The sequence below is a fragment of the Equus asinus genome, chromosome 17 (assembly GCF_041296235.1).
Source record: "Equus asinus isolate D_3611 breed Donkey chromosome 17, EquAss-T2T_v2, whole genome shotgun sequence".
Taxonomy (NCBI): Eukaryota; Metazoa; Chordata; class Mammalia; order Perissodactyla; family Equidae; genus Equus; species Equus asinus.
In genome coordinates this window covers 16,192,541-16,246,874 of record NC_091806.1, presented here as the reverse complement: position 1 = coordinate 16,246,874, position 54,334 = coordinate 16,192,541, and the positions used below count along the sequence as shown (strand labels likewise).

Sequence of the window (54,334 nt, the reverse complement as noted above, 5' to 3'; positions counted from 1 at the left end):
CTCTGAAATTAGCATCTACAAAAGAATTGATGGAGCTAAAGAGACAGAAAAGCACTTTGGATAGTTGGGGAAGACTATGAAGTCTTGAGCAGAATGATTATGGAGAATTATAAGATGTGACTTTGGGGAGGTAGCCTGGTTCCAAGTAATCCAAGGAACTGTAGGTCAAGTATCCCAGGAAATTGGATTTTATTGATTATGTGAGAGAAATGCACTGTAGGGGTTTTGAAAAGGGAAGTGATATGATTTAAATAAGACATAAAGAAGAATATTTGGGCTGCTTCATGAGAATAAACCATTGAAGGCCAGAACAAAAGCAGAGAGAACTTGCAAGAGGCTACTACAGCGGACCAGGAAGGCAATGGGTGTTGTGGTAATTATCAATTTTGCAACATATTTTAAAGAAAGAGTCAGCAGGACTTATTAAATTTTTTTATAAATAAATTGAGTGAATAAGGGAGTGCAGAATACTATCAGATTTAAATTATGAACAATAACATGGAAGGTGGTACCATTTAATTAAATAGGAAACACCTAGGAAGGAATAGATTTATTATAGTATATTAAAAATTTAGCTTTACAAATGCTAAATTGACATCTAATTGGAGATATCAGTTAGTTTCATATACATCTTTGAAAATTAGGAGAGAGATAGAGGCAGAAGTCATACAATTTTGGAAAGCTTTAGCATTTATAATTCAGGAAAGGCAGGAAGATCTGAGTAAAGACACTAAGAAGATTTCAGGGATTTGGTAGAAAATCTGGGGCAGTGATTATTATGGGTCATATGCTATGTCAGAAGACACAATTATGATTCCATTGAATCCTCCCAAAATTCATATGTTGACATCTTAACCCCCAGTACCTCAGAATGTGACCTTGTTTGGGCATAGGGTCTTTACAGAGGTAATAAAGTACAAATAAGATCGTTAGGGTGGGCATGAATCCAACATGACTAGTAATTTTATCAAAAGAGGAAATCTGGTTGCTTACAGGGAGAATACCATATGAACATAAATATGGTCATCAACAAGCCAAGGAACAGGTCCTTCCCTTCCAATTTTTAGAAGGAATCAACACTGTCAACACCTTGAATTTGAATTCCTGGCATCCAGAATGGTGAGATGATAAGTTTCTATTGTTTAAGCCATCCAGTTTATGCTTCTTTGTTATGGTAGCTCTAGCAAACTAATACAGATTTTGTGCTGAGAAGTGGAGGTGCTGCTGTAATATATTTCAAAAAATGTGGAACTGGCTTTGGGATTGATTAATGGGTAGATGTTGTAGAAAAAACCTATGCCTTGTGAGAATGTTGGTAGAAATATGGGCATTGAAAGTTGATTCTAGTGAGGGCTCAGGAAGGAAATAGGAATGCTATAGAAAAAATATTTGTCCTCTGAAAGAATACATATATCATCATGAACATAATGTTGCTAGAAATTGAATATTAAAGCTGAAGTCTCAAGCGGAAATGAATATCTCTTTGGAAACTGGAGGAAGGGCAATTATTGTTATAGAGTGGAAGCTCTAGCAACTAATACAGTGATCTTTGGTCTATAGCCTTCCATTCAGAATTCGCACTACTGACTTTGAATATGTAAATTATCTTGAGTTCTCAGTCTAACACTTTTGTGACTTTATACATAGTTCATCGTTTAACGAATTCCCTTCCCCTTCTCTCTTGTTCTCTCACTTTTCCCTTAAAGCTCTGCGGAAGTACTGCTTCCTCTGGGAAGCACTCCTAGATCCTAGCTTGATTTAGATGTTCCTTAGTACAACACAAATATATTTACAATGATATTTACTAATTTGATCTTTAATTGTCTGATCCCCTGGTTATACATGAAATCACTGAGAGTAGGGAACCAATCCTATTCAATATGGTAATACCAATATTTACGGCAGGTTGTTTGACACAAACACATCCTCCATAGATATTTTTTTGATTGGAGATTAAACAAAAGGTTAAATTTAAAATACTTTTAAAGATTTTTTTCTTGTTTTACAGGTAAACTAATATCTGAAATCAGCACTTAAAAAAGAATAGATGGAACCAGAGAACAATGTGACTTACTTTGTCCTCTTGGGCCTCACACAGAATCCAAAGGAGCAGAAAGTTCTTTTTGTTATGTTTTTGCTCTTCTACATTTTGACCATGGTGGGCAACATGCTTATTGTTGTGACTGTAACTTTTAGTAGGACCCTGGGCTCACCCATGTACTTCTTTCTTGCCAGTCTATCATTTATGGATTCCATTTATTCTTCAGTCATTTCCCCCAAATTGATTTCAGACTTGTTCTTTGGGGAAAATACCCTATCCTTCAGATTTTGTATGGCCCAGCTGTTTACAGAGCACTTTTTTGGTGGATCAGAGGTCTTTCTTCTGTTGGTGATGGCCTATGACCGCTATGTGGCCATCTGTAAGCCCTCGCATTATTTGGTTATCATGAGGCAATGGGTGTGTGTTGTATTACTGGTAGTGTCCTGGGTTGGAGGTTTTCTTCACTCAGTAATTCAACTTAGCACTACTTACGGGCTCCCATTTTGTGGGCCCAATGTCATTGATCACTTTATCTGTGACATGTACCCCTTACTGAAACTTGTCTGTACTGACACCCGTGTCGTTGGCCTCTTAGTGGTGGCCAATGGAGGACTGATTTGCACTATTGTGTTTCTGCTCTTACTCATCTCTTATGGTGTCGTCTTGTGCTCTCTAAAGAATCTTAGTCAGGAAGGGAGGCGGAAAGCCCTCCAGACCTGTGGTTCCCACATCACTGTGGTTGTCTTCTTCTTTGTTCCCTGTATTTTCATGTATGCAAGACCTGCAGAGACCTTCCCCATTGACAAATCATTGAGTGTGTTTTATACAGTCATAACCCCCATGTTGAACCCATTAATCTACACTCTGAGAAATTCTGAGATGAATAATGCTATGAAGAAGGTCTGGAGAAGAAATTTCCTAGCTCATAGTAAATAAGTTTGACATTCACCATGAAGAGAGTCCTTTGACTTTAGGGCTCATCTCCTTGGAACCCAAGAGTCTTCTTAAAACTTATCCACCTATCCTTTCCTTTAACAGCATTTATCATAATTATAATAAATAATTCTGTATGATTAGATTATTAATGACAGTTTATTTGCTTAATGCCACTCTATAATGTCTTATTTATCACTTCACCTAGAAACCTGTAATGCATATACAGCAAGAAGTCAATAAGAAATATATAGTGAATGAAATTTTTATAGTTAAACTAATATTTAATTAATTTATGCATTTATTTAATTTTTTTCTGCAATTAGTTTTACTTTTTAGCTGGATTATTTATTACCCTTTCCTGTTCTTTTTTCCTAACTGAAACATTTAATGATATGTAGAATGTTCTCTTTGTTTAATTTCATTATATATGAAATATTTAGCATGTAACACTTCTGCTTTTTAAAATAAATAAATTGAAAGTTCAATAATAACATAAAAATATAAACCACATGAAATAATATGTGAAAAACAAATTTCTATTCCATCCCCATTAGTGTTTCCCAGTGTTCCTCCCCAGAGTAGTCATGAAAGCCTGTCTTAAGATTCTTCAAGGATTAATCTTTGCAAATACAAATGTGTTTACATACATGCTTGATATTTTTTTGTATGTCTATGTGTAAACATTTACAACTTTACTACTCATCATCTTGACTATCTTTCCATACCAGTTCATTTAGATCTAACTCATTCTTAGTTGTTCTCATACTATATAATTTTCTCTTATAATAATACTAGAATTAATGTATCCAGTATTCTTCATATTGTTTTTAATCCTTTTCTCTCACATATAATTCTGCAATAAATATATGTTTTGAATATATGTTCCTAGAAATGTTAGTTACTAGGAATAGAATTTTTCAGTCTAGAGTATATGTATTTAAAAAGTTGATATTCATAGTTGTTGCCAAAGTGACATCCATGAAGTTGTACCAAGTACACTTCTGCCCACAGTTTTTGAAATTATCTGCTCATCCACATTCTCAACAACTAGCGCTTGGTAAACATTTATGCTATACAACAATCTCATTCATAAAAGGAATTATAATTAGTTTGTATACTTTAATTGAAGTTCTTTCAATGTAATTGATTTAAGCATATTTTCACATGTTTAAAGTTAATGTATTTCTTTCTCTTTGAATTGTCTATAAATTTTTTTTTTTTTTTTTGAGGAAGATTAGCTCTGAGCTAACATCTACAGCCAATCCTTCTGTTTTGGCTGAGGAAGACTGGCCCCGATTAACATCCATGCCCATCTTCTTCTACTTTATATGTGGGATGCCTGTCACAGCATGGCCTGATGAGCAGTGCCATGTCCGTGCCTGGGATCCAAACCAGAGAACCCAGGCCGCTGAAGCAGAGCACGTGATCTTCACTATTCCGTTAACTGGCCTGGCCCTTTATAAATGATTTTTAAACTATTTTCTTCAATTGTTGGTCTTTTCCATACTGATTTTTATGAGGAATTATATATTAAGGAAATAATCTCTTTCATGTACGTGATTTGATTTTGACTTTCTTATGCTATGTAGAATTTTTTTTCTTGGCTAGGTAGAATTTTTTAATATTCACCTAGTCAGATTTATAAATGGTTTTTGATTTTTTTATCTTCCTTAAAAATTTTTCAACACTTCAATCTAACCATAATATTTCCCCACATTTTTTAGAAGTTAATATTTTCTTAGCATTTTTGTGGTTTTATATTTTATATGAAATTTTTGATCTATTTGATGTTTATTTTGATATCATCAGTTAAATAGGATTAAGTTCTATTGTTTTGTCGGTGAATTATTTTGTAGTTGCATAATTATATTTTCACCACTGAGCAGAAATCCCAATTTCATTGTTTCTAAAGTCCTATATATATTTGGATGCAATTCAGGACTCTATTATTTTCCATTGATCTCTGCTGTCATGTGCCATTTAATACAAAAAATAATTGCATTTCTTCTATAATACATTGTGATATGCAATAAGCCTAGGACTCCCTCATTAATCTCCTTTTTCAGAATTATGTCCATTCCTGCATACTTATGTTATGGAATTAAACTTATGATAAGCTAGAAAGGTCACAAAAAAGTTGTTATTTTCAATGTGTTTTGATTTAGGAAGATTAATTTAGCAAGATTGTATATCTTTAGAATTTTGAGGGTTCTTATCCATGAGGAGGGTAAATGTTTACATTTAGTTACGTCTTTTTTATGCTCCCTAGTAGTACTTTATTTTTTCTTTCTGTTACTTATTCTTTATAGGTGGCTACTCTTCTTCTTCCCTGACCCATAAAATGCTAGCTAACACTTTTGCTGTAAGAAAAACCGCCACTTTCAGGAAGTGTATGACTTAAGTATTTGCTGAGCATCTTTTGATGCTGCTGAGGTCATTCTGCTGATGGGGATGGCCTCTGACAGCTTAGGGACATTCTGTAACACAGACCATCATGAGCAGATTGTATAGCTGTGGCCATCTCACTGGAGTGTCCTAGGATGGAGGCTCTATTCATTCAATAATTCGGATTCTTTTCAGAGTCTGACTGCCTTTTTGCAGTCCCAACGTCATTGATCATGAGTGACAGGAACACTGCTGAAATTCATCTTCTTGGAAACTCATACCTTTGGTCTCTTCACTGCTGCCCAAAGAGGGTTCATCTGCTCATTAAACTTTCTCCTCCTACTGGTCTCCAATATGGTCATCATATACCCTTTGAATTGTCACAGTTTGGATGGTAGGTGCAAAGCCCTCTCCACCAGTGTCTCTCACACCACTGTGGTTATTTTACACTTTGTGTCCTGCATGTTTGTGTATCTTCCTCCAGTGACCACACTTTCCATCAAGTTATGGCTGTGTTTTGTACTATGATAACTCCCATGTTAAATCCTTTAATCTACACCTCAGGAGTGCAGAAGTAGAAAATTCTGTGAAGAATCTCAGAGTCACAAGGTGACTTTAACAGAGAAATATACATGACAACATAAAATAACTTTATCCCTTAAATGATGAAGAGTTAAAAAAAAAGCTAATTTCTACCATTCTGGGCCAAATTAACACTATTTGTCAAAATTATGTTGATTTTTGTGGATAGGCACTCTGAGGACAGGCCTTGACAGGAAATCATCAATATAAAAATATCCCGTTAACATTTTTGTGTTACCCAATTGTTTGTCAAACTTTGCGTTGCTGTCAGAATCACTTTGATATCTTGTGAAAATATGGATTCCCAGGACAAAGCTCTAGAGATTCTGATTTAGTGAAGCTGCTGATTGATAGATTTAGCTTTTTAAACAATTATCTTGATGTTTTTGAAGTAGGTGATCCTTGCAGGCAGTTTGACCAAGAGTCCTATAGATTACATTCACATCCTGAGCCTATCAATAGAGTTATTTTATTAAGGCATTTTCTAGGAAGAATTCTTCACAGCAGAAGCTGGGAGGATGATGAAATTCTCAAAACATCTTAATTCTTACAATGCAACCTTGTTACCTAGGCAATGGCAAAAGAAAAATAAAGCATTCTTGGAAAAAAGGAATTTTGGGTATTCTCCAATTTCTCTTTCTGTACTTTGTAATCTTCTGGCACATTTTATCTGATTCTGTTTTTGTTTTTCTTCCTCCAAAAGGAAAGATCTACCAGCTATTTTTGCTATATTATTTGCACTAACACTCATGGTTATTGTAATTGTATTGTAAACTAGTCATTCATATTGAGAGCTTTGTTTTATGAAAATTTTTATGTATCATATGTTTTATGTACATTTTTGAGGAACAAGTGAAAAGATTTAATACATTATAATGCTTGAGAGCACAGCATTTGAGTTAGACAGTCCTGAGTTCAAATCTTAACTTTGCCTTTTATAGTGTGAACTTTGGCAAAACATTACCTCTTTAAGCTACAGTTATCGGGGAATGATGGAGATATTTTCAAGGTCAAATATGCAATCTGTATAAGGTCTTAGACAATCAAATGCTTGGAAATGTTAGTTATTATGAACACTTTTTATTACTGGAAATTTTAAAATTGTAGTAGAACTACTTACATGGCCTAGAATATTAAGCTAATTTTTTTTTAACTTTAGAAAGTATTATGCATGATTTCTCTGTGCCTGCTGAGAACATGAGAGCTGACTGACCTTGTGGGAATTTCTGTGCCTGGAATGGTCTCCAATCTCCTTGGCATTTCTGAATTTCTCTCTCTTGTTCTCTGATCTATATTGACCCCGTACCTCTAAGGACTTGATGATGTTCCAATTGTGGGTCTGATTTCCTTGACAAGACTTGTGTGAGGGTAAAATTTTATTATGAAAGTGAGACCAACATAGCAAGTAGAATATGTAAAGACTTAAAATACAGGGAGGTATTTTTTCAGAAGTGGTATAGGGTGTATGTTTGTTCAATATCACATGTCCAGTTTAGAAGAAAGCTTGGCCTCAAATAAACGCTTAATCAATAATTATGGAATGAATGACTATTGTCTCTTTCTAACCTTCTTAAAAATATTTGCTTTTGTAAAAAAGGACATTTGTTAACTAGAATGCTTCTGAGATTGATGACATTCCTTTCTTGGTGATAAATTGAAATGGGGAATTTTAGGTCTGTTTGGCATATGTCAAGTTACTTATCTGAAGACAGAGAATAATGTCTATCTAGTTTAAGTAGAAGAGACTTAGGATATGCAATAAAATAGCTTAAAGACTCTTTGGCAGGACTTGGGTCACAGATTCTAGGTTCAGCTACAATTAATACATTTCAGAAGCACACCTGGACAATACAGGGGTTCTAAAGGAAGTATTGTCCTGCTGACACCAAGATCATGCTGCTGCTGGCTAAATTGCAAAGGTGACACCACTTCCCTGACCTCAGAACCCTTCTGGCTCTCAGAACGACTTAATCTCAGATAACTTATTTCCAATTGAAGTTTGCACAGATGCTCCTGGTTGGCAGAACTCAAGTCACATATCTGCACCCGAGCAGCAGGAGCACAGGGAAATGTAGTTCTTTGGATTTTATGTTGGCAAAGTGGGTTCATACTTGGGGAACTAACAACAGGTGCAGGACATTTTTAAGGGATTTAGGGGGCAGCCATACACTCCAGGTGTTCACTACCATTGGGGATATGATCTCATAAAACGAATTTCATTTATCCCATAGATAATTGTTTATTCCTAGAAAAATTAAGCGTGCCCCTGTTTCTACCTTACACGTATGAAGACTAGCAGAACTAAAGGACTGAGGAAGCTGGAGAGCAGGAAATTTATTGACACCATAGAGAGGTATTCATACACTCACTTATTTTTACTGAATACCTGCTGTGTAGTAATTGTGGTTAGTCCTGAAGTAGAAATAGAAAGGACTTAGAACAGTCTTTAACCTGCTGGAACTAGTGTAGTCTAGCCTATGATTTGGTAGCACTTCTCAAGTAGCTCTTCTACCTTAATTGTGAGATGTTCATTAGATGGAAGCTTTCCTTAGTTAAAAACAAATTGTTGTCTTACTTTACTGAGTCTCACCTTAAAAAAAAATGACGGTACCCTACTGTGTTTCAGGCATTTTGTTAAGCATTTTCCATGCATTATGTTTTTCAATCATTATAGCTTCTAGAGTGGGTATTATTCATTTCTTTTTACTGAAAATCAAACAAACAAACCTTGATGCTTAGCGGTGTTTAAAATAACTTCTTCAATGTTAGACAATTGTAAGAAGCTTAACCCTGGTCACCTTTCTCCAACATATTTGGAATCCTGTTTGAAATGCACAGCTATGGTCAAATAGGTCAGATCAGAGTTTGTCTTTAAAGTTTCAAGCCAGCTCATTCCATCTTGCCTCATATTTCTTTCTGCCTGACCCTGGGCTCCAAATACAGGCTTCTGGGTCATCTAGCTTATGCATATGCAGTTGTGTACTTCCTTTTCCTGCTCACTTGTCATTAAAAACTTTATTTTTTAAAGTAGTTCTAAGTTCACAGCAAAACTGAGCAGAAAGTCTAGAGAGTTCCCATATATCTCGTTTCCTACTCTTGACATCACACACCACGATGATACATTTGTTACAGTTGGTGAACTTACATTGACACATCATTATTGCCCAAAGTCCATAGTTTACACTAGGGTTCACTCTTGATGTTGTATCTTCTAAGAGCTTGGATGCATGAATAATAACATGAATCCACTGTTGTAGTAGCATACAGAATAATGTCACCGCCCTAGAAATCCTGTGTACTCTGCCTATTCATCCCTCTCATCCTCCCAACTCCTGATGTTTTCACTGTCTCCCAAAATGTCATATTTTTGGAATTATGCAGCATCTGGCCTCTCAGTTTCACTTCTTTTACTTACTAATATGCATTTAAGTGTCCTCCATATCTTTCATAGCTTGACTGCTCATTTATTTTTAGTGCTGAGTAGCATTTCATTGTCTGGTGTTTATCCATTCTCTTATTAAAGAAGACATTGATTGTTTGTTTTAGCAATTATACATAAAACTGCTATAAACATCAATGTGAATGTTTTGCTTGGACATAACTTTTCAGTTCATTTGGGTAAATCCCAATAAGTGTGATTGCTGGGTTGTATGATAGGAGTGTATCTGGTTTTGTAAGAAATTTCCAAACTGTCTTTCAAAGTGGCCATACCATTTTCCATTCCCACCAGAAGCGAATGAGGGTCCTTATTGCTCACATCCTCACCAGCAGTTAATGTTGTCAGTGTTTTGGATTTTGGTCATTCTAATAAGCATGCAGTAGTATCTCCCTGTTGTTTTAATTTGCATTTTCATAACTATATATGACATTGAACATGTTTTAATGTGTTCGCTTGCTATCTTTATAACTTCATTGTGAGGCATCTGCTTAGGTTTTGCCCATTTTTTTAAATTAAGCTTTTAGGTGTTTTTAAACCACTTTATTGGGGTATGATTGACAAACAAAAGGCTGTACATATTTAATGTCTACAACTTGATGAATTTGGAGATAAGTACACATCCATGAAAACATCACCACAATCTATGCCATAAACCTATCCAACACCTCCAAAAGTTTCCTCCTGCCATCTTTATTGTTATTATTTTTTGTGATATGAATGCTTAACGTAAGACCCACTTCCTTAGAAAATTTCAAGGTGTACAAAACAATATTGCTAACTGTAGACAATGTACTATAAAGTAGGTTTCTGGGGCTGATCAGTCTTGGATAACCAAAACTTTGCACCCTTTGGATAAAACCTCCTAATTTCCCCATCTTCCTGGCCAGCTGCTGGGAATCAACATTCCACTCTCTGCTTCTATGAGTTTGACTATTTCAGATTCATCATATAAGTGGTATCATGTAGTATTTTTTTGTGTCTGGCTTATTTCACTTAGCATACTTCTCTCAAGGATTATCAATGTTGTTGCAAATGTCAGGATTTCCTTCTTTTAAAGGCTGAATAAATAGTATTTCATAAGATGTATATATGTCATTTTCTTTATCCATTCATTTGTTGATTGACATTTAGGTTGCTTCCATTTCTTGGCTATTGTGAATAATGCCACAATGAATATGGGAATGCAGATATATCTTCAAAATCTTGATTTCAATTCCTCTGGATATATACCCAGAAGTGGGATTACTGGATCATATGGCCACTTCTATTTTTTTAGGAACCTACATACTGTTTTCCATAGTGACTGCGCCAATTTACATTCTCATCAACAGTGTTCAAGGCTTCCAATTTTTCTACATCCTTGGCAACACTCGTTATCTGTTGTTTTGTTCATATAGCATTCCTAGTAGATGTGACATGATATTTCATTATGGTTGGTTGAGATGTGTAATTCTTTTTATACATTGTTGGATTCTATTGCTAATACTTTGTAGAGGTTTTTTGCACCTATGTCATTAGAGATATTGCTCCATAGTTTTCTTTTCTTGTGATGTGTTGCCTGATTTTAGTATTAGGGTAATGCTGACCACATAGAATGAGTTAAGGAGTATTCACTGTGTTGCTATTTTCTAGAAAAGATTGTGGACAATACCTTAAATGTCTCATAGAATTCTGGAGTGTGAACTTCACCTGTGCTTCTCAGTCCTCCCCATCTTAGGTGGGATAGGATGGCTGGTGGGGGCTGGAGTTGTGCATTTCCTTTCCCCCAGAGCCTTCTGAAAAGACTCCAGCTTGGTAGGCTCTGGTAAAATAGTTTCTCCTGATGGCAGGCTTTGTTAACAACAGAATGCTCTGGTGTATTTTTAAATGGTTCCCTTCTCTTCCTGATGGATGGTATTTTCCCCAATATTCACTGTGAGAACCTGGTAGATTATCTGGAGGTAAAACTTACAAAACGTCAGGGCCCCTGATGACTTAGTTGACTTGGAGTTTTTATCTTTCTGCCTTGTCTATTTTGAGCCTCCAGCAGTTCATCAATTACAGTTCAGATTTCCTACCTCAGCATTGATTACTGCTGTGGTTTCTGCTTTTGGGTAATTTGTGATTCTCTGTAGCTACCTGAATGTCACTCTCCATTTTGGGGGCCAGTGGTTTGTCTTGTGACCTCACACCCCTGACAGATGTAAGCTTTGTTGATTTTTCACTTCATTCAGCTTTCTAATTCTTAGGATGAAGCTGTGACTTCAAAGCTCCTGATATGCTGGGCCAGAAACTGGAAGTCCCTCTAACTCATTTTAAAAGAGATTCTGCCATTGCACCATGTAAAGACACAGAGAGAAATTGACTGTAAATGCAAACCAAATTCCTTACCAAATCTGTACTGCCCAGCAGGATTTGGTTCCTGTCCATCTCTTCAACCTCAGTTTGTACTATCCTGTCCATTTCCTATTCCCCTTTAAAAACAATGATATTTCATTTTCTTGAACTTGCCAAGTTCTTTTCAATGTTGGATCTTAGTGCATACAACAGTGCTTCCCACAGTAATGACTTCTCATCATTTGGAATTCAGCTTAAGTATCACCTTTTAAAGAGTCTTCTCTGATTGCATTATCCAACATGGTATCTTCTCCTTTTTTATTGCCAAGTACCCTGTTTTGTGTCTTATTAACAATGATCACAGGTTATAATTACTCTAAAGTTGTTACACCTAAATTGGAGAGTAAATTTTGATATACACAATCCCACGTTTATAGGCAGAAAAAATTGAGTATTAGATAATAGGGAAGAAAATCTTGCTACAACAAGGTGGGGAAACAAGGGACAAATTTATCTTCATTGGAACAAAATGACTGAACCAATATTTTATTCTTGACTAGCAATAGTTCCATAACGATTCTGAGGCTATTTTTTCTCCTTGTTACATCTTCCTTACCCTAATTATGTGATGGGTCTAACAGGTCTTTTTTTTCATATTTGAGAACTAATGCAGTTCCTTCACTGTTTATTTTCAAAAAATTTTTTGGAAGCTCTTTTTTGAAGATTGGCCTTGAGCTAACATCTATTGCCAATCATCTATTGCCAATCTCCCTCTGATTTTAATTTTTCTCCCAAAGCCCCCCAGTACATAGTGTATACCCTAGTTGTAGGTTCTTCTATTTTCTGTATGTGGGACACCTCCTCAGCATGGCTTGATGAGTGGTACTACGTCCATACCCAGGAACCAAATTGGCAAACCCCAGCCTGCTGAAGTGGAGCCCACAAACTTAACCACTGGGCCATGGTCTGGCCCTTGTTTTGTTTTGTTTTGTTTTTTTAATACAGTTGCTCTTTTAAAATTTTCTAGAAAATCCTAGTGGTTTACTTAAGCAACAGTCAGTCTTCACACCTTCCAAATGCAGGACTCTATGGTTAACGTAGTTAGAAGGTATAAAATCTTCAGTGATATTTTCCCCTATTTAGCAGAAAATGTTACCCTCTGAAGAACTGCTACAGTTACCTCAGGTGATGCTTTATTAGGCTTACAGCATGAGATAAAAAGGTGCACGAATGCCCTCTCCAAATCTCGAGTCCAATTCTTTAGCCATATGAACCGACTAGAGTGAGATGGACTGAACATCTGAGTGGTAGTTATTCTTTACTGATGTCACTAGAAAAGAAGTTACTTAAAATTTTTTTCTTGGTAAAAATGGCTACTTGCTATCCTTTTTGTGTAGACATGCAATTTATTTGCATATTAGTTAAATTATCCTAACATAGAACATTTTTATTTTTCTATTTTCACCATGGAATTCCTTTGAAATAGAACTAGAATGCAAGTTAGAATTTTCTGAAGTATTTAGAAGACTCCATGAGGAAAATGGATGGACAAACCCACAGGATATCAAATATATTTTCAAGGAATAATGCAGCCTTTGACCTCTGTAATAAGAGTGAATGGAAAGCAATTTCCAGCTCCATGTGAGTGAAGTTGAGTCCTCCTTCGAATTGTGAACAAGTTTCAAAATGTAAGACTTTAATAGTTCATGGTGGAAACCTGGCTTTGCAGTCTTGTGAATTTCTTTATTGTGTAGGAAATTATATCACTGGAGTTTATAAGAATTGAAAAGTTAAAAAGCTTCCTGGCTAAATAGGGACTTTGAGGTTGGTCAATGTAAATTCCAATTCAAATTTGGTCATTTAAAAATATTTAACTTTGGAAAAATTAACTCTATATTCTGACAGTTTTTCACCTATAAAATTGGGATAACAATACATGTTACTCTAAAGGTTAAATATGATAAAATAATTAGAATGATATATATGTATGCATATGCATATATATTCTGAAACATGCATGATATACACACTTTGAGTAAAATAAAACTGTTTTTGCATGAATGTCAATCATATGGTTTATTTTAAAAACCCAGCACAATAAGACTCTTTGGTTTTCAGGGCATTTAAATTAAGTTTCTTTAGCAAGAGAGAGAAATTTATAATCAAATGTAATAGTCAACTAGCCAAATGGAAACTTCCTGAAGAGAAGCTCAGTATCATTGAGAAAAAAGTAGAACAAATTTAGAAAGTTACTGCTCAGGATTTTTATACTTGTCATGAATAGATTTAAATTTAAAATGAGGTCAGAAGCATCTTATAATTTCAAGAGGTATACTTACTGGAAAAGTAGGAGACTGATGCTGAAATGGTGATTCCTCAGTCACCACCACCATTTCTGTCTTCTGATGATATGACCCCTGACTTAGACCTTGATTCTCAATGAGTAAGTGGACACTGTGATGCTTGGAGTCTACCTTATCTGAAAGGCAGGACAGGGTGCAAGTATTCTATAAACATTTGTCGATTGAATAAATATGTAAAGATTAAATTTACAGTGTACCTTTATATGATATTTCCCATTATTTTAGAGGTAAACTGTTTCTGATATCTGAAATTAGATCTATGAAAAGTAGATGGGACTAAGGAGATAGACATGCATTTTGGATATTTGAGGAAGAGTGTAAAGTCTTGAGCAGAATGAACATAGAGAATCGTAAGATGGAAATTTGGGGAAGCAGTCTCCTTCCAAGTCATCTGGGGTCTTGGAGACCGTGGTAGAGAGATTGGATTTTATTGAGTATGTGATAGGAATCCACTGTAGGGATTTGATCAGGGTAGTGATAAGATCATTTGGGCTGCTTCAGGAAAAAAGATTATTCGAGGCCAAAATTAAAGCAAAGAAACCTTGCAGGAGGCTACTGCAGTAGACCAGAGAGGTAATGAGTGTAATGGTAATGATCAATTTTGCAGTATACTTAAAATGGGGAGTCAACAAAAAGTATCATTAAGTAATGTAAGAGGAATAAAAGAGTGAAGGACACTGTCAGATATTTGGTCTGAACAATAACATGTAAAGTGGTGCCATTTAACTATATAGGGAATACCTAAGAGGAAAGATTGAATATTTGTGGAAAATTGAATATTTAGTTTTAAAAAACACTGAATTGATTTCAAATAGAGATGTCAATTAGGTAGTTGAAATTAGGGGAGAGAGGGGGCAGAAGGCACATAATTTTAGAGTGCTTTAGCATTTGTAGTTCAGGAAAAAGAGGAAGATGCAAGTAAAGACACTAAGAAGGAGACTTCAGTTAGTTGGTAGAATATCTGGAATAGTGACTGTTATGGGTCATATGCTACATCAGTTGACACAATTATGGTTCCATTTTATCCTCCCAAAATTCATATGTTGAAGTTGTAACCTTCAGTATGTCAGAATGTGATCTTATTTGGGGGTAGGTTGTTTACAGAAGTAATCACATTAAAATAAGATCATTAGGGGAACACTAATCCAAAGTGACTTGTGTTCTTATTAAAAGATGCTGACATGCTTAGAGTGAGAACACAATGTGAGCATAAATACAGTCACCTACAGGCCAAGGAAAGAGATTTGAAACAGCTCCTTCCCTCACAGTCTTCAGAAAGAATCAACACGGTGAGCATCTAGATTTTTAATTTCAGAACTGTGATATGACAAATTTCTGTTCTTTAAGCCACCCAGTTTGTGCTAAATACTTATGGCAACTCTAGCAAACTAATACAGCTTTTGATACTGAGAGGTGGGGTGAGTGCTGTAATAAATGTCATAAAATGTGGACATGGCTTTGGGATTGGGTGAGGTAGATGCTGGAAGAGTTTAGGGCTGACTGTTAGAAAAAGCCTAGACTACCTTGAAGAGACTGTTGGTAGAAATATGGCTATCGAACGATGATTCTGATGAGAGCTCAGAAAGGAATGAGAAGCACTGTAGGAAGATAAAAGGCCTCTATCATCATAGAAGATACGTGTATCATCATAAACAAATGTTGCAAGAAATATAATGTGAAGGTGCTTCTGGTGGGGTCTCAAATGAAAATAAGAAACAAGCTATTGGAAACTAGAGGAAAGGTGATCATTGTTCTAAAGTGGCAGCCCTACCAACTAATGCAGTGACCTTTGGTTTATAGCCTTCCATTCATAATTTGTTCTACGGACTCTCAATATGTAAATTCTCTAAAGTGAGTCACAGTTTTGTGACTTCATCCATGCTGCATCTTTTTATGGAATTCCTTTCTGATCCTCTCTTGTTCTTTCATGTCACCTTTAATGCTCAGCTGAAGTATTGCTTCCTTTGAGATAAATTCTCAGTTCTTAGTTTGATTTAAATATTCCACAGCACAAGAATATATGATACTTATTACATTGATCTTTTATTGTCCGATCCTATGATTATATATTAAATCACTGAGTAGGGAATCATATTTTAATCCACTTGATAATCCCACTCTCTATTTTGACACAGATGCCCCATAGGCATTTTTGATTGAATGAATAAATAAATAAAGATTAAGCTTATAATATGTTTAAGATACTTTTCCTTGTTTTATAGGTAAACTGCTTCTAATATCTGAAGTCAGCATCTGTAAAGACTAGATGGAAGCAAGGAACAGTATGATTTACTTTGTGTTCTTGGGCCTCACACAGAATCCAAAGGAGCAGAAAGTCTTTTTTGTTATGTTCTTGCTCTTCTATACATTGACCATGGTGGACAACATGCTCATTGTTGTGACTGTAATTCCCAGTAAGACACTGGGAACCAATGTACTTTTTGCTTACTAGCTTATCGTTTATGGATGTCATTTATTCCTCAGCCCTTTCTCCCAAACTTATTTCAAACTTGTTCTTTGGGGAAAATGCCATATCCTTCCAATCTTCTATGACTTAGCTCTTTACAAAGCACTTTTCTGGTGGATCAGGGATCTTCTGTTCGTGATGGCCTATGACCATTATGTGGCCGTCTGTAAGCCTTTGCATTACTTGGTTATCAGGAGGCAATGGGTGTGTGTTGTGTTACCCATAGTGTCCTGTGATGGGGGTTTTCTGCACTCAGTAACTACTTATGGGCTCCCATTCTGTAGCTCCAATGTCATTGATCACTTTATCTGTGACATGTACCCTTATGGAAACTGATCTCTACTGACACCTATGTCATGGCCTCTTAGTGGTGGCCAGTGGAGGACTGATCTGCACTGTTGTGCTTTTGCTCTTACTCATCTCTTATGGTGTCATCTTTCACTCTCTAAAGAACCCTACCCAGGAAGGTAGTCAGAAAGCCCTCCAGACCTGTGGTTCCCACATCACTGTGGTTGTCTTCTTCTTTCTTCTTTGTATTTTCATGTATGTGAGACCTGCTAAGACCTTCCCCATTGAAAAATCATTGAGTGTGTTTTATACAGTCAAAACTCCCATGCTGAACCCGTTAATTTGTATTCTGAGAAATTCAGAGATGACAAATGCTATGAAAAAGCTCAGGAGAAGAAATGTCATATCTTTTAGTAAATAAGCACATCAATCCACAATGAAGAGAGTCTTTTGACATTAGCGTCCATTTCCTTGGATGGCAGAAGTCTTCTTAAACCTGATGCTGACTTTTCTTTCTTCAAATAATTTATCGTAATTATCATTAAAACGTGAACTAAGTGATTTTAATAATAAAAATTTTTCTCCCTGCTAGAACGCAAGGTCTATACTGTCTTGTAAATCACTTCACCTAGAAAGATGTAATGCCTGTATAGCAAGGAGTCACTAATATGTAATGAGTCAGTGAGGAACTTTTTATGTAGTTATAGTAATTTTAATCAGTTTATGCATTAATCTTTTTTTACTTTTTTCTGAGACTTAGTAGTATTTTTATTTAGATTCTTGTCATTTAAGTTAGTCTTTTACAGTATTTAAAATATTTTATGCTGTATAGATTTTCTTCTCTAAGAAATACAGTGACACTACACATCAAATTTTTATTGTAACACTACTTTTTAAAGAAAAATTGCAGTGTAATAGATAACAAATGGTAAAAGTAAAAACCATACAAAATGGGATAAAGTATAGAAAAACTTCTTATTTATCTCTATAGTCTACAGTTCTTTTCCCCAGAGGCAGTCACTTAAACCATTTCTTAAGTTTCATCAGGTAATAATCTTCGCAAATGCAAATGTATTTAAACATATTTATATATTTCCTGTGTATGTAAATGTATGCTTTTACTATGCACCATCTTGAAGATATTTCCATAGCAGTCCATATAGGTCTAACTCTTAGTTTTCCTCATACTGTATCATCCTGCCTTATAAATATGTACTAAAATTAATGTATCCATTCCTCTTCATGTTGGTCCTTATCTTTTTCTATGATAAATGATTTTGCAATAAATATACGTTTTTGAATATGTGCAAGTATGAGTTCCTAGAAGTGAAAATGTTATATACATATTTGAATCAATAGTCAGATAGCACATGTATATAAAATGTTGCTATTCATAGTTATTGCCAAACTGCCATCATTGAGGTTGTACTGACAGCTGCATTCCTGCTCACCATCTGTGATGATATTTTTGTCCACGTTCTTAACAGCCAGTTCCTGATAAATATTTATGGCATATGACAATCTGATTAAAGTTATTTTTTTATACTTTCATCAAAATCTTGTTGATATAATTGAGTTTGAGCATCTTTCACATGTTTCATATGATTTGTGTTTCCTTTTCTCTAAATGATCTATTAATGTCTTTTATCTATTTCATTCCATTGTTGATCTTTTCCGTATTGCTATTTTTTTTTTCAGGGAAAGATTAACCCTAAACTAACATCTCTTGCCAATCTTCCCCTTTTTTTTTCTTCCTCCCCAAAGCCTCAGTACGTGGTTATATATGCTAGTTTTAAGTCTTTCTAGTTCTTCTCTGTGAACCACTGCCACAGTGTGGCAACTGACAGACAGGTGGTATGGTTCCACAAACGGGAAGTGAACCTGGCTATGAGAGCTGGCTCATCTATACTGATTTTTATTCGTAATGATCCCTTTACTATCATATATGTAATTATTATTTTTCTAGTTGTGTTATGTTTTTAACTTTTTTATACTATATCAAAAGCTTTTATATGTAAACATTTTTTCTTTACATTTTGTATTTATTTATTTAATTTTTGGTTTCCCTATCTTGCTTAAAAAGACTTTCCCCACTTCACTCTTACCTAAATACTCCTCATCTATTTTTAGAATTTAATTTTTAAAGAATTTTTGTACTATCTTATATTAAAACTTTTGTTTCATATGGAATTTATTTTAATATAAGAGTTAAGTAAGGATTGAATTTTGTTTTCTAAATTTTAGTCATTTTTTTCTAGTTCCACAATTAACTTTGCCATTGACTTGAAATCTTGCCTATTCTATTTTAAAATCCCTTATGTATTTGGATCCAACTCAGGACTCTATTCATTTTGTTGATCTCCTTATTCATGTACTAATTGAAACAATGAAACAATGAATTCATATATAACATTTTGATATGTGATAAGACTAGCAGTCCCTCATTGCTATTCTTTCCAGAATTATGCCTATTCTTGCATATGTATGTTTCAAAATTGTTTAAAATAAAATAATATGGTTAAATTTGAATAAGATAAATATGTTTAAAATTAAAATAAGTTTACAATTAAGTTAAAATAAGTTTCAGATAGTTCAGTCACAAAACAAAATGCACTTATTATTTTCAATAAGATTCCATTTAAGAAGATAAATTTAGAAAGAGTTACATCTTTAGAGCATTGACAACTGTTATCCAAGAACAGTACAGATCTTTTCATTTAACAAGTTATCTTTTATACTCTTGGGTAGTGCTTCCACCTCCTGCCTGTGTTACTTATCCCTTAGAGATACCTACTGTTCTTTATCCATGAGCTCTAAAATGTTAACTGACACGTTTGCTGTAAGGAAAATCATCTCTTTCAGGAAGCGCATGACTCAAGTCTTTGCTCAGCATCTTTTGGTGCTGCTGAGATCATTCTTCTCCTGGTGGTTGCCAATGACAACTATGTGTCCATCTGCAAACCCCTGTACTAGGAAATCATCATGAGTTACAGGGATGTGTCTTCTGTTTTTGAGTGGCATGAGTACAGTCAAAACCCCCATGCTGAATCACCTTGCAACCATTCAGATCCTCTTCACAGTCTGACTGCTCATCTGTGGCTCTAATGTCATAGACCATTCATGTGTGATTTAAATCTTTTGTTGAAGTCTCTGCATGGACACACATACCCTTGGTCTCTTTGTTGCGTCCATCATTAATTTCATCTGCCTATTAATTTTTTTCCTCTTGATGATCTCCTGTGTGGTCATCTTGAGCTCCCCGAGGACACGTAGCTTGGAAGGGAGATGCATTGTCCTCTCCACGGGTGTTTCTCACATCATTGTGGTCATCCTAGATTTTGTGACCTGAGTATCAATATATTTGCACCCAATCACTGCCTTCTTCATTGATAAAGCAATGGCTGTGTTTTATACTATGATAACTTCCTTGTCAAACTTAAATCTACACACTCAGAAATTTAGAGGTAAAAAGGTATAAGTAATTTCTAGAGTAAAAAAATGACTTTGAGAAATAATCACAACAATATAAAATGACTTTATCCTTTAAATAGAGAAGAAAAAAGAAGATAATTTCTGTGGTTGAGGGCAAACTGAACACTATTTGTCAAAAGTATGTTCATGTTGACCTATAGGCACTCTGAGGAACAGTCCAGGCCGAAAATTATTTATCATTAGAAAATTATTGATTTAGATTTATGTTTTGCCCAACTGGTTGTCAAACTTTAAGATACTATCAAAATTAGTTAAGAGTCTTGTAAAATGCAGATTCTCAGGACACAGCAACACAGATTTTAATTTAGTAGTTTTGTTGTTGGACTGATTTATCTAGCTTTTAAACAAAGTAATCAGGTGTATTTGCACCAAATGATCTTTGCATACACTTGGAGCTATTGTGCCATAATTTAAGTTCACATTATGAGCTACTAATGAAGTCACTTTAGTTTTCAAATTTAGTTTTTAAATTGCTACAAATATTTAACAATATTTACAATTTTAACCATTTTTAAGTGTACTGTTCAGTGATATTAAGTTAATTCACATTGTTATGCCAATGTCATCACCATTTTTCTCTGGAACTTTTTCATTTTCCCAAACTGAAACTGCACAACTGTGTAACAGTAATCCCCTTTCCCCTCTCCTGAGCTCCAGACAACCCACATTCTGCTTTCTGTCTATGAATTTGACTAAGAACCTCATGTAAGTGCAATAATACAATCTTTGTCCTTTTGTGACTGCCCTACTTCACTTAAGATAATGCATTGTATGTTAATCTATGTTTTAGCATGTATTAGTATTTCTTTCCTTTTCAAGGCTGAATAATATTCCATTATAGGCATATGCCTCATTTTGTACATAAATTTATCTACCAGTAGACACTTGGGTTGCTTCTACTTTCTGGCTATTGTAAATAATACTGCCATGAAAATGAGTATAGAAAGAGCAGGGTGTTTGAGTCCCTGCTTTCCATTATTTTGGAAATACACCGAAAAGTAGAACTGCTGAATCACTTGATAATTCTTTGCTTAAATTTTGAGGAAGTACCATAGCATTTTCCATAGGAGATAGATCATTTTACATTCTGATCAGCAGTGCACAATTATTTCAATTTCTCTAGATTATCTGCTGCATGTGTCATTTTCTTTTTTCTTTTTTTTTTTAAATAATAGCTATCCTAATGGGTGTGAAATGGTATATGATCACAATTTTGATCTGCATTACTCTAATGAAAATTAACATTGTTCATCTTTTCATGTTTTTCCTGGTCATTTATATATCTTCTTTTGAGGAATGTCTATCCAAATCCTTTGTTCATTTTCAATGTTGTTTTTGTTGTTGAGACACAAAAGTTCTTCATATATTCTACATTTTAATACCTTATCATTTATTGTTTGCAAATCATTTTTCCAAATCTGTGTGTTGCCTTTTCATTCTGTTATAGTGCCATTTCATGCATAAAATTTCCTAATTGTGAAGAAGTACAATTCATTTATTTCTTCTTTCCTGGCTTGTGCATTTTGTGTCAAAGAAATTATTGCCAAATCCAACATTATGAACCTTTTCTTTTATGTTTTCTTCTAAAATTTTTCTAGTTTTAGCTAATATTTTAGGTCCTTGATCCATTTTGAGTTAATTATTGCATTTCACGTAAGTTAAGGGTTCAGTTTCATTCCTTTGCTTTTAGATATCCAGTTTTCACAGCACATTTTTTTGAACAGGTTGTCTTTCCCCATTGAATGCTCTTGGCTCCCACATCAAAAGTCATTTGAAAACACACACAAATGTTTCTTTCTAGGAGCTGTATTTTATTCCATTAGTCTGTATGCCTGTCTTTATGCCAATACCACACTGTTTTAATTAACATATCTTCATAGTAAGTTTTAGAATCAGGAAGTATGAGATCTCTAACTCTGTTCTTCTTTTTCAAGATTGTTTTGGCTATTGGGAGTCCCTTGAGATTCCAAATGAATTTTTGGATGGATTTGTCTATTTCTGCAAAACACACTTTTGGGATTTAATAGGAATTGCATTGAGTCTATCGATCACTTTAGGTAATATTGACCTGTTAATAATATTAAATCTTCCAGTCCATGAATGTCTTTCCATTTATTTTTTCTCTTCTGTAATATCTTTCAGCAACATTTTGTAGTTTTCAGTGTGCCACATTTTTGCTCCCTTGGTTGAGTTTTTTCTTAAGTATTTTATCTTTTTGATGCTGTTGTAAATGAAATTGTCTCCTTAATTTTCCCTTTGGGTTTTCATGGATAGTGTGGAAATTCAAAACTTTTTTATGATAAAAAGCTCTCAACAAATTGGATATAGAAGAAATGTACCTCAACATAATAAAGGCTATATAGGACAAATCCACAATTAACATTATAGTCAACAGTGAAAGTTTGAAAGCTTTCCCACTAAAATCAGGAACAAGACAAGAGTTACCACTCTCATCACTCCTTTTCAACATAGTCCTGCAATAAAAATTCCTGTGAAAGTGTTAGTTTTCTACATATAGATCATGTCATCTCTGAGGTGAAATATTTTACTTAATTAATTAATTTAAGTTGGTATTACTACATGTAGCAGTGCTTCCAATGGTAGCAACTTCCTATCACTTGGGTCTTGGCTTAAACATCACCTTTAAAAAAAGACCTCTGATAATCTTACCTGTAGTAGAATTCTCCCTCTTATCTTCTGTCACAGTACCATGTTTGCTGTCTTATAAGCACTGAATAAAATTATCATCACTTTATTAAACTGCACCCTTATTTATTGACTGACTCTATTACAAGAATATAAGGTCTGAGAAGGAAGGAACTGTTACGTGATTTTTTTCCCTTTTTTATTAATTGCTGTGTCCACACTCATAGCACAGTTCCTGGTGTGGAAGTTAACCAAAGAAACCTTATCTAAATTGCAGTCAGGAAGGCCTGTAGAAGGAGCTTTCATGGTCTAGAATACATCATCAATTACATCAAACAGGAAGAGATTAAGCTTGCATCTTCAACAGGAAGTAAAGCTACTTTACTATTGAAGGAAAGTTTTCATTCCCCACTGGCAACAGCCCAGCCAATAAAAGGTGCTATAGCTCAGCCAATGAAAAGTCATTGCCTCCCTAACTGTTACTTTGCCCCAATGGACTTGCATTTAGAACAGCCTTTCCCTACTCCCCCTTTTTCTCTATAAAAGCAACTCCCCTCCTTTGTTTTCTGGATTTGCCTGTGACCTGCCATATCCTGAATTGCAATTCTTTTCTCTATTCCCAAAGAGACTCATTATAAGGTTAAAAATAGGCAAATTTGCTTTTTAAGTTGACACTGGCATAAAATAGGTGGTCTTAATTTTGAAAACAATAATTAATAATTGATGAATAATCACTTATTACATCTATATTGGTGACAAAATTTTTTAACATAGGTTACCAAACTTGAAAGCAGAATAAATTGAGCATTAAATAAAAGGAATTAAGAACTTGTCAAGGCAAGTGGGGAAATACTTGATAATATTCACTGGAACAAAATGATTTGGCTGATATTTTATTCTTGATTTACAATAGTCTTATAATGGTTCTAAAGCTATTTTTTTTCCATACTACATCGTTTTAATCTTCATTATGTGATTTGGCCTATTAGTATCTTTCCATATAGATGTTATTTTAAATTCTGTGGAAAATCCCAGTGAATTTAATTAAGCAAGAATTAGTCTGGATGTATTCCAATTCCAGGACTCAATGATAAATGTGTTCAAAGGGATAGAATATCCAGTGGTCTTTGCCCCTGTCAGAAAGAAGATGCTATCCTTTTAAGAACTGATATAAAATCTTCAGGAGGTCCTTTGTTGGGCTTAATGCATGACATTTAAAAAAGCACAAAAATATCTGTTAAAGTCTCAAGTCAAATAGTCTGGCCATACCAACACCACAGAATAAGAAGGGCTAAACAATTGAATGGTATTTTTCTCTTTTGAAGTTAGTAGGAAAGAAGTTACTCCAGAAAAATTTCCCTGGGGAAAGGGCCAGTTTTTAACTTCTTATGCAAAATAGAATTTATTGCCTTTTTGATAAATTATCCTAACATGAAAATTTTTGTTTTTCTGTGTGCACCATGTAATTACTATTAAAGAATCTACAGTGCAAATAAAAAGAATCTTCTAAATAATCAGAAGACTCCATGAAGAAAATGGACAGATAGCCATATGAAGGAAAATATATCTTCAAGTTATAATGCAGCTTTTTGTTCTCCACCGTCATAGTGGATGAAAGAAGAATTCCAGGGCCCCTGTGAATGAGGTAAAAAGTCTTCCTTCAGATTGTGAACAAGCCACCACAAGGTAAGACTAACAGTAGATAGTGGGAACCAGGAATCACAATTGTGTGAATTTCTTCATTTTCTAAGAAATTAAATCACTTTGAAAGAAATTGAACAGACTCTAAACCAAGTTTTCTCACTTAAACATCTGTGACCTTGGGAAAATTAATTAGAAGTTCTGAATCTCACTTTCTTCAACTATGAAGTAGGCATTACAATTCTTGTTACTATAAATATTACAGGTGATACATTAAATTGTGAGAGTGTGTTTGGAATCCACTGTATGAGTTTTGAGCTGTGGAGTGATACAATCACAATAAGATTTTACAAGGATCATTTCAGCTGCTTCGGGAGAATTTGTTGGAGGGCAGAATCAACGTGGAGAGCCTTGGCAGGAGGCTATTTCATTGAGACAGGAAGAAAATAAGTGCTGGGAAATGATAAAATTTGTCATATATTAGAAAGTAGACTAAACAAGACTTGTTAAATGTATCACTAAATTAATATGAAAGTGTAAAGGAGGAAAGGACACTGAGATTTATTGCCTATATTATTACATGGAAGGTGGTAGCATTTAATGAGATGAGGAGCATTGATGTTTTTTGTAGAAAATTAAAAATTTGGTTTCATAAAAACAAAATTGATATCCAATTGGAGATGTCCAAAATTGGAGATGTTGATAATACACCTTTGAAAATTAGGGGGAGGTATGGGCTGGAGACACAATATTGAAGTGCTTCAGCATTTATTGGCCAGGAAAGGGTGGATCATCCACCCAAAGACTCTAAGAAAGAGGTTTCAGAGAAAACTGAGACAATTGAGGGCAGTGACTTTCCCTTCATAATTTGATCTATTCACTTTGGATATGTAAATTGCCTTAATGGTTCTCTAGTACTACGCTTTTGTGATTTTATGAATGGTGCATCTTTTCAGGAATTTCCTTCCCATATTCTCTTGTTCTTTTCTTTTTCCTTTAAACAGCTAAAGCATTGCTTCCTCTGAGAAATTTTCCCTGATTGTAGTTTGATTGATATCTTCCTACAAGGTGACTATTAGCTTTGCATGAATATTTTTATAATAGCACATATTACATTGGTCTGGAATTGACTGATATCTTATTATGCATCCTATCACTGAGGGTAGGGAACTATGTCTTATTCAACTTGGTGGTCACAATGTCTACAACATGTTTGACACAAATACATACTCAATATAGAGTTTTTAAAAATTGAATGAATTAATATAAGATTAAACTTATAATGCATTTAAAAGCTTTCCCCTTGTTTTATAGATAAACTGCTTCTAGCATATGAAGTCAGCATCTGTAAAGACTAGATGGAACCAAAGAACAATGTGACTTACTTTGTCCTCTTGGGCCTCACACAGAATCCAAAGGAGCAGAAAGTCCTTTTTGTTATGTTCTTGCTTTTCTACATTTTGACCATGGTGGGTAACATGCTCATTGTCGTGACTGTAATTGCCAGTAAGACACTGAACTCACCGATGTACTTTTTTCTTTGCTAGATTATCATTTATGGATGCCACTTTTTCCTCTGTCATTACCCCAAGGTTGATTTCAGACTTGTTCTTTGGGACAAATACTATATCTTTCCAATCTTGTATGACTCAACTCTTTACAGAGCACTTTTTTGGTGGGTCAGAGATCTTTCTTCTGTTGGTGATGGCCTATGACCGCTATGTGGCCATCTGTAAGCTCTTGCATTATTTGGTTATCATGAGGCATTGGGTGTGTGTTGTGCTACTGGTAGTGTCCTGGGGTGGAGGTCTTCTGCACTCGGCAATTCAACTTAGTACTATTTATGGGCTCCCATTCTGTGGCCCTAATGTCATTGATCACTTTATCTGTGACATGTACCCCTTATTGAAGCTCATCTGTACTGACACATATGTCATTGGCCTCTTAGTGGTGGCCAATGGAGGACTGATCTGCACTGTTGTGTTTCCGCTCTTGCTCATCTCTTATGGTGTCATCTTGTACTCTCTAAAGAACCTTAGTCAGGAAGGGAGGTGGAAAGCCCTCCAGACCTGTGGTTCCCACATCACTGTGGTTGTCTTCTTCTTTGTTCCCTGTATTTTCATGTATGCAAGACCTGCAGAGACCTTCCCCATTGACAAGTTACTGAGTGTGTTTTACACAATCATAACTCCCATGCTCAATCCACTAATCTACACTCTGAGAAATTCAGAGATGACAAGTACTATGAAGAAGCTCTGGATAAGAAAAGTTATACCTGATAATAAATAAGTTTACCATTTACCATGAGGAGTTGACATTGAGAACAGTCTCCTTGGTATGCAGGAATTTTCTTAAATCTGATGCAAACTTTTTTTTCTCCACAGGGTTTATGGTAATTATAATTAAAGAATGAACTATAATTGTGTAAATAATATGTATATAATTAATATATGTATACAGGAATGTGCTTTAATTATAATTAAAAATGAACTATATGTTTGTGCTATTAGTAAGGGTGTCCTTGATAGAATGTAAGCTCTATAATGCCTTGCTTATCCCTGTAGCTAGAAATCTGAAATGCATGCAAAGTGAGAAGCTAACAAATAATATGTCATGAATTAGTCAATGAAATATCTAGAGTAATGCTAATTAGTAATTAATTTCTGTATTTATTTTTATTTCTTTCTCATTCTTAGTTTTATTTTTAGTCAGATTCTTGTCCTTTGTCTTCTTTTTATTTATTGTACTAGTTAAAATATTTAATGTTATATAGACCAGCCCAGTTTTTCAATTTCATTTGCATCACACATGAAATTTTTAGTCATATTTTCCTTTTTTAAATAAAAATTGACAATGTAGTAGATAATGAATCAATTTTATTGATTAAATTTAATTTTCAATAATATTTAATTTTTAATTAATTAAATTGAATGTTTATTTTATTTATTAATTTTATTTATTATTAATTAGTTCATTAATTGTGAATTAATATATTAAATATAAATAATGGAATCCATACAGAATGGTAATAGTATAGAATCGATTTCTTACCCATCCCTCATCAGAGACTCCCAGTTCTACTCTAGATGCAGTCACTGTACTCAGTTTGTAAGATTCTTCAAGTAATAATCTTTGCCATAATCATGCCATAATATCCTACCATTTTGAATGTGGCTTTTTATTGGTTGGAAATTTGTTTGGTTTCTATATATCTTTAGCTAGTTTCTCAAGCTCCTCTAAAGTTATTTTAGTCAGTTCAGTGTTTCTCCCCATATTCCTGTGGGGAATCTAAGGCCTGTGATGTCCTCATCTGCTATCTTCGTCTGGCAGCACCTTATTAAGGCATTTCCTGGGAAGTATCCTTCACAGCTAAAGTTTTGGGAATAATAAAGTGCTTACATTTTGATAAATCATGCAAAGCAAACTCATCGTCTTTGCAATTACAAAAAAAAACTTCGTATATAAGAATGTTTTACGTCTGCATTTTCCATATTCTCTTTTTATACTTTTTAATCTTCTGCCACATTTGGGCTGATTCTTACTCCTTCTGCCCTCAAACAGAAGATCTACCATTTATTCTTATTACATTATTTGGGCAAAAACTCACTATTATTTTTATCTTAACTAGTCATTCACACTGACAGCCTTTTTTTCATGGTTTGGGCGTGTGAAGAAGATTTTCTCAATCATTTTGTAAGCACATTTCAGAGACATGCATGAAAGGATTTAGTATATTAGAATGATATATTATTATGATTATTTTAATCATGATATGATATAATATGATTAGAAATTTTACAGCATACTATTTGAGTGAGACAGTCCTGAGATAAAACTTAACTTTTTCACCCATAGTGTGAATTTCACAAAACACAATGTCTTGAGGATTCAATTCAAGAGTAATGATAACGACATTATCAAGATCAAATAAATAATCCTTGTAAAACTCTTAGGGCCACTGAATGCTTAATAGATGCTAGTTATTGTGAACATTCATTCTTACTGGAGTATCTGAAAGTACAATAGAAATATTAATTAATGTAATCTTTTGTGAGCTTTAGAAGGAATAGTACACTACATTTTCCTGTTGTGAAGAATATTCTGAAAGCTGACTGTCATTTTAGAAGCTCTTGGGGACTGGAATGGTTTCCAACTTCTTCGGCCATTACTGAACCTCTGTCTCTTGGTTTTCTAATCTACATTTGCCCTGTGCCTCCATGTTCTTGGGGCCGAGCCATTTGTGGGCCTGATTTTCTTATGACAAGTCCTTTGTGAGTGGTCTAAAGGTCATTTTATTATGAATCTGAGGTCAATGGAGCAGGCAACCAGAATATGAACTGTTGAAATGAAGGAAGATATTTGTTTAGGGAAGATAGTAGGGTGCACTGGTTAAGAGAAGGCTCTGGAGTCAAATTTCCTGTTTGAATGTGACCTGGGAAATTTTTAAAATTCTCTGTGCCATTTTTTCTTCATCTGTAAAAACAGACATGATAGTACCTATCTCCTAAATTTGTTGGGCCACTTAAATGAGTAAATATTTGTTATATGCTAATAACAGTGTCTGACACATTGAAACATTATAAAAGCGTTTTTAAGGCAAAATATATTGACTTGTACTGAGCCAACTTCTGGATGAGTGTGGAACTTGCCCTGTCTTTTTCTTCTTAGTTGGAAAGGTATCTTCTTGTATGAGTATCCTAATACAAATTATCACCAATATGATTACTTCCTTGAAGTTCAAGCAGTTGTGTATGAGCTCTTAGGGCCATTATTCAGCCTTGGAAGTTCTGTAAGAAGTGGAGTCCAGAGGATGTAGAAGAAGTTGGTAGTTTGGAGTCAACTGAGTTAAGATCATATTCCATCTCACTAGTTAATGTATCACTGCATGTGTGCCTCGATCTCGGAATCTTATTTTAATCTCAGTTATTAAATATAATGAAAAGGTAGTACTTACTTCATAGAGTTATTTTAAGTATTAGACGAGATAATGTATGCAAAGCATCCAGGACAATGTCTGGCACTCAGTAGCTGCTTTATTAATGTCTGTGTTAATTAAAACTGTGTTTGTTGCCTCCCTCCCTTCTACAGCAATGTCTGGTTTGTCTAACTTTTTTGAACTGTGTGATTATTTTTATGATTCAATTATGTGTAGATAATATATTAAGCCCATGAGAAACTTTCAGAAATCTGAATGTAAGCCTAATAAAATTAATGTAAGGTGGATGAGATTAACTCTGAATAGCTTACTTCAAAAATGTCAGTGTCACCCAAATTAAAATTAGCTTAAGGAAAACCTCATAATTGAATGAACTTTTTAATGTCAAATAAAAAACATGTGACAAATACAATTGTGTTAAAGATTATTATTTATGTACTACAATGTGGCATAAGCTATGAAAGCATTGCTTTATATAATCTTCATAAGAGGCTTATGAAAAAGCTACCATTAATCCTTTTTCCAGAATAATGTACTGAAGTTTGGAAAACTTAAATAACTTACCCAAGGTCACAGAGCTGGCAAATACCTAAGGTAGGATTTGAACCCGTAGTTTAGTTTCAGAACTTCCACTCTTAAACACTTTGGCAAATATCATAATAATGATCATTCCTGAATAAAGAAACAGTTTCTAGTGGTGAGAGATAAGCAAAAAAATAAGTAAACATATATGAAAAAGATAAAGAGAGTAAAATTTCTAAAACAATAAAGGAGTGATTTAACAGAGTGTGACTCAGAGGCAGGGGGCCATGCTAGACTGGGTGTTCAAAGAAGACCCAAGAGGAAGAATTTACAGCATTTATCTAACCATGTCCAGGGATGAAAGACAATGAGCTGACGGTCATGAGTAAAACCACTAGAGATGAATTTCTGTATCTGCGAAAGGGAATTTTATCTGACCTGTAGGATTATCATTATCTACTTTTGTCTCTTCTGTCTCAAAGATCATGAAACAACCTTAATCTTGTTTAATAAATTCAGTTCTAATTAAATCAGGATGAAGCTAAATAAAATGTTATATATATATATAATACACATAAATCATAGATATTTAAGCAAATATTACTTCAAGATGCTGAGTTAAGCACAGTTGTAGACAGAAGGCTATCTGTTTAACCAAATTTGCATGAAAATATAACTGGGCTTTCCATAGTCTATAAGACTATGCACAATTGCTGCCACTCAAACACACATCTCCATAAACTTATCCAGTACCACAGTCTCCCATGGTGCCTATGTTTCAGTCCCAATGGCTTCATTCTTGCCCCAGGGCCTTTGTACTATCTCTTCTTTATTTCTAAAATGCTTTCCTTCCAGAGGTCCACATGACTCGCTCGTTGTTATCACTCAGTTTTCAGTCCAACTGCCATTTTCTAAGAGAGGACTTTCTTAACCATCCATGCAAAGTCATCCTCTTTCTCCTTGAGTTACCGTTTATCAAACAACTCTGTTAATTTTTTCTACAGGATTTTCACCATCTGATTTATCTGTTTATTGTTTCTATCTTTCAACTCGTACATAAACTCCATAAAAGTAGAGGTATTACTTGTTTTTCTCATTACTGCATCTCCAAGCACCGAGGACAGAGACTGGTACAGAATAAATGCTTAATAAATATTTACTCAATAAATTGCCATCAGCTCCATGTACCACTCTTTAGAATAAATGAATTGGTAAAAGAAAGCCTTGTTAACTGGAATGCTTCTGATATTGATGGTATTCCACCTTGGTGAATAAATTGAAATGGAGAATTTTATATTAGTTTGGTATATGTCAGCGATCTTATCTGAAGAGACAGAATCATATCTAGAGAGATTAATTAGAAAGGACTTACTATATGAAATTATAGCATAAAGAATCTTTGGATGGTCTAGAGTCACAGATTCTAATCTGAGTGGCAAGGAACAATTTGCATAAGCACACCTGACAGGGCTGGCATGCTAAAGGACATGCTGCCTCTGCTGACACCATGACTGACTAACTGCAAAGGTGCCATCAGTGCCCTGACCTAGGGACCACTCTGACTCTATTGACGCCGTACCAGAACCCAGCCTCAGATAACTAATTTCCAATTTAAAGACTTGCACAGATGATTTTGGTTGGCAGAACCAAAGTCACATGTCTGTACTCGATTGTCAAGGAGATCTGGAAAATGTAGGCCTCTGGATTTTATTTTGGATATTACATCCTCTGGGACACTAACAAAATGTCTGAGTGCATTCAAAGTTTTTGGGAAGTCACTCACTGTTTCATACAGTTGGGGATGGAGTCTTGTGTAAAGCATTTTATTTTATCTGCTAGATAGTTGTCCCTGTTTCTGTTTTCCCTACACATAAGAAAGAAGGGAGTCATAAAGGACTATAAGTAAGTTTGTGAGCAGAAAAATTGGTGATACTGTAGAGAGCTATTGGTATATTCATGTAAATTTTACTGAACACCTACTCTGTCTGCATGGATTGTGCTTAGTGCTCAAAAAGAAACAAATAACTGGGATATTTTTTAATCCTCTCAGTATAGTATAACATGTGATTTGGTAGCAATTTTAAGAAAAGCAATTTTTTTTAAAAGCTATGTCCTATCTTAATTTTGAAATGTTTTAGATGGAAGCTTTCCTCAATTAAGAAAAAATTGTCCAAGCTATTTACTGTCACTTTAAATAAAATCAAAATTCCTTACTAAGCTCTGTACTGCCTTGAAGACTACAGTTCCTATTCATCTCTTCAATTTCAGCTTCTTTTCTTCTCTCCTTTCCCTATTACGTCCATGTAACTGACCTTTCAGTGCCTTGAACTTGCTTAACTCTTCTCCACATCGAGACTCTACATGTAACAGAGCTTCCAATTTTTTTTTTATAAGGAAGATTAGCCCTGAGCTAACTACTGCCGATCCTCCTCTTTTTGCTGAGGAAGACTGGCCCTGAGCTAACATCCATGCCCATCTTCCTCTGTTTTATATGGGGAACGCCTACCACAGCATGGCTTTTACCAAGTGGTGCCATGTCCGCACCTGAGATCCGAACCGGTGAACCCCGAGCCACCGAGAAGCGGAACGTGCGCACTTAACCGCTGCGCCACCGGGCCGGCCCAACAGCGCTTCCAATGGAAGCAACTTCCTCTCCTTTGGATCTCAGCTTCAACGTCATCTTTTAAGAAAGACGTTCTCTGATTACCTTATCCATAGTAGTATTCTCCCTCTTATTTTCTGTCACTTTTCATCCGCCTAGAATTTATATTGATAGAGGAGTTTAATAGGGATTGAATTTTAGGTTTTTTTCTAAATTTTAGTTTCTTTATAGTTGCATAATTATCTTTTTGTCATTGATTTCAAGTTCTGACTACTGTCTAAAGTCACATATATGTTAGGATCTGATTGCGGCCTCTATTTCATTGATCTCTTCATTTAGGTACCAATTGACACATAATTGCTTCAATATATAACACATTTTGATTTATGATGCAACTAGCAGTCCCTCATTATGTTTCAAAATTAAGTTTAAAATAAAATAGTGTTTGAATTTAAATAAGAAATATGTTTAAATTTAAATTAAGCTTACAATTGTTAAAATAAGTTTAAGGTAGTTTGATGACAAAACAAAGTTAAGTTATTGTTTTCTATATGATTCAATTTAAGAAGATTAATTTAGGAAGAGTTTGTGTCTTGGGAGTATTGAGAACTGCTAGTTATGAAGAGAATAGATCTTTTCCTTTAACAAGGCATCTTTTATTCCCTTGGGTAGTGCTTCCATTTCCTGCCTGTGCTACTTATCCCTTATAGGTAGCTGCTCTTCTTCACCCATGACCCATAAATGATAGCTGACACTTTTTTTGTTTTTGAGGAAGATTAACCCTGAGTTAACATCTGCTGCCACTCCTTCTCTTTTCACTGAGGAAGACTGGCCCTGAGCTAACATCTGTGCCCATCTTCCTCTACTTTATATGTGGGACACCTGCCACAGCATGGCTTGACAAGTGCTGTGCAGGTCCACACCTGGGATCCGAACTGGCGAACCCCAGGCTGCCAAAGAGGAATGTGTGAATTTAACTGCTATGCCACTGGGCTGGCCCCAATAGCTGACACTTTTGCTTTAAGGAAAACCGTCTTTTTCAGGAAGTGGATGATCAAAGTGTTTGCTAAGCATCTTTTGGTGGTGTTGAGATCATTCTACCAATGGTGGTTGCGATTGACCATTATGTGACCATCTGGAAAGTCCTGTACTATGAAATCATCTGATTTCCTATGTACTATGAACCCCTGCACTTTGAGTGACAGGAAGTAGCTTTCTATCTCTAGTGGCATGAGGCAGAGGCTTTGTCCTTGCAACCATTCAGATCCTCTTCAGTCTGGCTGCCTGTCTCTCGCTCCAACGTCATAGACCATTCATGTGTGGACCTATAGCTTTGAGGGGAGCTGCAAAGCCCTGTTGACCTGTGTCTCTCAGATCCCTGAGGTCATCTTAGTCTTTGTGCACTGCATGTTTTTATTTTTGCACCCAATCACCACCTTCTCCATTGATAAGCCAAGGCTGTGTTTTCTCAGGATCATTTAGGGTTCTCATAAAATGCAGATTCTCAGGACACAGCAATGGAGATTTTAATTTAGTAATTTTGTTGTTGGATTATGTCTACCTTTTAAAAAAATTACGCAGGTATATCTGAAGTCAATGATCTTGACATGTACTTTGAACTATTATGTTCACATCAAGAGCCTTTTGATGAAATCACTGTAATTTTTAAATTTATTTTTAAATTGTGGTAAAATATACATAACAAATTTGCAATTTTAACCATTTTAAGTGTCCAGTTCATGTGATCATTAAATTAATTCACATACATCACAAACATCACCACCATCCATCTCCAGAAATTTTTCTTCCTCTAAAACTGAGTGTCCACATCCATTAAACAATAATTCCTTGGGGCTGGCACAGTGGAGCAGTGGTTAAGTTTGCACGTTCTGCTTTGGCAGCACGGGGTTCGCTGGTCTGAATCCAGGTGCGGACATGGCACTGCTTGGCAAGCCATGCTGTTGTAGGCGTCCCACATATAAAGTAGAGGAAGATGGGCACGGATATTAGCTCAGGGCCAGTCTTCCTCAGCAAAAAGAGGAGGATTGGCAGCAGATATTAGCTCACGGCTAATCTTCCTCAAAAAAAAAAATAAATAAATAAAAATAAAAATAAATAAATAAATAAAATAAACATTCCTCATTCCCCCTCCCTGAGCCCCAGGAAACCAACATTCATACTTTCTGTCTATGAATTTGACTGCTTTATGTAACTTATGTAATTGAAATCACACGTCTTTGTCCTTTTGCGAATGCCTTATTTACCTTAGAATAATGTATTGCAGGTTAATCTTTGTTTTAACATGTATCAAGATTTCCTTCCTTTCCAAGGCTGAAAATATTCCATTGTATGCACGTCTCATTTTAGTTATATATTGATCTGTCAGTAGACACTTCCTTTGTTTCTACTTTCTGGCTATTATAATTAATACTGCCATGAAAATGGGTGTAGAAATAACAGGGCGTTTGAGTTTCTGTTTTCCGTTATTTTGGATATATATCCAAAAGCAGGACTGCTAATCATATGATAATTCTTTGCTTAATTTTTTGAGGTAAAACCACAGCATTTCTCTAGCAGCTACATCATTGTACATTCCCACCAGCCATGCACTATTGTCCCAATTTCTCCATTCTCTTTCTTATGTGTGCTATGTTCTGTTTTTTTCATAGTAGTTATCCTAAGGGGTGGGAAGCTGTATTTTATTATGGTTTTGATTTGCATTTCCATAATTATTAGTGATGTTTATATCTTTCCGTATGCTTACTGGACATTTATATGTTTTATTTGGAGAAAGGTCTATTAAAATCCTTTTCTCAACTTTGGTCAGTTATTTCTTTTATTTCTTTTCTCGTTGTTGAGATGTGGAGGTTCTTTATATATTTTGCACATTAACACCTTATCAGATAGATTGTTTGCTAATCTTTCTCCCATTCTGTGTGTTGCCTTTTCACTCTGTGACAGAGCATTTGATGCACAAAAGTTCTTAATTTTAAGGCACAATTTATGTATTTTTTCTCTTCTTGCCTGTACTTTTTGTCTCATACCCAAGAAATCGTTGCTGAGTCTAAATTTTCTTCTAAGAGTTTTATAGTTTTAGCTAGTATTTTAGGTCTTTGAACTATTATGAGCTAATTTTTGTATAAGGTTCAGGGTTCAATTTTATTCTTTGGCTTTTAGATATCCAGTTCTCTCAACACCATTTGTTGAAAGGTTGTCATTTTGCCATTGAATGCTCTTTGTACCCTTGTCAAAAATCGTTTGAAAACATATGCAAAGGTTTCTTTCGAGGCTCTGTACTTTATTGCACTAGTCTGTATGTCTGTCTTTATGCCAACACCGCACTGTTTGATTACCATATCTTTCTAGTAAGTTTTGGAATCAGAAAGTATGAGACATCCAACTTTGTTCTTCTTTTTCAAGATTATTTTGGCTATTTGGAGTACCTTGACATTCCATGTGAATTTTAGGATGGATTTTTCTATGTCTGCAAAACACCCTTAGGGATTTAATAGGGATTACATTGAACCTGTAGGTGACTTTAGGTAGTGTGACATCTTACTAACATTAAATCTTCCAGTCCATGAATGTCTTTCCATTTATTTGTGTCTTCTATAATATCTTTCAGCAACATTTTGCAGTTTTCAGTATACAAGCCTTTTCTCTCCTTGGTTAAGTTTGTTCTTAAGTATTTTATTCTTTTTGGTGATGTTTTGAAATGGAATTGTTTTCTTAATTTCCTCTTTGAGACATTCCTATATAGTATAGAAATTCAGCATCATTTTATGATAAAAAGCTCCCAAGAAATTGGATGTAGAAGTAACATACCTCAACATAATAAATGTTGTATAGGTCAAATCCACAACTACCATCATATATGGATTAAGTTTTAAAACTTTCCCACTAAAATCGGGAACAAGACAAGTATGCCCAGTCTCACCCTTACTTTTCAACATGGTACTGCAATAAAAATTCCTGTGAAATTTTTAGTTTTCTACATATAGATCATGTCATCTGTGAAGTGAGATAATTTTACTTAATGAGATAATTTTTACTTAATATTATTACATGTAGCAGTGCTTCTAATGGTAACAATTTCCTATCTTTTGGATCTCAGGGTAAACATTACTTCTTAAGAAAGTCCTTCTCTGATGAACTTAGCCATAGTAGACTTCTCCCTCTTATTTTCTGTCACAGCACCCTGTTTGCTGTCTTAGAAGCTCTGAATAAAACAATAATAACTTTATTAAACTATCCCTTATATATTGTGTGACTCAAAAGAACGTAAGGCCCATGCAGGAAGGACCTTTTAAAGATTTTATTTCAGTTTTATTTATTGCTGGGGTCCCACTCATAGCACAGTTCCTGGTATGGAAGTTGACAAAAGAAACCTTAATTTAATTTGAGTCCAGAAGCCTGGAGGGGGAGCTCTCACACCCTATCCTACACTCTAAGAGGAAGAAACCTGTGCTTGCATCTTCAACAAGAAGTAAAACTACATTAATGCTGAAGGAAGATTTCTCTCCCCACCTGGAAACAGCGAAGCCAATGGGAAATGCCGCGCCTCAGCCAAGGAGAAGCCATTTCTTCCCTGAACTGTTGCTTTCCCCCATGTACTTTCTTTTAGATCAGTTCCTCCCCTTTTCCTCGTAACTCATCTCCTTTGTTGTCTAGATTTGCCTACAGTCCACCATAGCACGCACATGCCAAATTGCAATTCCTTTGGCTGTTGCCAAATAAACTCATCTTGAGGGTGAAATAGCAGGTGCCGACAAAAATAATCCATAACCAATCTATAAATGAAAACTTGAGTGAGTTTATTCTGAGCTAAAATGTGAGGACCATGGCCTGGGGCCTTTCTTCCCGAAGGAAGAAAGGGCACCAAAGAAGTGGGGTATACAGAGTGGTTATACACCCCCAGAGAGAATGTTTCACATATGATTAAAATGTCCTTCACACAATAGTCACAAGATTGCTCTGTTGGCACAGCAATTGATGGACACAGCAGATAGGTCTGCTCTCTTGGTGAACACAGCAGGGTGGCAAGTCTGTTTTCTCAAGCTGGCTGGTCACAGGTGAGCTGGGTGGTCAAAGGTGAGCACAGTAATCAGTTCCTAGCCTAGGAAGAGATGCTTATCCTTAAGGAAATGCCAATATGGGGGGAAGTTGCACCTTTATCTTAAGGGCATTTGTTCTTGCCATAGTAAATGTTTAAAGCAGATATACAATGCATGCTCAATGGCCATGGTCAGGCTCTTTTGGAAAAAAAAATGTCAGGATGAATTAGGTTTACACCAAATGGCTTTCTCATATACTCTGATATACCCTCTTGCTTGCCATTTCTATTTGTCACAGGTGAATTTGCTTTTTAAGTTGACACTGGAATAAAATAGGTGGCCTTAATTTTTAAAAGTAATCCATAATTGGATAAATAATTAGTTATTACACCTAAATTGGTGACATTTTTTAACATATGTTATCACACTTCAAGACAGAATAAATTGACTATTAAATAAAAGGAAAGAGAAATTTGCTATGACAAGAGAGGAAATACTTGATAAATTAATCTTCACTGGAACAAAATGACTGGCTTGATATTTTATTCTTGACTTGCAATAGTCTTATCATGGTTCTGAAGCTTTTTGGTTTCTCTATGTTACATCTTTCTGACACTAATTATGTGATTTGTGCTAGTATATATTTACACCTAAATGTTCTTTTAAATTTTATGGCAAATCCCAGTGAATTTAATTAAGCAAGCATTAGTCTTGGATATATGCCAATTCCAGGACTCAATGATAAATGTGATCAGAAAGGGTAAAGTGTCCAATGATCTTTGCCCCAGTTGAGAAGAAGATGCTACCCTCTTCAGAACTGCTCTGAACTTTTCAGGTGTTCCTTTGTTAGGCTTAAAGTATGTCATAAAAAAATCACAAGAATATCTCTAAAAACTCAAGTCAAATGGTCTGGCTGTACCAACACAATAGAATGAGAAGCACTAAACAATTGAATGGTGTTTTTCTATTTTGAAGTTAGTAGGAAAGAAGTTACCCCAGGAAACTTTCCCTGGGAAATGGCTAGTAGCTGTTCTTATGTAAAATTAGGATTTGCTTATCTTTTGATTAAATTATCCTAACGTGATAAAATTTTGTTTATCTGTGTGCATCATACAAATCCTATCAAATAATCTACAGTGCAAATGAAAATAATCTTCTGTATAATCAGACGACTCAGTGGAGAAAATAGACAGACAGTCGAATGAAACAAAATCTATCCTCAAGTCATAATGCAGCTTTTTGTCCTCTCTTGTCATAGTGGATGAAAGAAGAATTCCAGGTCCCTATGAATAAGTTAAAAAGTCTTCCTTCAGATTGTCAACAAGCCATCATAAGGTAAGACTAACAGTAAACAGTGGGAACCAGGCTTCACAATTGTGTGACTTTCTTCATTATGTAAGAAATTAAATCACTTTGAAATAAATCAAACTTAAAGTTCAATTCTAGTTTTATTACTTAGAAATGTGTGATCTTGGGAAAATTAATTACATGTTCTGTACCTCAATTTTTTCAGCTATGAAATGGGGATTACAATTCTTGTTACAGTAAGTATTAAGTATGATATATTAAATTGTGAGTGTGTGATTAGAACCCCTTGTAAGAGTTTTGAGCATTAGTTGATATAATCACAATAAGATTTTAAAAGGATCATTTGAGCTGCTTCTGGAGAAGAAACTGTTGGAGGACAGAATGAAAATGGAGATACTGTGCAGGAGGTTATTGCAGTGGGCCAGGAAGAAAATGGGGGTTGGGAAATGATCAAATTTGTGATATATTAGAAAGTAGAGTCAATAGAACTTGTTAAATGTATCAACAAGTAAAACGGAAGCAATAAGGGAGTGAAGGACACTGTCACATTAATTGTCTGAAAAATTGCATGGAAAGTGATACCATTTAATGAGATAAGGAACATGTATGCTTATTGTAGAAAATTAAAAATTTAGTTTTATAAATACTAAACTGACATCCAATTAGTGACGTCTAGCAGTGGAGATTTTGTATACACACATTTGAAAATTAATGGAGAGATAGCTGCTGGAGACACAAAACTGAAGTGCCTCAGGGTTTACTGGTCACAGAAAACTGAAATATTCATCTAAAGACCCTAAAAAAATGGTTTCAATGAGACAAGAGACAACCTAGCACAGTGACCTTCCATTCATATTTGATCTACTCACTTTGACTATGTAAATTACCCTAAATGGGTCTCAAGTATTACACTTTTTTGACTTTATGAACGGTGCACCTTTCATGGAATTCCATTTCCATCTTCTCTTGTTCTTTCACTTTTCATTTAAAACCCAGCTAGAACATTGCTTCCTTTGCGAAGCCATCTCTTATTCCAATTTGGTTGATACATTCCTACACTGTGTCCCTTAGCATTGTGTGAATATTCTTATAATGGTTCTTATGACAGTAGCCTAGAATTGACTTGTCATTCAATACATATCAAATCATTGAGGACAGGCAACAATGTCTTATTCAATTTGGTAATCACTGTGTCCATGACTCATTTGCCACAAATAGATACTGTTAATTGAATGAATAAATAAAATATTAAATTTATAGTACATTTAAAAGGTTTCCCACTTGCTTTGTAGGTAAAGTGCTTCTAATATCTGAAGTCAGCATCTAATAGAGATTAGATGGAACCAAGCAACAATGTGACTTACTTTGTCCTCTTGGGCCTCACGCAGAATCCAAAGGAACAGAAAGTCCTTTCCATTATTTTCTTGTTCTTCTATATTTTGACCATGGTGGGCAACATGCTCATTCTTGAGACTGTAACTTTCAGTAAGAGGCTGGACACACCAATGTACTTTTTTCTTGGTAACCTGTCAATTTTGGATGTCATTTATTCCTCTTCCATTACCCCCTGGTTGATTTCAGACTTGTTCTTTGGGACAAACACCATGTCCTTCCAATATTGTATGATGCAGCTCTTTACAGAGCATTTTTCTGCTGGATCAGGGGTGTTTCTTCTGTTGGTGATGGCCTATGACCAGATGTGGCCATCTGTAAGCCCTTGCATTATTTGGTCATCATGAGGAGGTGGGTGTGTATTTGGCTGCTAGTAGTGTGTTGGGTTGGAGGTTTTCTGCACTAGTAATTCAGCTTTACACTATTTATGGGCTCCCATTCTGTGGACCGAACATCATTGATCATTTTTTCTGTGACATGTACCCCTTATTGAAGCTCATCTGTACGGACACCTATGTCATTGGCCTTTTAGTGGTGGCCAATGGAGGACTGATCTGCACTTTTGCTCTTACTCCTCTCTTATGGTGTCATCTTGCACTCTCTAAAAAACCTTAGTCAGGAAGGGAGGCTGAAAGCTCTCTAGACCTGTGGTTCCCACATCACTGTGGTTGTTTTCTTCTTTGTTCCTTGTATTTTCATAAATGCAAGACCTGCACAGACTTTCCCCATTGACAAATCATTGAGCTTGTTTTATACAGTCATAACTCCCATGCTGAACCCATTAATCTACACTCTGAGAAATTCGGAGATGACGAATGCTGTGAAGAAACTCTGGAGAAGAAATTTCATATCTTGTAGTAAACAAGTTTATTACCTACCATGAAGAGAGTCATTTCACATTAGGGTCCATTTCCTTGCAATGCAGAAGTCTTCTTAAATCTGATACTGACTTTCTTCAAAGAATTTATGATAATTATAATTAAGCAAAGAACTATGTGATTGTGCTATTAATTACTGCTTCTCTCCCTTGTTGGGGATCAGAACTGGTCACCTCAAAATATGTCTGTTTGGCTGGATTATTTTTAAGAACAAAAGACTCTGAAAGAAAGTTTGCCCTCCCCTACCTGCCTAAAAGAATTTAAGATAAAAGGCCTGTCCCCAGGATAGGCCATCACCATAGATAACTCTGGGTATTGATAGACTGAAAGAGTCCTTGCTAAACACATTCTTATCAAAGTTCTGTTTACCAAATATTTGCTTTTCCATTTCCATGTGAATTGCCTTCCTCCCCTTTGAAGTCCCAAACCACTACCACCAACATTCTCTTTTGTCCTTATCTAAAGATGCTATTTAAGGTGACAACTTTGGTCATTCTAGGGAGATACTCAGTTTTCCTGAGTGTCTCCCAACTACACACATTACAAAGCTTTGTTTGATTTTCTCCTATTTTTTTTTTTTTTGGAGGAAGATTAGCCCTGAGCTAACTACTGCCAATCCTTTTTTTGCTGAGGAAGACTGGCCCTGAGCTAACATCGATGCCCATCTTGCTCTACTTTATACGTGGGATGCCTACCACAGCATGGCTTTTGCCAAGCGATGCCATGTCCACACCCGGATCCAAACCAGTGAACCCCGGGCCACCAAGAAGCGGAACGTGTGAACTTAACTGCTGCGCTGCTGGGCCACCCTGATTTTCTCCTGTTATTCTGTGTCATGTCAATTTAATTTATAGCCCAGGCAGAAGGACCCAGAGGATAGAGGATTTGTCTTCTTCCCCTACACCCTGCTAGAATGTAGGGTCTTATAATGTCCTGTTTATCACTTCACCTAGAGCAGTAATGCCTATAAAGCAACGAGTCAATAATATATAATGAATTAGTGAGGAAATTTTTATTTAGTTACCTTAATTTTTAATCAATTTATACATTTCTCTTTTTTGCTTTTTTCCGAGACTATTATTTCTATTCAGATTCTCGTCATTTAAGTTCATTCTTATAATTACAGTATTTAAAATACTTAATGCTATATACTCTGTCTTCTTTGTGAAATTTTAGTTGCGTTATATATGAAATTTTTAATGTAATACGTCTAGATTTTAAAGAAAAATTGAAGTGTAATATATAATAAGTAGTAAAAATGCAAACTGTACAAAACGGGATAAAGTGAAGATAAATTTCTTATTTATCTCTGTTTAGTCTCCAGTCCTCTTCCCCAGAGGCAGTCACTTATCTTTTTCTTAATATTCTTCAGGTAATAATCTTTCCAAATGCAAATGCATTCAAATATATTTGTGTTTTTTCTGTGTATGTTAATACTTGCATTTGCTATGCAACATCTTGAAAAGATTTCCATACCAGTCCATATAGTTCTAACAGTTTTTCTCAAACTGTATTATACTGCCTTATAAACATATATTAAAATTCATATATGCATACCTCTTCATGCTATTCCTCTTTTTCTATGACAAATAATTTTACAATAAATATGCTTTTGAATATGTGCAAGTATGAGTTCCTAGAAGTGAAACTGTCGTACATATTTGAATCAGTGGTCAGATACTGTATGTATATGAAATGTTGGTATTCATAGTTACTGCCAAACTAGCATCCTTGAGGACATACAAACTGCCACACTCCTGCCCACCATCTATGAGGATACTTTTGTCTACAATCTCAACCAACAGCACCTGATAAATATTTATGCATACATCTTGAAGTTATTTTATTTCATTTTTTATACTTTATTTAAAATCCTTTTGATATAATTGAATTTGAGCATCTTTTTGCATTTACTGTGATTTGTATTTCTTTTCCTGTGAGTTGTCTATTAATATCTTATATGTATTTTATTCAATAGATGTTTTGCATACTGATTTCTGTGAGTTAATTGTGTACGGGAAATGACACCTTTTACTATTGTTCATGCAGTTATTATTTTTCTGGCTTCTGTTATGGTTTTGACTTTATTATACTATGTAGAATGCTTTTGGCATGCAAATTATTTTTCTTTACATGTGATATTTATTTACTTTTAGTTTTTTGTTTCTTGCTGAAAGACTTTCTCCACTTTACTCTTACCAAAATATTCTTCAGCTATATTTGGCATTTAATTTTTAAGCATTTTTGTGGTCCTTATCTTATTTTAAAACTTCTAATCCATCTGAAGTTTATTTGATATAGGAGTTAAATAGGGATTGCACTTTAGTTGTTTTTCTAAATTTTAGTTGTTTTTCATAGTTGCATAATTATCTCTTTGTCATTGATTTGAAGTCCTGACTACTGTTTTCTAAACTCCTATATATATTTGGATCCAACTGAGGACTCTATTCTATTTTGTTGATCTCTTTGTTCAGGTACCAATTGACACACAATGTAGTTGCTTTGATATATAATGCATTTTGGTATATGAGATGACTAGCAGTCCCTCATTACTATTTTTTTTTCAGAAGCTTGTCTAGTCTTGCATGTGTATGTTGCAAAATTAAGTTTAAAATAAAATAATAAATTTAAATAAGAAAATAATATAAGTTGAAAATTAAAGTAAGTTTACAATTAAATTGAAATGTTTAAAATAGTTTAGTTAGAAAAAGTTCAGTTATTATTTTCAAGAAGATTCAATTTAAGAAGATTAATTTAGGAAAAGTTTATATCTTTAGAATATTGAAGAGAATATATCTTTTCATTCATCAGGTCATCTTCTATACCCTTGGGTAGTGCTTCCATTTCCTGCCTGTGTTACTTTTCCCTTAGAGATAGCTGCTCTTCTTCACTCATGACCCTAAAATGTCAGCTGACACTTAGGCTGTAAAGAAAATCATCTCTTCCAGGAAGTGCATGACTCAAGTCTTTGCTGAGCATCTTTTGGTGCTGCTGAGATTGTTCTGCCCATGATGGATGCCAGTGACCACTATGTGGCCATCTGTAAACCCCTGTACAATGAAATCACCAAGAGTGACAAGGATGTGGCTTCCTCTTTCAAGTGGTTTGAGCCAGAGGCTTTGTCCTTGCAACCATTCAGATCCTCCTCACAGTCTGGCTGCCTGTCTCTGGCTCCAATGTCATGGACCTTTCATGTGTAACTTGAACCTTCTGTTGAAATTCGTCTTCATGGGCACTCATACCCTTCATGTCTTTGTTGCTGTCAAGAGTGAGTTCATCTCTCGGTTAAATTTTTCCTCTTGATGGTCTTCTATGTGGTCATCTTGTACTTTCTAAGGATGTATAACATGCAGGGGAGATGCAATGCTCTCTCCACCTGTCTATCACATGACTGTTGTCATCTTAGTCTTTGTGCCCTGCATATTTATATGTTTGCACCCAATCGCCACCTTCTCCATTGATAAAGCGGTGGCTGTGTTTTATACTATGACAACTCCCTTGTTAAACTTCTTAAACCTACACACTCAGAAATTTAGAGGTGAAAAATGCTATGAGAAAGTTCTGGAGTGAAAAAGTGACTTTGAGAAATAATCATAACAATATAAAATGAACTTATCCTTTAAATGGAGAAGAGAAAAGAAGATAATTTCTATGGTTCAGAGCCAAATGAACACTATTAGTTAAAAGTATGTTGATGTCATCCTATAAGCACATCAAGGAAAAGTCCAAGAGTAAAATTATATATCATTATAAAAATATTCTATTTAGATTTATGTATTTCCCAATGGTTGTAAAATTTTAAGGTAGCATCAAAATTAGAGTTTCTATAAAATTCAGATTATCATGACAGTGTTAAATTTAGTAAATTTGTTGTTGGATTGACATACCTACCTTTTAAATAAATTACTCAGGTGCGTCTGAAGTCAATGATCTTTGCATACACTTTGAGCTATTTTGCTGTAGTTTATGTTCACATAATGAGCCTATTAATGCAGTCACCTTAGTTCTTAAATTTATTTTTTAAATTATGTTCCAGTATATATAACAAAATTTGCAATTTTAACCATTTTTTAAATAAATGTGTTTTTTTTTTGAGGAAGATTAGCCCTGAGCTAACATCTGCTGCCAATCCTCTTATTTTGCTGAGGAAGATTAGCCCAGAGCTGACATCTGTGCCCATCTTCCTCTACTTTATATGTGGGACACTTACCACAGCATGGCTTGCCAAGTGTTGCATGTCTACACCCAGGATCCGAACTGGCGAACCCTGGGCCACCGAAGCAGAATGTGCAAACTTAATTGCTGTGCCATGAGGCCAGCCCTCCCAATTTTAACCATTTTTAAGTGTTCAGTTCACTGGCCTTAAGTTAATTCACATTGTTATGCAAACATCCCCACCATATATTTCCAAAACTTTTTCATCTTCCTAAAACTGAAACCACACCCATTAAACAATAATTCCCCGTCTCTGAGCCCCAGGCAACCAACATTCTACTTCCTGTTAATGAATTTAACAACGTTAGTACCTCATGTAAATGAAATTATATAATCTTTGCCCTTTTGTGACTGTCTTATTTCACTTAGGATGATATACTGTATATTAATCTATTTTTTAGCATATGTCAAAATTTCCTTCCTTTTCTAAGCTAAATAGCATTCCATTGTATGCATATACCTCATTTTGCCTATACATTTATCTGTCAGTGGACACTTGAGCTGCTTCTACTAGAAGGACCTACAACTAGAATATACAACTATGTATTGGGCGGCATTGGGTAGAAAGAAAATAAGAGGAAAAGAAAAAGATTGGCCACAGATGTTAGCTCAGGTGCCAATCTTTAAAAAAGAAAATCTGAATATATAGGAATGTTTTAGGTCTCTATTCTCCTTATTCTTTTTTTTTGTGAGGAAGATTTGCCCTGAGATACTGTCTGTTGCCAATCCTCCTCTTTTCTTTCCTTGAGGAAGATTAGCCTTGAGTTAACATCAGTGTCGATCTTCCTCTACTTAGTATGTGGCATGCCTCCACAGCATGGCTGATGAGTGGAGTAGGTCTTCACCTGGGATCCAAAGCTGTGAACCCGAGTGGCTGAAGCAGAGTGCATGGAACTTTAACCACTCAGCCATGGGACTGGCCCCTCTCCATATTCTTTTTTTGTAATTTCTACTTCTGCCATATCTGGGCTGATTCATTCTTTCTCTTTCTGCCCCCAAATGGAAGGTCTAACATTTACTCTACATTATTTGGACTAAAAGTCATTGTTATTGTTATCTTAGCTGCTTATTCAGAGTGAGAGCCTTTTTTTCTTCACGATTCTACTGTGTGAAAGAGATTTTCTGTATTATTTTTGTAAGCAAATTTTGGAGACATGGGTGATAAGATTTAGTATATTAGAATGATATATGACTATGACTGTTCTAATCATGATATGATATGATTAGAAATATTAGAGCATATTGTTTGAATTAGACAGTCCTAAGATAAAACTTAATTTTTCCACTTAGAGTTTGAATTTCTGCAAAACACAACATCTTGAGGATTCAATTAAAGAATACTGATAGAGACATTATCAGGATCAAATAAAGAATTCTTGGAAAGCTCTTAGTACCACTGAATACTTAATAGATGTTAGTTATTATGAACATTCTTTATTACTGGAGTCTGAGAGTATAATAGAAATATTCATTAATCTAAGCTTTCTGTGAGCTTTAGAAGAAATGATACTCTGCATTTTTTCCTGTTGTGAAGAATATTCTGAAAGCTGACTGCCATTTTAGAAGCTCTTGGGTACTGGAATGGTTTCCAACCTCCTCGGCCATTACTGAACCTCTGTCTCCTGGTTTTCTAATCTACATTTCTAATCTACATTGCCTCCACTTTCTTGGGGCTGAGTCATTTGTGCGTCTAATTTTCTCCTGACAAGTCCTTTTTGAGGAGTCAAGGTATTATTTTGTTATGAATCTGAGGCCAACAGAGCAGGCAACCAGAATATGAACTGAGAAAATAAAGGGAGATACTTGTCTAGAGAAGATAGTATGTGATAGAGGTTAAGAGAAGGCACTACAGTCAGATTTCCTGGGTTTCAATGCAACCTGGGAAAAGTTTTAAAATTCTACGCCACATATTCTACATCTGTAAAAACAGTAATGATAGTGATTATCTCATAGAGCCATTGGGCCAGATAGATGAGTTAATATTTGTTAAGTGCTTATAACAGTGCCTGACACATAGAAAACATTATAAAAGATATGACCTTGATGAGTATGATTAATTACTCTTTTCTCTTCTGAGATCACCAAACAACCCTAACCTATAATTAATTCAGCTCTAATTAAAGTCAGGATGAAGCTAAATGAAACCTTATATACTTATATTTATCTATCTATCATCTATCTGCATCTATCTCTCTATCTATCTACCTATCTCATCTATCTATATCATACATATTCAAGCAAATATTACCTTAAGATGCTGAACTATGCTGATTGGTAGAATGAAAATTACCTGGCCAAATTTACACTAAAATATAATAGGCTTTTCATAGCATCCAGGGCTAGGCACGGTTGCTCACCACTCAAATACAAATCTCTGTAGATTTATCCAGTACTACAGTTTACCATGTTGCCTATGTTTCAGTCCCAATGGCTTCATTTTTGCCCTAAGGTCTCAGCACTAGTTCTTTATCCCTAAAATGCTTGCCTTTCAGAGGTCTGCACGAGTGGCTCTTTGTTATTACTCAGTTTTCACTCCAACTGCCACCTTCTAAGAGAGGTCTTTCTTAATCATCCATGTAAAGCCATCCTCTTTCTCCTTCAGTTACTGTCTATCAAACAACCCTGTTAATTTTCTTCTCAGCATTTTTCACAATCTGATTCATCTGTTTTTTGTTCCTCTCTTCCAACTAATATATAAACTCCATAAAAATAGAAGCATTATTTGTTTTGTTCACTACTACATATCTAAGTATCTAGAACAGAGATTGACACAGAATAAATGCTTAATAAATATTTACTCAATAAATTACCATCATATCCATGTAATACTCTTGAGAATAAATGCATTTGTAAAAAGAAACCTTCTTAACTGCAATGCTTCTGAAGTTGATGATCTTCTACCTTGCTGGTAAATTGAAATGGAGAATTTCAGATTAGTCTGGTGTATGTCAGAGTTCTCCCTTGAAGAGATAGAATCATATCTAGAGAGATTAATTAGAAGGCACTTACTACATGAAATTATAGCATAAAGAACTTTTGGAAGAGCTAGAGTCACAGATTCTAGTCTGAGTGACAAGAAACAATTTGCATAAGCACCCCTGACAGGACTGTCAAGCTAAAGGACATGCTGTGTCTGCTGACACCATAACCATGCTGGCACTGGCTAACTGCAAAGGTGCCATCACTGCTCTGACCTAGAACCACTCTGACTCTGTTGACTTCATACCAGAAGCCAGCCTCAGATAACTAATTTCTACTTTAAAGACTTGCACAGATGATCCTGGTTGGCAGAACTAAAGTCACATGTCTGCACTCAATTGTCAAGGAGATCTGGAAAATGTAGTCCTTTGGATTTTATGTTGGGAGTGTGGACACTACATCCTCCGGGACACTAACAAAATGTCTGGGTGCATTCAAAGTTTTTGGGCAGCCACACACCTTGGTTTTGAGTACGGTTGCTGATGGAGGCTTGTGTAAAGTATTTTATTTTATCTGTTAGATAGTTGTCCCTGTTTCTGTTTGCAATACACATAAGAAATAAGGGAGTCATAAAGGACCACAAGTAAGTTAGTGAGTAGAAACATTATTGATACTATAGAGAGCTGTTGATATATTCACTTAAATTTTATTGAACACCTACTCTGTAAGCATTGTGCTTAGTGCTCAAGCAGAAACACAAATAAGTGATATTTCTTAACCTTTCCTGTATAGTAAAGCATGTGATTTAGTAGCAATTTTAAAATAGCTCTTCGATCTTAATTTTGAAATATTTCAGATGGAAAATTTCCCTAATTAAAAAAATATCTAAGTTATTTACTCCCACTTTAAAAGACTTGAAAAAATAAAATCCAGATTCCTTACTAAGCTCCGTACTGCCCTGAAGAGTATGGTTCCTATTCATGTCTTCAATTCCAGTTTGTTTTCTCCTCTGTCTTCCCTATTACCTCTATGTATACTGACCTTTCAGTGTCTTGAACTTGCTACGTTCCTTTTTTTTTTTTTTTGAGGAAGATTAGCGCTGAGCTAACTACTGCCAATCCTCCTTTTGCTGAGGAAGACTGGCCCTTAGCTAACATCCGTGCCCATCTTCCTCTACTTTATACGTGGGACGCCTACCACATCATGGCTTTTGCAAAGCGGTGCCATGTCTGCACCCGCGATCCGAACTGGCGAACCCCGGGCTGCGGAGAAGCGGAACATGCGAACTTAACCACTGCGCCACTGGGCCGCCCCGGCTACACTCTTTTCAACACTGAAACTACATGTAACAGTGCTTCCAATGGAAGCAACTTCCTCTCCTTTGGGTCTCAGTTTAAACATAACATTTAGGAAAGACCTTCTCTGATGCCATTATCTGTGATAGAATTCTCCTTCTTTTCTGTCTCAGTACCTTGTTTGTTGCCATTAGCACTGATTAAGATTATAATTATTTTATTAAAAAGTCCTCTTATTTATCATCTGTCTCTCTATAAGAGTATAAGGTTGATGCAGGCATGGTCTTTTATATGATTTTTTCCCCATGTTTTATTAGTTGCTGTGCCCTCTTTCATAGCAGAGTTCCTGATATAAAATACGTGCTCTAATTTTTTTTAAATAACCAAAAGTTGGATAGTTATTTTATCTAAATTGGTGATAAAATTTTTAATGTTTCTAGCCACGCTTCAAGACAGAATAAATTGAGTATTAAACAAAAGGAAGGAAACACTTGCTAGGACAAATGGGGACACTTGATAAATTAATCTTCACTGGAGCAAAATGACTCAGCTGATAATTTATTCTTGACTGGCAATAGTATCATAATTGTTCTAAAGCTATTTTTTTCTCCATGTTACATCTTTCTGATCCTAATTATGTGATTTGTCCTGGTCGTATGTTTACATATAGATGTACTTTTAAATGTTGTGGCAAATCCCAGTGAATTTAATTAAGGTAGAATTAGTCTTGGATATATTCCAATTCCAGGACTCAATGATAAATGTGGTTAGAAGGAATAAAATGACCAATGATCTTTGCCCCTGTTGGGAAGCAGAAGATATCCTCTTAAGAACTTGTATAAATTTTTCAGGAGGTGCATTGTTATATTTAAAGCATGACATAAAAAAAAGCACAAGAATGTCTCTCAAAATCTCAAGACAGATAGTCTGGCCAGACCAACATGATAGAATGAGAAGGGCTAAGCAATTGAATGGTGTTTTCCTATTTGGAAGTTCATAGGACAGAAGTTACTCAGGAAAAATTTCCATGGGAAATGGTTGAACAGACAGCTGAATGAAACCAAATATATCCTCAAGTCATAATGCATCTTTTTGTCCTCTGTTGTCATACGGGATTAATGAAAAATTCCAGGTTCCTGTGAGTGAGTTAAAAAGTCTTCCTTCAGACTGTGAACAAGCCTCCATAAGGTAAGACTAACAGTAAATAGTGGCAACTGGGTTTCACAATTGTGTTAATTTCTTCATTCTGTAAGAAATTAAATCACTTTGAAATAAACAGATTCCAAGCCTAGTTTTATCACTTAAAAATGTGTGACCTTTGGGAAATTAATTAGATGTTCTGAGCCTCAATATCTTCAACTGGGAAATGGGGATTATAGTTCTTGTTACTGTAAACAGTAAATGGAATACATTAAATTGTGCGTATGTGATTGGAATCCACTGCAAGAGTTTTGAGCAGTGGAGTGATATAATCAGAGTGAGATTTAAAAGGGAATATTTGAACTGCTTCAGGAGAATAAATTATTGGGGACAGAGTTAATTTGGAGAGTCTTGGTAGGAGGTTATTGCTGTGGGCCAGGGAGGAAATGGGGGTTGGGAAATGATCAAATTTGTGATACACTGGAAAATAGAGTCAACAGGATTTGTTAAGGTCTGAATAATAATTTGAGAGCACTAAAAGAGTGAAGGATGCTGTGAGATTTATTGTCTGAACAATAACATGAAGGTAGTACCATTTAATGAGATGAGGAACACCTATATGTATCATGGAAAATTAAAAATTTAGCTTTATAAATACCAAATTGACAGACAATTGGAGATGTCCAAAATTTGAGACGTAGCATGTATGTTTGAAAATTAGCGGAGAGAAGGAATGGAGACGCAAAATAGAAGTGCTTCTGCATTTATTGGTCACAGAAAAGTGATCTATCCATCTACAGACCTTAAGAAAGAGGTCTCAAGAGGTCTGAGACACTCCAGGTCAATGAGTTTCCATTCACAATTTGTTATACTCACTTTGAATATGCAAATTACCTTGAGAGTCAGGTATTACGCATTTCTGACTTTACAAATGGTGCACCTTTTCATAGGATTCCCTTATCATCTTCTTTTGTTCTTTCCCTTTTCCTGAAAAAACTCAGCTAAAGCACTGCTTCCTCTCGGAAGCCGTTTCTGATTCCAGTTTGATTGATATATCCCTGCATTGTGACACTTAGCATTGTGTGAATATTGTTATAATGGCACTTATTATATTGACCTGGATTGTACTGATCTCTCATTATGCATCATATCACCAAGGGTAGGGGACTATGTTTTATTCGACTTAGTAACCAAAATGTGACACATCTGACACAAATAGATATTCTGTACACTTTCTTTTAATTGAATGGATAAATAAAAGATTAAACATATAATGCATTTAAAAGTTTTCCCTCTTGTTTTATAGGTAAACTGCTTCTAATATCTGAAGTCGGCACCTGTAAAGACTAAATGGAAACTTGGAACAATGTGACTTACTTTATCCTCTTGGGCCTCACAGAGAATCCAAACGAGCAGAAAGTTCTTTTTGTTTTGTTTTTACTCTTTTACATTTTGACCATGGTGGGCAACATGCTCATTATTGTGACTGTGACAGTCAGTAAGAACCTGGACTCCCCGATGTACCTTTTCCTTGCAAGTCTCTCATTTATCGATGTCCTGTATTCCTCTTCCATTTCCCCCAGATTGATTTCAGACTTGTTCTTTGGGGAAAATACCATATCCTTCCAGTCTTGTATGGCCCAGCTCTTTACAGAGCACTTTTTAGGTGGATCAGAGATCTTTCTTCTGTTGGTGATGGCCTATGACCGCTATGTGGCCATCTGTAAGCCCTTGCATTATTTGGTTATCATGAGGCAGTGCGTGTGTATTGTGCTGCTGGTAGTGTGTTGGGTTGGAGGCTTTCTACACTCAGTAATTCAGCTTAGCAGTATTTATGGGCTCCCATTCTGTGGCCCCAACATCATTGATCACTTTATGTGTGATATGTATCCTTTATTGAAACTCGTCTGTACTGACACCCGTGTCGTTGGCCTCTTAGTGGTGGCCAATGGAGGACTGATCTGCACTGTTGTGTTTCTGCTCCTACTCTTCTCTTATGGTGTCATCTTGCGCTCTCTAAAGAATCTTAGTCAGGAAGGGAGGCGGAAAGCCCTCCAGACCTGTGGTTCCCACATCACTGTGGTTGTCTTCTTTGTTCCCTGTATTTTCATGTATGCAAGACCTGCAGAGACCTTCCCCTTTGACAAATCATTGAGCGTGTTTTATACAGTAATAACCCCCATGCTGAACCCATTAATCTACACTCTGAGAAATTCAGAAATGACCAATGCTATGAAGAAGCTCTGGAAAAAAATAATTATGTCAACTAGTAAGTAAGTTCATCATCCATCATAAAGAAAGTAATTTGGCATTAAACCCATCTCTTTTGAGTGTAAAAGTCTTCATAAATCTGATGCAAACTTTCTGTTTCTTCAAAGGATTTATGATAATTATAAGTTAAGGATAAACTGTGTTTGTGCTATTAATAGCAATTTCTCTACTGGATGTAAGTTCTATAATATCTTATTTATTATTTTACCTAGAAAGGTGAAATGCATGGACAGTAGGGAGCCAACAAGTAATATGTAATGAATTAATCAATGAAATTTTTATAGTGTTGCACTAATTTTTAATTAATTTATGTATATTTTTATTACTTTATTTTTCATTCTTAGCCCTATTTTTAGTCATATTCTTGTCTTTTATCTTCATTATTTTCATTGTACTAGTTAGGATATTCAATGATTTATAGAGTTTTTTTTATTCAATTTCATTTGTGTTACATATGAGCTCTTTAGTGTAATATTTTACCTTTTTAAATAAAAGTTTGCACGTATAATAGATGATAAATATTAAAAATAGAATCCTTACTAAGAGGTAATAGTGTAGAATAAACCTCCTACTCATCCTTCACCAAAGTCTCCGAGTTCTTCCAGATGTAATCACTACAGTCTGTAAGATTCTGCAATTAATAATCTTTGCAAATATAAGCACATTTCATATATGTCTTTGTGTTTATATCTGCATATAAATTTTGCATTTTACTACTCAGCCTCCTGAAGATCTTTCCACATCAGTCTATATAGATTGAAATCATTCTCAGTTTCCTCATATTGCTTAATGCTCCTTTATCGAGATACACTAAAATTAATTTATCCAGTCCTCTTCATGTTTCCCCCAATCTTTTTCTATGACAAATTATTCTGCATTGAAGTCTTTATGAAATTGTGTAAGTATGAGTTCATAGAAATGGAATTGCTGAGTCAATTGGTATGTGTATTTAAATTGTTGATGTTCGCAGTTATTGCCAAAATGCCATCCATGAGCTTGTACTAAACTATACTACTGCCCTCAGTCTGTAAAATGCTGTTTGACCACATTCTCAACAATCAGTGCTTGATAAACATTTATGGTATTTGACAATCTGATTAAAGAAATTATGTTTCAATTATATGGCTTAATTTGTAGTTAATAAATACAGGTGAATTTGAGCATCTATTCACGTTTGAAATGATTTGTATTTCTTTTTTGTGAATT

The 54,334-nt window shown here is 35.2% G+C and overlaps 2 protein-coding genes and 2 pseudogenes across 2 annotated transcripts; all 4 read left to right on the top strand.

Annotated features, from left to right (window-relative positions):
- Nucleotides 1–2,047: 2,047 nt before the first annotated feature.
- Nucleotides 2,048–2,977, top strand: LOC139040932 (olfactory receptor 4A47-like). Its single transcript, XM_070488634.1, has one exon. The coding sequence runs from the start codon at nucleotides 2,048–2,050 to the stop codon at nucleotides 2,975–2,977; it is 930 nt and encodes a 309-aa protein (XP_070344735.1).
- A 22,977-nt stretch (nucleotides 2,978–25,954) lies between these two features.
- On the top strand, nucleotides 25,955–26,885 carry LOC139040931 (olfactory receptor 4A47-like; annotated as a pseudogene).
- Nucleotides 26,886–40,463: 13,578 nt separating this feature from the next.
- On the top strand, nucleotides 40,464–41,293 carry LOC106821854 (olfactory receptor 4A47-like; annotated as a pseudogene).
- A 10,914-nt stretch (nucleotides 41,294–52,207) lies between these two features.
- Nucleotides 52,208–53,134, top strand: LOC139040930 (olfactory receptor 4A47-like). The gene has a single exon (XM_070488632.1). It carries the CDS (start codon nucleotides 52,208–52,210, stop codon nucleotides 53,132–53,134), a length of 927 nt encoding a protein of 308 aa, XP_070344733.1.
- The last annotated feature ends 1,200 nt before the right edge of the window (nucleotides 53,135–54,334 follow it).

Bases quoted from the DNA above. Each gene is read 5' to 3' on its own strand.
- LOC139040932 (XM_070488634.1), top strand. From the start codon at position 2,048: ATGGAACCAGAGAACAATGTGACTTACTTTGTCCTCTTGGGCCTCACA.
- LOC139040930 (XM_070488632.1), top strand. From the start codon at position 52,208: ATGGAAACTTGGAACAATGTGACTTACTTTATCCTCTTGGGCCTCACA.